A 70,357-nucleotide genomic window follows, 5' to 3' on the forward strand; every position below is an offset into this window, starting at 1 on the left:
GCGGAGGACAAGGAGATCGAAGTCTATTTCTTCGATTTCCAAGAGATCGGAGCTCCTCCGAGTGTAATGAAAAAACCACTAACCGATCTGCGAGAATCTTTACAAGATGCCCAGTCTGCATCGCAAAATGCTAGCAAAGAAAAAGATGGATTGGAAGACAGCAGTATGCCTTGACCTGGATCGGAGCTCAGGTAGCGTAAAACGTGTAAGGCAGTCGAGAAATGTGACAAACAGGGTCGTTGCATGTGTTGACTCAGAGCAAGTACAGCAAAAGATAGATCTGGGCGAGTGTTGGTCAAATAATTCAATTTGCCTATCAAGTGACGATAAAGGGTGGGATTTTCCAGGCGGGGACTGTCATCAGCTCTAATCTTGAAGGAAGGATCCAGTGGAGAAGTAACTGTAGGCAGATGAGAAACATCGAAGTCATGAAGCAGGTCCATGGTAAATTTGCGTTGATTCACAATAAATCCATGATCTTCTCGCAAAATTTCCATGCCAAGAAAATGGTGAATTTCTCCCAGGTTCTTAACTCTGAACTCTGTATTGAGGAAGTATTTGATATTCTCAATTTCATACAAATCATTTCCTGTGAGGAGAATGTCGTCGACATAGACTGCTAAGATGGAAATAAGTGTGCCATTATGTTTAAAAAAGAGAGAGTAATCGTTTAAAGAGGAGGAATATCCTTTGAAAACTAAGGCTCCTGCAAGTCGAGCATACCATTGCCGGGAAGCTTGCTTTAAACCATATAAGGACTTCTTCAGGAGACAAACATGATTAGGGCTAGGAGGTGTCAGTCCTGCGGGAAACTTCATAAAAACTTCTTCTTGGAGGTCACCATGCAAGAAGGCATTGTTGACATCCAATTGTGAAACAGACGAGTGCTTCTTAGCTGCTATGGTAAGGAGGCAGCGGATGGTGGTCATTTTCACAACAGGTGAAAAAGTTTCTCCATAGTCTATACCTTCTCTTTGTATATCCCCCATCACGACTAGTCTGGCCTTTAATCGTTCAATGCTACCATTGGAGAGATGTTTTATTTTGTATACCCATTTGCAAGGTAAAGCTCTCTTTCCTTTAGGCAATAAGACAACATCCCAGGTTCGATTGGTTTCCAGAGCCTGAATTTCTGAGTTCATGGCCTCTCTCCATGCTGGATGTTGGGAGGCCTGGCTATAGCAACTAGGCTCAGTAAGATTAGAAAGGGAGTGAACTAGTTGTTTATTGTGGGGGGATAGGGAAGAGAAAGCATAGCTTTTAGGCTTAGGAGAGTGATCAAAGCAAGTTTTCCATAGATCAGTGAGTATCACACTATTGCAAATGTAGTCTCTTAGATACCCAGGCTCATGAGATATTCTACTAGACCTTCTTGGTAGAGCTGTTATAGGGGAAGGAGGAGAAGCATCTGATGTAGTAGAGCTTGGATAAGCATGTTCAAGTTGTGGTAATATAGGTTGTGCAGTAGGGGTTTGCTGAGAGGGACTCAGTGACAGATTAGGAAATGTAGATTTAGAATGTGGACTATAGCCAGAGGCATTATGTTGAGATTCTGAGGGTGTGACTGGGTAGGAACAACCATTTACAGGTGGGGCTGAGTGATTGTGGAGTGGCAGATCAGAATGATGATCTGAGGAAGAGGGGAGGTTGAAAAAAATAGGTGTGTGTGAGTTCTCAGATGAGTTGAAAGGAAAATGTAATTCATGGAATCTCACATCCCTAGATACAAATACTTTCTTCTTATCAAGAGACAACAATTTATATCCTTTTTGTTGTAAAGGATATCCTAGTAAAACACAAGCAGTAGCCTTTTCATCAAACTTGTTTATTCCCTGTGCCAAGGTGGAAGCATAACACAGACACCCAAAATTCTTCAAATGATCATAGGTTGGTTTCTGTCTAAGCAATATTTCATAAGGTGTTTGTCCCTTTAGAACACTAGATGGCAGTCTATTAATGATATGAGTAGCAGTCAAGATGGATTCTCCCCAGTAGCACATAGGTAATTTGGATTGAAACATCAGCCCTCTTGCAATCTCTAATAGGTGTCTATGTTTTCTCTCAACAGTTCCATTTTGTTGAGGTGTAGCTACACAAGACAATTGATGCAAAATCCCCTGAGAAGCAAAAAATGCTGATTCTTGTGTGCCTTTCCCTAATTCTAAAGCATTATCAGATCTGATCATCTTAACCTTGACATTGAACTGTCTTTATACCATAGATAGAAAACTTTTCAGTACAGGAAAAGCATTACTCTTAGTACTCAGTAAAAATGTCCATGTCCCTCTACTGAAATCATCTACTATGGTGAGAAAGAACCTGAAACCATTGTAAGTATTACACTTGTATGGTCCCAAGTATCTATATGAATAAGATCAAAAATGTGCTTGGATTTTATGTTGCTGGTAGGAAAAGGTTGTCTAGTTTGCTTAGCTCTAGCACAAATCTCACAAATAAAATTGGAGTTGGATTCATTAGAGAGAAAGCTTAAATGTTTCATTGCTGAAAATAGGAGGTGTCCCAACCTCACATGCCAGAGCTTTACATTAGGTGCAGCATTAACATAAACTGAATCAAATTCTGGAACTGAGGTGGGATTTCTTCCTTTTGGGATTGAAAATACATCATTTGAATTGAAAACATTTCTAGACTTGTCACTATTAGAATCCAATAGATAGAGACCCTCTCTAACTTCACCAAAAACTTGAGGACTCTTCACTAAAAGGTCCTGCAAGAAACATCCATTAGCAGTGAACAGGACATCATATTGAAACTGGACACAAAACTTGTGAATTGACAGTAAATTGTACTTAAAATCTGGCACAAGTAACACATCAGTTATGACATGACCTGGCAGAATGGAGATGCTGCCTACATGGGTCACACTTACCTTGAAAGAATTAGGTAAGTTAATGTTCAAAGGCATAGGGAGAGGTTTTAGAAACAAAAAGGAATTGGGATCAAAACACATGTGTTCTGAAGCTCCTGAATCAATTATCCAGGAATTCTGTTTAAGGTTAGTGAATATAGAATTTGAGTATTTAAGAATGGTACCAGCTACTGCATTTGCATTCATTCCTGTTTTTGTCAATTTGCTTTGCTTGTACATTTGCATCATTTCTGCAATCTGTTGTTTGCTATACTATTCTTCAAGATCTCCATTTTTGACTTCAAAATCTGCCCTGCCAATGTCTTCATCTTTCTGCTGAGTTAGACTTGAAACTGGACAGTGAACAGGACTTGCATTTGCTTTAATCTGAGGCTGATAGTTCCTGGAGTTGGTGAACTCAAAATCTGCAGGGAACCCATGCAGTCTGTAGCAATCATCATGCACATGTCCTATTTTCCCACAGTAAGTGCATGACAGATTTGGATCATATTTTTTCTTACCCTTAAACTTGTTTTGTGGCTTGTCAGATCTTGGGTTCTGGTTTGGGTTAGCATACTTCTGATATGTGTTTGTTCCTCTCATTGGTTGATATTTGATCCTCTGTACATACCTTCCCTGTCCATTAGCCATGAATGCTGCAAACTCAGCAATTAACTTGTTGTTTGGCTGGTTTGCTTGGCCTACTGCCATAAATGATCCAGAATCAGAAGTGACATTTATGTTTGCATATACTTCCCTTTGGTTCTCATCCTGTAAAAGTAAGGAATATGCAACATCTATTCCAGGTAATGGATTCATCATAAGTATATTTCCCCTTGCCTGAGTATATATATCATTCAGTCCCATTAGAAATTGAATCAATCTTTGATCTTCCAGTGACTTGGTTAACTTTGCTTTCCCATCACAGGTACATTCACATGAGCAGCAGACAATCGCATTCATCCCATCTAATTCATCCCATAATTTCTTAACTTTGGTGAAGTATCCTGCAATGTCGTTATTGCCTTGCACTAAACCTGTTAATTCTTTTTGCAGATGGTAGAGTTTGGCACCATTTGATTTGCCAAATCTCTGCTCTAGGCTGTCCCAAAGTTCTTTTGCAGTTTTGGAACTCATTACACTGTCTGCAATATTCTTAGATAATGCATTTGATATCCAACATATGATCATGTCATTGACACAATTCCATTGCTCAAAATCTACAGATCTCAGACCTAGAACGTTGCAAGTTCCATTGATAAAACCAAGTTTTCTCTTGGCTGATAGAGATAGGAGGATAGATCTTCTCCAACCTGGGTATCCTCTTCCATCAAAAACACTGTTGACTAGAGTCATTCCAGGTGAATCTGAATTGCTTAAGTAATAGGGATGGTTGTTTTCATACATGATTCCTCTTTCACCACTGTCTGATTTAATTTCAGTTGTTTCAGGCATTCTGGGATTTTGAGGATGACTTTGATGTTTTGACACAGATTTGGATGGAGGTTAGAGATGCTCTGATACCATGTAAGAATTTAAAGGATAAAAAGCTGAAGAAAAGGGAATTTTTGTGTATTTATTCATGGTATGTACATTTGCTTATATAGAGATACATAATGGTTGTAATAGAGACAAGAAGGCATGGATCTCATTTGTCTTATTAGTACAAAATTTTATTATACTTGCCCATAATTATATGGGCATAACTATATTTAATTATATGAGTTAAAATTCCAACTGTGGGAATTTTATATGGATGGGAGGCTGCCACGTGTGTGTGTCAAAATGAAAGGCTGAAGAGTTAAAACTCTTCAGCTTCCTTCTTCTTCTTTATTCTTTTTGTGCTGCTTCATCCTTCTTCATTTTCTTCTTCTTTCTTCATGTTCTTCTTCTCTGCTTCTTCTCTATTGCAGGGTTGTTTTCCAACACAACTAAATAATTCATTGTAAAATATTTAATGTTCTAGTAATATTGATATTGATTGTAATATAACTTTATTTTTTAATAAATAAAATATTATATAAATAATTTTAGCTTGAAGAGTAAAATGGTAATCCAACTTTTCACTTTGAATCTTTCCACTTTTAATAATATACGATGATGACCACTTCCTTCCGTGAGGCCTGATGTTCTCCATTGAATCTCCTCAACCATTTCATAAATAGAGAGTTGTTTTGATTCCTTAAATCCCTTATACTCAGCCCTCCAGAGCTCTCATTTCTATTGGAAAATATACTCAACCCCAAAATCCAACTCATGAGGGGAGGATTGCCCAAGTCCATATAAGGAGATCACCGGTCCATTCCCCAATCAATGTAGGACCTTTTACCCACTCTAACACCACCTTCACGCTCAGGCCCAACTAGAGCGTGGATTGAAAACCCAAACGGAGATGGACCTGGCTCTGATATCATGTAAAAATATGACATTTGGGTCTAACTCAACTCCAAAAGCTAGTTCATGGGGGGAGAATTGTTCAAGTCCATATAAGGAGACCAACAGTCCGTTCCCCAACCAATGCGGGACCTTTTACCCACTTTAACAGAAAAATAAACACACAGGTAGAACTACCAGATTTCAAAAGTTGAACAACTTTGAAGGATGATTTTGATGGCAAGGAGCCAAACAAGGGTACTAATTTGCTATGAGAAATATTGACAAGAAAATTCACACTCTCATCTATCAAAAGATTTATGATAAGATTTTTGAGAAGGTTTTCTTTATATGAAGCCTGGGGAAAATAGAGGAGGAAATATAGTGAAAACTTAAAAAGAATGAAGGTGACAACAAAACTTCTATGATCCGTAGAGTCAATATTTTGCTATGTTATCATCTCGATTGAAGAGTCCAAGTATTTGGACACCATGACCGTAGAAGAACTTGTGTGTTCTATGCATGCACATGAAGAAAAACTAAGGAAATCAAAACAAGCATTGATTAAAAAGTTTGTAAGCATCTGCATTTTTTCCTCATACTGAACACACCCTTCCAATTACTTTTGATTCTTTTTCATTAACAAGCGCCTAATTTTAATTTATTTTTAAGAATGTGAATGATTCATATTAATTATATGATCACTTTATGTAAAAAGTTTTAAACTGCTAGAGAGCAAATACAGTTATTTATTTATTTTAGGTTGCAAATTTGCAATGTTGGGATCAAAATAACATGACCCCATGCGAAAGCTAACAACTGCAAACCTTGAATGACAATAAATCAAATAAACTATTGAGAGACCAAAACTCTTGAATTACTACATTGTGGATGTTATTGTATAAGAAGAAATGAATTTCTATTTGTAGAAGTCCAAAACTTTTCCTCCACGAAAAGACTCTCACCTGCATGTTTGTTCTGATAACATTTTGAATTGTGTACATTTAGAAGTTCAGTATTATCACTTCATGCAACAACATAAGTAGATAAAGAGTATATTTCTATTTATTAAATGAATTATGTCTTCCATCAATGTTGAGATAAAATCAAAAGCATATAGTCAAGTAGGATTCCCTGGAAACAATCAAAAGTATGATTTTCCAATGAAGAATGTTCAACGTGATCATTCTTCACTTTATGTGGCTACGCATCGTGAATTACAGTACGTAAAGGGAAGAGCTTATTCAACATACTATGCATAGAAGTAGCATACATGGAATTCAATAGCTTGCTTTTGGGGACATGCTAAAAAGCTTAAACGCTTACGGAGAACACACAGTTATTTACCTAACTATGTCTTGATCAGCACGAGAATCCGAGTTTCTTACTTGACAATGAGCTTGGCTCTAGCATGACCTCTGTTTATCTGGAATTGCTCTGTGATGCCAAGATGTGCCATGAGAAGCCAAACATGAGTAAGAAGCTCTCCCCCTTTACGTAGCTGTTGGGCGTGATGGTTTCCTCTGCAATTTGTAGCAGCATATGCAAGCATTTCCACCCATACTTCACTGATGATTTTCCATTTTTTCTGATTTCCCTTTTCGTGCAATGATTTGGCAAGTATGCATGCGTCAAACAACACGCTCTTGCTCCTATCCCCTTTCACTTTGGCTGGTCCAACTTCAGTATTCACTTTGAGCAACTTGTCACAAGCTATAGCTAAGTTTTTCCCCAGATTCCTCTCTGTAAAAAACTCTTTGGCTTCAGCACATGTGTCTCTAAATCTGATCATCCCAAGTCCTATTGGCAGCATAAAGGGGCACACTACTAAAAGATACAACATATAATCTGATAAATGCTTGCTTTGCTTGGATTCGATGGAACGAGTAGTACTTCCATCGTCAATGCAATTTTCCAAGTAATAGCATAGATCAGTAGCAATGTGCCAAACAAGGATGCTTTGATCATATTCTAACTCTGTAGACCAAACTAGGGAAGAACAGTCATTTTTGTTAAGCGCTTTACTGCCTCTACTGGTGCATAAGACTGTAGGATCAGGCTCGTTATTACTTTCTCCTACAAACTTTCGGAAATGGTTAAAGATCAGCTCCTTTAACTCGGGGGAGACTTGTTCATACTTCTTGTACCAGTGTTTCTCCAAGAGCTCATCGATCATAAGGAGTTTTTGGAACCTGTAGCCCGGGGGAGGCTTGAACTCAACACAATATCTCAACAAATTGTATTGGGGTGTGCAATTGGACCACCTCATTTTATTTGATCTTCGCAGACACAGCTTGTTGAGGAGGAACGACTGGTGAAACTTTCCGTCCTGTTTGCCTTTGCTCAGCCAATTCTTTGTCCAGTCTGAGTTCAGCAATATGATCAATGCATATATTTCCAGGAGAAGGGCCATAACCAGCAGCAGGTAAGTGAGAATCAAGTCGAGTATGTGGTATTTCGATCTTTCCTTACATAAAGAAAACAAAATCAAGCTAAAAACAGTGCAAGAAAAAGTAACCACACGAAGAATGCAGCCTAGAGGAGTATGAATAACAGGTGCTTTGGTGTAGAAGGTATCATATGCAAATCCTAACTCTGCCTCAATCACATCAAAAGCATCTATTGGAGTAAGATTCTTGAAGTAAGATTGGCTGTTGTCTCGGTCCTCGAAGCTGAGGATGAGATCCACAAATAGGCGTTTAAAAGTCTGGAACTGATCGAAAGCTTCAGATATCAGCAGCAATTTATTGTTATCAGTATCGTAAGAATGATCAATTGGAACTGTGATTTCTTTAACTTCATCCGCCATCACATAAAAGCCCTCAGCTTTCTTCAAAGTAAATTCCTCCATGAATTTAGCATAATTTGGTCCAGGATCAGGGGATGTCAGCATCGAGTCCCTGAGATTCTCAAGTTTTGCTGACTGGAGAGCATATGTCCGCTCACAAAACTTGATAAGACCAGATATAAAGATGAATAAGCTTAAAAATGGAAGCCAAGAAAAGCCTGGCAACGACACAAGTAAGACATAGAGTGTTAGTCCACTCTGGATTATCAGACCTACTAAATGCCTTAACCACAGCTCATTATCTTCCAATGAATAAGCCGTGATAGTATCAGGACCGCCAAGATGCAGCAGCATAAATGGCGCCCAGAAAGCCATCAACTCATCCTTTAAGTTGTCATCAGCACTTCCTCGTGTGCATTTATCCAACGTATTCTGAGAGATGACACCTAATGTAACAGTAGCAATCCAATCTGCCAGTAAGTAAGATGCCCATAGAGTCATTCTGATCCATAATTTCGCCACACACTGTCTACGCTTGCCAAAAATAACAAGCACAATCTGCAAGGTGAGGCTTCCTAGAATCAGCACTTGTACTTCCCGTTCTTTCCATGCTTTCTTCAAAGAGTCCGGAACCACTTCAAATAATCTTCTCTTCTCAGCATTAATATATATTACACTTGCAGCTGCCATAACAAAGATAAATGTCTAATTACATGAACCAAAATTACTGAATATTGTCGAAAGACACACCTAGATGGAGTAGTAGACACTTAAAAAGTTAAAACTATACATAGATTCCCTCATAACTTATACATGTATTAGTTATGCAGGTTTCTAAATTGCAAATCAAACACCGTATTATTTTTATATGTAGTTCTAACCAACAACCAAACATGGTATTACTTATACAAAATCTAATACACGTATAATATTTCTCCTAACCAGCTACCAAACGACCCTTAGATTTTAAGCTTACTGTTTCCAACACTGACTTTGAAACACAATTATATGAAGCAAGAACAAAAAGGAGAAATAAACAGTACCTAGTAAAATCATGGCTTATCGATAAATTGCTTTCGGGCAGCTTCTTACAGCAATGGCTGAAAATGTTACTACTACTTATAATCACAGGTATTATGAAAAAAGGAAGTAACTTGGAATTACCATTTGAAGACTTGAGGAAAAGGAAGCAACTTGGAAGTACTATTTGAAGACTTGTTGAGTCAACTTAGTGAAGGGGTCTGCACGGGGGAAAAAAGAAAAGTAATCTTAGATGCAAAATTTCCAGCAAGACAGGGCCTACCTATTACTATTATTCAATTATGAGGGGGACTTGACTTGAGACATTTACTGTTGCATTTCCTTTAAAATGTAATTATTCCCTTCGTTTCAATTTGTTTGTCTGATTTTAACTTGAAACGGAGTTTAAGAAAGTAAAGAACATTTTTGAATCTTGTGGTCAAAAACAAAAGATATGTCAAATGTACCAAATGTCCTTTAATCTTGTGGTATTAAACATGCCATGTGGAAAGTTGGAACTAAAGAGTTGCCAAAAAAGAAAAAAAAAGGCATTCTTTTTTAAACGGACTAAAAAAGAAAGTACGACAAACAAATTGAAATGGAAGGAGTATTATATAAAGTTGAAGAGGATAACTCAGGAATGAAGGTAGTCTTCAGGATTTGGATTCGGTAGAACCCATTAGATTGGCCGAAATCATGTATATGCGCAAAGAAATTTATTAAAAATGTACAAAAGTTGCATTTAGAGACCAGTTGCTAGCAGTTGAGTTCGTTTTCCTAGAATCCATAACCTATAAATTTTAAATCCTGGATTTGCCTCCGGACTTACTGCATCAGTAAAGCAATTGGCTTCTTACTCTCAATTCTTTATCTGAAAACAGAATCCATACAGATTCTGATGGATGAAATGAAAGTAGGGGAGGAGAATATGAATTGGCAAATGGTGCATACAACCAAATTTATTTAATTTATCTCAAGAAATCGTATCAAAACAGATAAGACATGTATTTTTACAGGTAATATTAAACAACTTTAATTATTTATGGTTTGACATTCCATTTTTTGGGATATTGATTAGTAGTTCATTGCAATTTCTTTTTTTTTTTAATTTTCTTGGCCATGAATCTTTATCTTGCATTTTGAAGTATTTTCTTGCAATATTTAAGATACAATCTTAAATATTTAAGATACAATCTACGGACCCCGCGCATAGCGGGATCTTTAGTGCACCGGGCTGCCCCTTTATTTAAGATACAATCTAATACATTTATTTTACTAACCTAAGTGAAACAATAAAAGGATATGTTTCAGGTATTAACTGGTGCAATTTTTTTTTCCATGTATAATAGGTGAAAATTCTTTGAGCCGAGGGTCTACCTGAAACAGTCTCTCTACCTCTGAGGTAGGGGTAAGGCTGCACTCTGTGGTTGTTGTATAATAGGTGAAAAATATTGGTTCAGTTAACAGAGAAATTCTCTTTCCTGGATGCATCGCACAACGAGTGAACTATTAATCAATATGAGTAGGAGAAGCAAATTACTGCTTTTTCTAATGACAGACATTAAAGCAAATGAACACAAGGTTTCATGGATATCAAGCAAGAGCAAGTTCTGTAGATATTACAAATTAGAGGCGAATCACACGTAATCATTTTAAAATTTAAAATTGTTACAGAGGATAATAAGGGCTTCACTGAGTAGACTTAAAATACATAACTAATGCATCAGGTGAAACTGAAGTGCAAATTATTCTAACATTCAAGTGGTTGAGTTTTGTTGTCATGGTTACGAACAGAGAGTTCAATAAACACCTTGCCATCAGTATAAAAAACAGAAAGAAGCAAACATTGCTTACCCAGTAGCTAACTACTGGATAGCATCAAAAGTTTGAAACCAATAACCGATGATGAATGGTAACGCAGCTCTGATTGAAGTAGCCTTGGAGATTTACTGTTCAGAATCTTTGCAAGCTCCTTGTTGGTGTGACTTGCCATAGATCACACTCTATCAGAAGTAAGATCAGCATGCTCCCACTGCCCCCAAGAAAAGATGTTTTTTGTTAGTCCATTGATCAACAAAATCTTGAGCAAGAAGCATAAATGTTCAACCCTCACATATTGTGGAAGGAATAGTGCCCTTAAAATAGTTTTATTTGTCTCCGCAATAACATAGAGATTTGATGCAGATCATAAGGGAAAATGCCAAAAAAGGGGGGGGTGGGGAATTTTAAGGGAGAAACTAACCGGCAAGGGGGTAAAATCATAATCTTTGCAAGTGAGAATCACATCACGGCGCCTCATGAACGTATTAACATTCTCTATGAATTCTTTCTCCATGTTGGTTATGATCAATTCCTTGAGACTTGTTCTTTTGGTCAGTCCTCTGGGAATGCTCATCAGTTTATTACAGCATCGGATATTTATCTCTTTGATCTTCTCCATTGCCCTTTCCTCCACATTCCACTCTTCCAAGTTTTTTAGTTTCCAAAGCTTTAGAACTCGAAGCTCTTCAAATCCACCTTGAGGGCACACCATTTTCTTCCCCATATAGGAATCAGATAAAAGCCTGAGGACATTTAGTTGTTGAAGCTTCCCAAAAATCGGCATAGGATCCTCTGTCAGCTTTGAAAGAGACAATGTGACTACTTTAAGACTTTGAGGTAAGTTTTCAGGCAGTTTTGGTAATTCACCTAGCAAGTTTAGGTGGGAAAGATTGCTCAACCTTGACAGAGCCAACGGCTTGTCACCAAAATGTGAAGGATGGCCTACATCATTTTTGGATCGTAACCTCAAAGATTGAAGAGAAGTTAAATCTGAAATCCAATTGAGAAGGTCTTCACAATTGCTCAAACAGAAAGTAATGCCTGCCTCTCTAAGATTAGGCAAACGATTCAGTCCATTCTTCACTGGGCTCTCATCATCTACAGACAATCCCCACAGTGTCAGGAGTTTAGGCAAAGAATCGCGATCTGAATTCTTTGGCATGTCAAGACGGATGTGACTGAGATTGAGATGCCGCAAATGCTTCAATTTCCACATAGAGGTGGGTAAGTTATTTATGTTAGTGTGCTTCACATCTAGTGTCTCAAGATAGGGCAAGTCACTTACGGACGAGGGAAGAGCATCCAAGAAAGTCCATCTTAATCCTAAGTATCTCAAGTGAAATAAATCACCAAGATTCTCAGGCAAACTTGGCTTGTACACTCCTTCCAGGTCAAGCACCCTCAGCAATCTAAAGCCCTTAGTAATTACGCGGCTTAGAAGGCTGCCTACTTCCTTGGCTGGGATGTCTTTCCTCTGGAAATTGAATGACAAGTAAGAGCGAAGATGTTCAAACCGGGAAGCATCACTATAAATATTCTTACTGCTCGCATGCTCAACAAGCCTTCTAACATTCAAGGGAACTGAATCTTCTGTGCTACATGTACTACAGTGAACATGGAAAAGCCTGATGTTCTGGGCCTTGGGCAACAGATAGTCATGGAGAACGCCTAGTAACCGACATCTTCTGGGACTGCCATCAGACCTAAATTTGGATATCTGAATCAAGCTCCGCTTGACTAGATCATCAAAGTTTTCTTGTACCACATCCTCCGGGAATATATCTTGTTTGCGATTTACAAAACCCTCTGAAAGCCACAATCGAAGCAGCCTCCTTACCGGAATGTCGTACTCTTTAGGGAATAGCACCAGGTAGAGTGTACACAGTTTCAAATGGTCAGGCAGATTCGTATAGCTAAGGGATACAATGTCCTCCGTTTTCCAATTTATTCGACTTTTCAGTATCTTTTGAAGATAATCAAAGCGATTTGTAACTCCCTTGGTCGACAACATGCTGCCAAGAAGGACAGTATTCAGGGGGAGACCACAGCAGACTTTAAGAACTTGCTTCTTCGAATCTTGATGTTCATTTCCTTCCTCACATGTATCCCAACCAGCTTTCTTCAAGAACAAATTCCAGATATATTTTTGACTTAGCCTTTTCACCTTATGGATGCAATTTGGAGGAGATACATACAACATCGGACTAACAGTGGTGGTGATGAGAAGTAGTGTACTTCCATTTCGACTGTCTAAAAAAACAGATTTCATCCCTTCCCATATCTGATCACTCTGTACATCATCCAACACAATCAAGTAGTTTTTTCTATTTAAGCACTCCAAAAGTCTAGTTTCCAGCTCATTGGCAGTTAGATCCACAGAGTCCTTGGAATCCCCCACCTGTTTTAGCAAGTTGTGAAATACATCTGATTTATTAGACTCTTTTGAAATGGTGACCCATGCGCATCCAGACTTAAAATGGTTTTTGATTTTCCTACTTCCGTATACTGCACGACCTAAAGTAGTCTTGCCTGAACCCATCTCACCAGCAATTTGAACGATCCGGGCCCTGCCATCATCATCTGTCTTGGTTAGTCTTTCCACTACGTCATGCACTTCTTGTCTAATGTTGAACATCTCCAGTTCTTCGTCATCATAAGAATTTGTATACATGAGTCTGGCTTGTGTTTCACGGTCTAACATCAAAGACTTGTTGCTGATGCACCTCCGAGGTATATTTGTATGCATGAGCTTTGCTTGTTTTTCATGGTCTAAACTCAAGAACTTGTCGCTGATGGACCTCGGAGGTTTTCTATCTACCTCCAGTTCCTCTTCACCATAACTCCGTTGTTCCACTGCACTAAGAAGTCTGATTTTTGAGTCTGCAGAATCCTCATTGTTGCAATCTTTAATATCTCCATATTCAGCTGCACCACCATTCTGATCACCCATATAGGTAGTTATTCCATTGCTACATGCGTGCTGCTCGCCAGTAGCTTCGTGATTTCTATCGATCACTCGTTTAATGTCTGAAGGGATTCTCTTCATCTTCCTTCTCAGCTTTTGGCAAGCCGTGAAGTTCTTGAGAACCAGAAAGTGATTCATAACGAAGCCCCATTTCTTGTTCTGACGGGCGATACCAAGGGCAAAAGACTCAACAGTGTCCTCAACATAGTACAGACTACACAGACACTCTTCAGCCCACTTCTTGAATTCTTCACTATTTCTTTGCTTCTCGTCTGTGCCAGCAATGACGCCTTGCATTTCTCTTAACGCTTCCTCTATCAAACTTTTGTCCTTTATCTCGTCAGACAGCATATCCTTGAGTTTCTCTATCACCACAGAAGCTACTGCCTCCAGCTCCATTTGTCCACAAGGATGCAAGGGACAAGAGCAACAACGAATATTAGGAAGATCCAAACCTACAAGTTGATCCGATGAAAATTGTTATAAAACCACAACGATAACAACATACCCAGTGTAATCCTACAAAGTGGGATCTGGCGAAGGTAGAGTGTACACAGATCTTACCCCTACCTTAGAGGTAAAGAGATCGTTTCTAATAGACCCTCGGCTCAAGAAAAATAGTCAAAACTGTTATAAGACCATGGACCTGATATTCACTTAAGACTAGTTTAATTAAAGCAGTGAGCTAAAAAGGAGACTTTTTCCGTTGTTCTTCTTCTCGTGTTATTGTAACCAGGATTGTCGTGTCGAACTTACACTCAGATATAAACAAATTAAGGATGAAACGTTAAAAAAATAGTAGCTACAAACATCAAACAATTCATCAATATATTGTATTAATTGAAGGTTAAATGTGTTTAATCGGATAAAGAGGATGGAATTCACCAAAAATAAGTGTAAAGATTCGACAACATGAGCAAATTTGGACCTTCTTCGTTTTAGCTATTCCCTTTACCAAGGCTGGGAGATATAGATGGGCTAACAATAATCTGGTTCGAATCACTTTTGGCTAATACTAGTTCATTTCCAGTTGCATATTTGAACTCATAGCAGAAACTAAATCCATAAGTACTTTAAATCCCAACAACTTACTCAAGAGCCCTATTTGATTGTTAATCTTCAATAGAGGTAGATTAAGATATCTTTAAATGCCAATTATCCAATGGAGCATGAGCCTTAGAGAAATAATAAAGTTGTTCCCGTGTGGCCTATAAGTCACAGGTTCGAACCGTGGAAGCAACCACTAATGCTTGCATTAGGGTAGGCTATATACATCTATGTTGCTTGAACTCTCCAAAAATATTGCCTCACCCGTGTCAGATTCTTCAAAAATTCACTACTTTTGGAGGATCCAACACAAACCCGTCGATATTTTTGAAATGTCCAAGCAACATAGGTCTACATCACACCCCTTGGGATGCAGCCTTTCCCGGGACCCTTTGTAAACATGGGATGTTTTATGTATCAGGCTGCCCTAAATGCCAATTTATTATTCAATGACAAAATATCAGGACATAGATTTGAGAAACTATAGAACATTAACCAAACCCATCTACAGATTAAGTCTATGAAAGAAAGTCACATTAACATCATTCATCAAATTAATTTGATCATGAAACTCAGAATTCAAAACTAAGCCCTTCACCAAACAACAACAACAACAACAACATACCCAGTATAGTCCCACAAAGTACGGTATGGAGAGGAAAGATTGTACGCAGATCTGACCTATAGGTAGAGCGGCAATTTCCGCTAGACCCTTGGCTCAAGATTAAAACAATCTAGAAAAAATAATTTATGGAAATAAAGGAAATAGCAAACAGTAATAAAACAACAAATAGTAGCAAAACAACACTATAATCAAACTACGCGAAACAACATATAATAACAGAAATCAAAGAACAAGAAACAAGAGTAAGACTACAACAACTAGAATGCATAGCAAGTCAATACTCTAATCCCTTCACCATATTAGCAGAAAATTGGCTATAATTAGGGAATTAGTACCCAATAAAAAAATTATTAGTTGACTATAATTAAGAAATACACAGATAAAAAACAATAAACATGACAATGAACAATCCCCCAATACTGCAATCCAGTGGCCACAAATCATGAAAAAGAAAAGTGTACACACCCACAGTAGTGTATAAAATGTGTAATTTTCAGCTGAAGAGTACACACAAATACACTGAGACGGATGCCAAGTTTTATACGAGCACAATACTTTGACACGGAACATAAATTTATGTGTAAAATTAATTCATAAAAATTGCAACAAACAATAGATACGAACCCATAACTTATAAAAATACAATGAGTTAAATACTAAATTAAACCTATAAAACTTAAATTATTTATTTCCCTCTAACAATTAAGTAACAAAATAAGAAACATTTTTAACGAACAAAGCAGAAACATTAGATTTCTTTGAGAAGAAAAAAAAAATACCTGAAAAAGATCTCTGGGAAAAACACACTCTTTGAGAATGTCTAATGAAAAGTGGACCACAAAGACTACAAGTCTTTTTTTTTTTATAATCTTGGAATTTTGGAGGGCCAGTGACACACAATTCAAAAAATAGTAGCAATAGTTTTATAACGGAAAATTTTCCAAAGAATAGTAATATATTTTTCAAAACTCGATGTATAATGACTATTAATATATTTTTCGAAACTCGATGAATAATGAGCTCGTAAGGAAGATTATGGGAAATTGTAATAGTAATGTCCTTCACCTTTCGTTGAATGCTGACATGAAAATGCAGTCAAAGTCAAGCAGATTAGGTGTATGTGTTCCGTACAAGTTTTATTGGAAAATATTTTTCATACAAATAATTGAGTCTCTTATTTTATTATATTTTATTTTTTATGTTAACTAATCAAAAAGTCTTTTTTTAATATTTGTATATAATGTAAATAAATATTACGAGAGGTATGGGTGGGGATGGAGGTTGTGGGGTAAGGGTGAAAAAATATTTTTTAAAAATTTTAATTAGTTGTACATGAAAAAATTGAAAAATATTTGAAAATATTGTCCTCCATCTCCATATCGAACACACCCTAGATGATTATTAATTATGTGGATGTACGATGAAGCAGAGGGGAGGAGTGAAGATTTTTAGTTTATCACTTATAGATTACAATTTTCTTTTTGTTTACTAAATTTTGAATATATTATTTATACATATTAAATAATTTTTTAAATACAAATATAAGGTTAGAACTTAAGTTCTGTCGAATTCGTAATTTTATGACTTGATTACGCCTCTACAATGAAGCAGTTATGTAAATTCATAAGCTTTATGAGTTTGAATTTAAAATTTTACTATGAAACATTTTGTTTATCATGTGCACAATTTACCTTTTTATACTTATCTTGTAGTCTTTTTGACATTTATATAAAATTTAACCTAAAATCATTAGGCTATGATATATTAGTAATGTTCGGTTAAATTTTTAAAATAGGCTTATTTAATATTTGGATAAATTTTGAAAAGGTATTTTTTGAAAAAAAAAGTATTTTTTTGGTCTTTTACTATCACTCTAAAGCATTTATATATTTTTTTTCAAAAAATTGATTAAACGCCATAATTCTTTAAAAATAAATACTTTACATTTGATCCCTAGTTCACATGAGGACAAATTTGAATATTAAACACACTCCTAGTTAATTACTAGGAAACAATGAATTGACTTGATCAAAGATGACTTTGATGAAAAGTATAACAGAGGATAATATTAAATCTTAAAAAATTAGAGGTATAAATTAAATCTTTTTAATTTCCTCTAATATTTTTTATTAATCAAATACGGACACCAATTTCATCCTGAAATTATAAATTAAAGCCTTTTAATTTCCTTTAATATTATCTTAAAAAGAAAAAAAAAGTCTTTAAATTAGTATAATTCATATATTGCTAATACACGTATTTTATTTTATATTTGATCCCACATAAACTAATTATACATAAATTTCGGCATCGATCAAATATTGTATTATTTTATGTAAAATTTTATATTGAGATTAATTCTTCATGATATACCTCAAAAAAATGTATTTATCTTATACGAAAATTTATATTGGGTTTAATTCTTTTTCCATGAGCCACATAACATTTAGCATAAGTTATACAATATTTGATTTTAGTTTCCTTCTCCACGTAAAATATAACATTGTTAATATAATATTTGATTAGTGCACACTTAAGAATGTGATCGAGGTGAGCACAGATTGCCAGAAACATTAAAATTTGTGAATGATAAAATATAAAAATATGATAGATTAAAATTATTAAGATAAATTCATATCTAAATTTTCTAAAATAACCAATTTCAAAACCACAAATTATGAAGTTGATAGGAGATAAAATGACTTTTGAATCCTATTTAATTTCCACCTACCAGCTTCCTAGAAAATTTAAGAGACGTAGAAAAGTTTGTGTTCTAAGAGGGAAAATGGCTTTTAGAAAAATGTTTTTATTCCATGATTTTTTGGCATTTGATATATATATATATATATATATATATATATATATATATATATATATATATATATATATATAACGAAAGTTATTTTTCACAAAAATGAATAAATAAATAAATTATCTAACCAAAAAAATGATTTCCTTCGCTTGTAGGCGGAAGTCTATTTTAATTTAACTTTTATCTTTAATTTTTTGTTTCATAACTATTAAAATTATACTAATTTTTAAATTCTCAAAAGTTTCATCAAGATACTCACTTTTTTTAAAATTAATTTCACTCTAGATTACTCACAAAAAGAAACTCAATTATATTTATGTTTAAATACAATTTTAATTTTTAAATATCATTTTATAATAATTTTCCAAATTTTCCAATTTTTTATGTCCAACGCCGCCATAAAATCCGTCTCAGACAGCATACTTGACCAAAATCCTTCGTAAAAGGACTAGGATTGTTATTTCTGTTATTACTTTTTATACTTTGAATACTCTATTCTATCTGTGACGTTTTTGTTATTTTTTTTTGTTTTTCCCATAATGCTTTTCATTTCTTTACTTTATTTGACATCTTTTTATGCTTTTATTAAGCTGAGAGTCTCCAGAAAACAGCCGTCCTACCTTGATAGGAGTAAGGTCTGCGTACACTCTATCCTCTCCATACCCCACGTTGTGGGATTTCACTGAGTTGTTGTTGTTGTTTGTTATTGTATTTAATTAAATATTTTCACGTCAAGCACATTTTTCTTCTGACCCTCCAAATAGAGACAAAACTAGAATTTCAACTTTATGCGTTTTAAATTTTAAAATAGTGATTTCAAGTGGTACTAAATGAGTTCTAAAATTATATATTTATTCGTATCTAATGAATTTCTTTACACAAATACACGGGTTGGACAAAAGCTATAGAATTCAAACTTAATATTTGGTTATAAATTTTCAAATTCAACTTGAAGGTGAATTTAAAATTTGAAAAAGTACTCCAAACTTCTTTTTCAATACCATCTACGTAAATTGGAAATAAAATGTTATCTTCTGTTCTTTGAAAAAAAAGGTAATTAAACTTAACTTCATCTTCATAAATTTCAAATAAAATAAAATATATTTAAAATATATGGGCAAAAGCCTATAACTATAACAATATATCCAGTGAAATTTTATAAGAAGGGTATGAGAGGATAGACTGTACGCAGATCTTATCACTACTTCATGAAGATAGAGAAACTGTTTCTAAAAGACCCTATATAAAGCCTACCTAGAATAATTCTTAAAAAAAAAAGAAATACTAAAACAAAATATATCGACACAAAACAAAACTAACCTAACTATTCTATGAAATTTAAATATGAAATTTAAAAGATTTTTTTACATATAAAACCTATATCTGCAAAATACTAAATTGTCTCTTTTATTTCTACTATTATAGAAGCATGAGTCAAGCAACTTGGCATCAACATGTTAATTTATTGACATTAAATTCATACTTAGGAATAGTTTGGACTTTTCAACATAGTTGCAACACATTTTCCGATCCAATTACATAAATGTTATCATACCTGGGAGTTAGGGGCAGTTTGTTTGCGTTATCCATGTATGTTATCATTGATATTTTTTTTCATTTCAAATTATTTGTTTAATTTAAACTTGAAATATAGTTTAAGAAAGTAAATAATATTTTTAAATTTTATGGTATTAAATTAAAAATATGTAGAATGTATCAAAATTTTCATTAATCTTATGATGTTTAACATATGATATCAGTGGCAGATCCAGCGGCGAAAAATTATACTATTTATACATGATTAAAATATTTTTTTATGTATAAATAGTAGATATCGAACCCCCTTCGGCTAGTTCATGTGTCTACTTTTTTTTGATTTTGAACCCCCTTATTAAAAATTCTAGTTCCGCCACTGTATGATATGGAAAGTTAATGTACCAAAATGTCCTTTAATGATCTTATGATCTTAAACATGTAACATAAAAAGATGACATTAATTACTAGTTATCGAAAAGGAAAAATGCATTTTTGTAAACAAACTAAAATGGAAAAACAAGACAAACAAATTAAAACAGAAAGGGTATATCTACATGATAATTCTTGTGATTTGTCATTTAAATAATTTAAAGTATATGATGGATACGGGATCAATTCACCAAACACAATTGATTGATATATATATATATATTCAAATTACTTACATATTTCAAAATAAGTAGAATTTTATGTGTTTGCTTATACTAATATTTTCCAATTTGAATTTATTAAATGACATTTGCTCTAGGTTCACAATAATGAATTGTACTATTAGGGGTCGATTTATACGAAAATGAGATAGATAAAGTTTTTTCATGGATTGAGATATCTGATGAGATTAATTATCCTGTCATTATATTTGAGACAACTTATTCTATCATTATAGTACAAATAAGATAAATAATCTCGAGACTAATTAATATGACTAATCAAACTCATAATAAAATAATCCTACATATTCTCATGCCAAACAACTCATTAATAATAATGGATAGAGCTCAATGTTTTTGATGAAATGCTAAGAATTAATAAAAACTTACTCATTTAACTAATCATGCACAACAAATTGGCAACTACTCTAATATAATATTTCTTTTATTACTTTCTTATCCTAACTTTTTTTATTTAATTTTTTTCATTTTCATAAATTAAAATAAATTTATAGTTTGTCTTTCCATAATATTTTATTATTAAGTAATTACATAAAGTTTTTTTTTAGTAAATAAATAGTTTTATTTATTACCAATAGGAATTACAATCCGAAAAAGGAACTAAAGCTATAAAAACTTTAGTCCATCAACAACAATATCTTACTTCAGCCTAACTAAAGAAATCTATTCTATGTGACTACACAGGGTAAAACTCAAGAAGCTGGTTTTTCATATAGTAAAATTTATGCTAAGGATTCATGTTCTTGGATGATGTACATTGATGTGGATGAATTTGTGTACTCACCCTTATGGTTAAATTACCACGTCCATAGAAATCTCCATTACCTTCTCTGTTACCAAATGCCAAGAATGTACTGTTGGGTTTAATTGATAGGTTGAATGGAAAATGGAGGAAAAAGAAGTGGAGGGAAAAAATGAGTTGTTCTCTCTTACTTTATGAAATAAGCATTTGTCTCACATAGGTGGTGGAAAGAAAAAATCTCCTACTTAAAAGTAGAAACACTCATTCATGTTGCTAAAGGGTCAAGAAGAGGGTCTCCCCTCGCGTCGTCGTTGTCGCTCGCTCAGCTTCGACTTCGGCCAAATGATTTGATTGATTGATAATCTTTTTGAAAAAAAAAAAAATCTGACCCGTGACCCAACCCGTTTCTTTCTTTCCCGGATTAATTTAAAACATTTCTTTGGTTCTTACATAATTTTTTTTTGTGACACTGTTTTTATTTTCAATTTCTGTATTTTATTTTCAGAAACTATTATTACTGTTTTAATATTTTACAATACAGTTCACTAACATGTACATCACGATTGGTCACTTGACAAGGGACAGGTCGCGCAAATTAGCATCTCCTGTTATGAATTTGGACAATCGAACAAGAAGTCTCATCCTATAACATGAGTGACACAAGGATACAACTGTAGAAGAAATTAAGGTCGAGAATAGACACAAGTTTATCGTATTATTGGATGCTATTAATCACTCTTTGCTCAATGTGATTCATCATTTCATATTGAAACAAGGGTACAGGGTAAAGAAAGTGAATGTTCGTGATATGGTATTGAATCACTACAAGTTTCAAGCTTGGCCTGAATTTAAGGCTAAATTTAGGAGAAGGGTATTGGCTTATGTTGTCCATTGGACGAAAGAATTGAATCCATGTTCGAACACTCAAACCGAACGAGAACCAATTCGAATAATCAATCGTTTTTTTTTTAATACGATCGAACCTGGGACTAGGATTTAGTCCGGTTGAGCCTAAAGATTGGCCATCGAAGTTTTGTGAGGTATATGATAATGGTTTAAAAGATTTGATACGAAGATGGTTCGCACTAAAGTCTCCAACTCGATTACATTATCATATGGCATGGCAAAATTGACCAGTTAGAATTGATTGATTATCTTTTGTTTATTTTTCTCTTTAGTTTCTTTTATAATTGTACCATAATTAAGGATGATTTTGATTTTTTATGTAAAGACAATTGATTATTGTTTTATTAATTAGTTTGTATGCAGCCTGGGGGACAGACAGGGTAGTTAGATTTCCTCATCGAATTTAATCTATTTCAAAAAGAATTATTCTGTTTTTTTGTACAGTTATTTAATTTCAACTTTTAACAACATATTTAAGATTAGAAAATTACAAGACATATTAATACATTCAATAGATATTTAGTTTAAGAACACAAAATTTAAAAGTATTTTTACTTTCTTAAATTCTGTGTTACATCAAATTTAAGCAAACAAATTAAAACAGAAGGTTCCTTATTAGTTCTTGTTTTGTGCTAATTAATCCTCCCCAAATGCAAGTAGCTAACCTTATTTCTTTTGGAATTAACTTTGAGCTGTTACTGGGGTGCTTGGTGACATTTATTATACTGGTTTCGTTTGCATGGTTTTTAAAAAGACATAGTTTGCACAATGAAATTTTTGGGATTATAAAAGCATACTATGCTAATAAGATTAAAAAAAAGTTTAAAAAACAAAATTATATATATAGAGAGAGAGATATTAAGGCTCAAACCATTCCCCAAAAGAATTATTGTTTACTGGAACTTACCAAATTTGGGTCTATTGAAGCTTAACACAAAGGGGAGTTTGACCTCTTCCTAGTGTTAAAGATGCATATTTTTGAACTATAGAGACTTTACCATTGAAGTGGATTCATTATCTCTTGTCCAAATGATCAGTAAAAACAAATGATTAATGAAAACAAATGATATATTATAAGCTAAACAAGATTATTGAAGAGGTTCAATATCTGAAGACATTTGCTAATGTCAAGATCAAACAATGTTTTAGAGAGGTCAATAAGGTTGCAGATCATCTTGCTAAATTAGTTGCGAGTAGTCCGCATGAGGCCTATTATGACACTTAATCAACAACTTCTAATGAGGGCTCCATTCCAATCGAACAAGAGCCAAATGCATTCTATAAGGCTCAAATACGACAAGAAAGACTTTTTTGTTAGTTAGCTAAATAGGTTGTTTTTTTTAGCGAGAATTGAAATATCTAAGTTAGTTTTTCTCTCTCTTTTTGTGGAAGATAATTTTTTATCATTATGTTATATTCGAATGTATAAGGCCAAGCCCTAATAAGGAATGTTAGTAGCACATCAAATGAAATAGAGGACATCTGAACATGTGCTTTCTCTGAACACGGATGACTCAAGGGTGTGGCTAGTAAAACGTTTGCTTTAGGCCACCAAAATTTTGAGCTACCAAATTTTTTTAATAATGAAGTAAAAGAAGGTACAAATTTTAAATAAAAATGAAAGAAAACAAAACTATCTACTTTTTATCATAAATATTTTGTAACTTTGAATTAAACAACTCAAATCATTATATTAATAAATGAAGTTCATACAACAACATCCAAGCTAATATATTATAAACCAATGACTAACATCTTATTAACTGCAATTCATTCTTACTTTTATAAATATTAATATTAATTAATACATAAAATTTAACGCTTAATATCAAGTAGTATGTAAGAATAAAAAAGATAACTCTAAATTATTATTATTATTATGTACTTGTGTATATATTTAAGACCTCTTATTATTATGACGCTATTTTATGCTGATCTAACATTTCTATCAACAAAATTCTCTTTTATTCACCTAACTTACCTACTTTTTGCTCCTACCGGATCCAGTATTATCACCTTCCAATTCTCATTCCTTTGAGTTATTATGGCTGGAAAAGTTCCTATATTCCTTTTCTTTATCACTTCAATTTTCTTCTTTGCTACCCTTTATCACCTTTACCTTCGTGATTCTATCTCCGACGTCTCCTCCGTCGTTGAAGAAAATTATCTCCGACTTACTGATCCCCCACCTCCACCGAAAATCACCACCATTACTATCTCCTCCCCACCCCCGAAAATCACCATCACTACTATCTCCTCAAAAAAAACTGATAACCTCGCAATCCATGAAAATATCTCTTCACCTATAACTCCTTTTCAAATTCCACCGTTACCAGGTCCGATTTCATCTGTATCCATTCTAATGCCTGATTGGGAAGTATTCGTTATTGTCTCTCCCGATTATACCCCTCTAATTTCTCATCACGATTCTTATATTTGTGTACACGAAACAGGAGAAATTTCGCCGGCGATCCCTGCCGGCGAGCTCCTGTATCCGGTTCGGTCTTTGTTCAAATGCGAGTTTCCGAGGAGAACTCGCCGGAGATTGCCGTTTAAACAACCCATATTGATGAAATCGTCTGAAAATAAGAATGTTACGCCGCCGTCAACGATGACAGAGTTGTTGCGGTGGACGTTTCTCGTTTACGATTCGCTAACGACAGATGACGACATTGTTTTGTTTGTTAAAGGGTTGAATAATCGCCAAGGAATTAACAGAGAACCCAATGAATTTAGCTGTATTTTCGGTTACGGGGGAAATAAGGTAATTAGAACCAATGTGACAAGTTCAATACAAGAAGTTTTTCGATGTAACCGGCCTGATCCAACTGTTTTTGAAGGAGAGGGAATATCAATCTCTCTTGAAATTGTACTTCCTGTTCCGGTGGTTGTACCTTCTGTGGCATATTACAACCCGCCACGAAAATTGGAAAGTAACGAGAAGTTAGAGAGAGCTCGTCTTTGTGCATGTACCATGGTGTATAATGTTGGTAAATTCTTAAAAGAATGGATATTGTATCATTCAAAAATTGGTGTCGAAAAATTCCTATTATACGACAATGCTAGTGATGATGATTTATACAGAATTGTCGATGAGCTTGTTCAGGATGGTTATGATGTGAAAACTTATTTTTGGGTATGGCCTAAAACTCAAGAAGCTGGTTTTTCGCATAGTACAATTTATGCTAAGGATTCATGTTCATGGATAATGTACATTGATGTGGATGAATTTGTGTACTCACCCTTATGGTCTAACTTATCGCTTCCATCGGAATCTCTATTGCATTCTCTGTTACCAAATCCTAAGAATATACAAGATCCATTACTTGACAAGAGACAAGTTGCAGAAATTAGTATCCCCTGTTATGAATTTGGACCATCGAATATGACAGTTCATCCTATAACAGGAGTGACACAAGGATATAACTGCAGAAGAAAATTCGAGAACAGACATAAGTCTATTGTATTATTGGATGCTGTTGATCACTCTTTGCTCAATATGATTCATCATTTCATATTGAAACAAGGGTATAAGGGAAAGAAAGTGAGTGTTCATGATATGACAGTGAATCATTATAAGTTCCAAGCTTGGCCTGAATTTAAGGCTAAATTTAGGAGAAGGGTATCGGCTTATGTTGTCGATTGGACGAAAGAATTGAATCCACGTTCAAAGGATCGAACCCCGGGGCTAGGATTTAGTCCTGTTGAGCCTAAAGGTTGGCCATTGAAGTTTTGCGAGGTTTATGATAATGGTTTGAAAGATTTGACACGGAGATGGTTTGAACTAAAGTCGTCTCCAACTCCGTTACATTACCGTATGGCATGGCAAAGATGACCACTTAGCGTGTAGTTTGGTCGGACCCTCGAAAAATGGTATCACATCCGTGTCAGATCTTCCAACAACGTATAACTTTGAAGGTTATTTTGAAAGATCCGAGCAACATATAGATTGGGATTGTGCTTTCAAAAAATTATATATTACTAATATATATTATGACACATTGAATTTTTGCTAACATTGATGAGCACAAGCTGCATATTTAATTTACAGCCTGAAGGTGATCACTAAGAACCTTAAGAGGATTTTTTTTTTTTTGTTATAGACATTTGATTGTTGTTTTATTAATTAGTATGCATAGTTAGATTTCCTCATTGAATTCTTTGTTTTGATTTATTTAATGTTTATTACTTTATTTTTAATTTGTTTGTCCTACTTTTCTTTTTATTTCGTTTAAAAGGGAATGACTGTATTCTTTTTTTTTGACAACTTTTTAATTTTAACTTTTCACACGTCATGTTTGAAACCACAAGATTAAAAAATTATTTTGGTACATTCATCATATTTTTAATTTAAGACCACAAGATTCAAAATTTTCTTTTACTTTATTAAATTTCGTATCAAATTAAAATCAAACAAATAAATTAAAACAAAGATTTCATTATTAGTTCTTGTTTTGAGCTAATTTAATCCTCCCCAAACTCAAGTAGCTAATCTTATTTCTTTTGGAATTATTTTGGTGTAGTTTGCGTGGTGGTTTTCAAAAAAGACTTATAGTTTGTAATTTAAAAATGCACAATGAAATTTCTGTGGATAAAAAAGCATACATAATTAAAAGGTAAAAATAAGAAGTTTAAAGCGAAATTAATATTCAACTATAAAATAATGACATTAGTTTTTTAGGTAATATTGACTAATATTAAGGAAGGAATTAGTATCACATTAATAGAATAAACGATAAAATAAGATATTTGATCAGGTGCTTTCTTCAGATCTAACGTCTCTATCATCTAACTTACTAACTCTATAGAAATTACACTCTCAAGTGTACTATTAAATTCTTCAAAAATTATTGGACGAAGTTCCAACATGCCACCTCCTGATGATCAATAAACAAAGAATTGAATGCAAACTAATTAATGAGAATAAATAATGAAGAGGAATTTATTTTAGGTAAAAGATCCAAAATACTTGTCATATAATCATGTTTCAGTTTTCGAAAATCAAGTTGTATGAAATTTTACCAGCATTTCCAGATTTTTTAGTCATATATATTGATATGAGAATAATTGTAATTTTTAAAAGTTGAAAATTTTTACCAGCATTTCCAGATTTTTTAGACATAAATATTTGAATAAAAGTTGAAAAATGATATTTAAAAGTTAAAAATGCCTGAACATCCATTTAACTTTAAAAAAAAATACAAGTTTTATTTCAGTTGGAAAATAATAATTTTAAAAATTGATTGAAATTACTTTTTTCAAATTTGAATGTTATCTTCAAACTTTTGAAAGAAGTAATTCAATATATAACCAATTTCTTTTCTTGAAATAAGAGCTGCCGCTATATGAGGAGCTGGAACAATTTTGCTAAACTTAGGAATTTTGGAACATTCAATGTATTATTTTCTTGTTTTGTTCATATGGTCACATCAGACCAAAAAATATTTAGGATCCATTTTTGGTTTAATATTCCCCTCACTTTGTGTAATTTTTCAATTTTTTTGTTGTTGTTGACAAGGGAACTCACAATTGCTATCTTTGCGGAATGATAAATTTCGCTTCAGTGTAATAATCCGCAAACTATTTAAGAGAAGTCAATCGCACTAGACAAACCTAGTGAAGAAGTCAGAAATTTCGTTAAAGGTGTTCAAGATTAACTATATACGTGTGAAAAGTAATTTTTGACCTACTTCTTATAATTTTCTATATACATAGTATGTCTTTTCGACGGAGGGTGTTCAACTGACCACCCTTCACTGCATATGGCTACGCTACTGGACAAACCTCATGCGACAAGCTTGATTGACAAAGTATGCAAGGGATGTCGAACCTGAGACCCTCTCATTCGGGTGATCATCTACTCAACTAACTCGACCACTCTTCCGGCTATTTTATTTTAATTTTTGGGTCAATTTTTGTCACATTTTACTAATAATAACTATCATACCCAAAATATTAGGACTCATTTTTGGTTCAATATTCCCCTCCCCCTAACTTTGTGTAATTTTGGAAATTTTTTGTCACATTACTAATAATAATTACCTGTCCCTTTTTTTACATTTGTCCTTAATTTATATATTATTATTATTTTTTGTATTTGCAGATCTATGAATGTGAAAGTTTCAATCTTTTTCTACACATTTCAAAAGGGAGAGGGAATAATAAACCATCTCTCTCTCCTTAGCTCCATTTATATTTTGCATTTGTATTTTTTTTTTTGATTCCTCCTATTCATTATTGTGCTATTTTATTTTTATTTTTTGTAATTATGTAATCAACAAATGATTTCAAGCTGAAATTTGAGGTGGGATAATTCTAGTTTCTTGACATTTTGCAATTGTTTGGGAAATAATTGGCCAAAGATTTCAATGTTGAAAAAAAATAATAAAATGAGTTGTTTTTCTTGCATGAGCCTTCGTCCTAATAATGTTCAAGATTATGATGAAGACATGGTCCCAAGATCCAACAATTCTGCAGGTTTTATGTTTATTTTATTTAAATTTACATATTTTGTCCTTTTTAATGCTAAATTTTCTAACCTTGGAGCAACAGTATACTTGTCTCTATGATATAACGGGTTCGAGTCGTGGAATCAAGCACTACTGAATAGATTGTCTACGTTGCACCCCTTGGAGTGTGATCCTTCCCTCGAACCTGTATGAATGCGGAATGCTTTATGCATAGGACTGCTCTCATAACTATGTTGCTCGTATCCTCCAAAAAATGTTGTTGCACCTATGTCAGATTCTTCAAAGTGGAATAACTTTTGAAGAAATTTGGCATACATCCACCCGATGACATTTTTGAAGGAATCGAGCAGTGTCATAATCTAATATGTGATACAATGTGGTTATTACTATCAATTCTTGAATTATGATGTGTTATGTATTTGTTAAAATCTGCAAATGTTTCGAGTTTTTGCAGTGCACGCGAGGGGGGAATCTAATGATTCTGGAAGTGGTAAGGATTTCATTTAAAATGTATTGTTAAGAATTAGTATGCTGCTTGGACCCTCCATAAATGTTGTTGAACCTGTGTCGGATCCTCCAAAATTGCATAGCTTTTGAAGAATCCGACATACACCTGACAATTTTTTTTAAGAGTCGGAGCAACATAGGTTAAGAATGTCTCAAATGCATTTGGGAGAGGCAGATTTTTTTTATTTTTATTTTTTCATTTTTGTGGAATTTTCGATGTTATTCACGTATAGGAAATGGAAGAAAGGAAAGTTCTTCGAAAGGCAAAAGAAGTGGGGAAAGTAACAATCAGAACAACAATGTTGCTCGCAGTTTCGCGTTCAAGGAACTAGCCATGGCAACTCAGAATTTTAGGGAAACTAATCTTATTGGCGAAGGCGGCTTTGGAAGCGTCTATAAAGGCTGTATAGATTCAGGCCAGGCAAGTCTTTTGCTTTCGAAACTTTGATGGTTTAATTCTCATTTATGTTTTTATATTCGCGTGTATCTTTTGTCAAGAGCGTACGAGAGTTAATATATATGCATAAAAATAAATTTGATATATATATATGCATTATAATTGTCCAACAAAGGGTGTTTAACTGACTACCCTTCAGTCTATGTGGCTCTGCCATTAACCTAAATGATTGAAGACAGGGGAATAAAATCGTTTTTACATGTTGGAACAGAAATTGTCTTTGGACTATCTTCACCAAAAATAGAGAGAACTTGTAGTGTGTGTGGTAGTTGATGATTTGTTGTGTTTCCTTGTATTTTGGTCTTACGAGCAGATAGTCGCAATCAAACAACTTAATCTCGAAGGCCTTCAAGGGAACCAAGAATTTGTTGTGGAGGTCCTGATGTTGAGTTTAATGCATCATAACAATCTTGTCAACCTGATTGGATACTGCACTCATGGAGAACAGAGGCTGTTGGTTTACGAGTTCATGCCACTGGGCAGCCTGGAAAACCATCTTTTCGGTAATTTGGATTCTGCTAACTACAACTTGTACATCTCCTCGAACTCTTCTTGCTTGTATATTGATGGCTAAATATTTAGATAGCCCCTTAAACTTGACACGATTTGTAAATTAGACATACGAGCTTACCTAGTGACCATATAGACACTTCTACTTTGCAAAGTGAGTCGTTTAAACTTAGGTATATTGAATATTGACAGTTGTTGCCTAAGCTTTGTGAGTCAAGTTGTTGTTCTTCCAACAGTATTTGCTGTGAGATTTTGGTATTAATTATACCGAATTTGTCCGGTCCTCTAATAAGTTCCTGATGCATTCTAGTACTGTTGTAGCTAGTAGCTACATTGAGAGATTATAGTTTTTGTTTTCACAACATACGAAGTGTGAAAACCTAAATTGCTCAGGCTCTTCAAAAATATCATTGGATGCGTGTCAGATCCTCCAAAATAGTGCATTTTTGGATGATCTTGTCGCTGGTGCAACAACATTTTTGTAGAGTCGGAGAAGTGATCAAAACACGAGATTGTTCTTTAACTTCTTAGTTACCTTTAATGGCTTTTAGTAATTGTTTAGACAAGTTAAGCTCATGTCGCATTAGTGTTTCTCTGCTATTACGCGCTGTTAAGGATAACACATACTTCATCTGTTTTAATTTACTTCGTCTGTTTTAATTTACGTGTCTTTACGTAGTTACTGATTGAAGAAAAAAGATGCTTTCTTTGGCAAAGATTTTTTCAAACACTTTTTAAAATATTTTGAATTGTTACCTATTGTGACTTAATAGTACCTTTTATGTAGTTTCTAAATGTGGAAGTTTTGGTTTTTAAAAAAAGATTTTAAAGATTTTATGTCCAAATTCACACTGAAAATTAGTTAGTTTGATCCTTGTCAAGACACATAAATTGAAACAAAGAGAGTAATTGTTTGTTGTCCTCCTAACTGCCCTTTAGCTTTTGTAGGGTTGATTTCTCGGACGGTCTAATTATTATTTCACAAAAGTTACTTTTTTGTTGAAAGAAATTAGAATCAAGAAGAATTGTGACTTTCTGAGACAATAATTATTAGTTCAGTGATCATTTGAGAAATCAACTATCTTTTGTACAATCACTATAGTTTTATTTTTTTCGATTTGTTGGGCTGTATTGTAACTGTCTGTTATCGTTGATGTTCAAAGATTTAGAACCAGGAACGATGCCACTGAGTTGGAAGACAAGGCTAAAGATAGCCACAGGCGCAGCTCATGGACTCGAGTATCTACACAACGCAAATCCACCCGTCATTTACCGTGATTTGAAATCTTCAAATATATTATTGGATAATGATTTCAATCCAAAGCTGTCGGATTTTGGACTCGCAAAACTGGGACCTGTAGGTGACAATACTCATGTTTCGACAAGAGTGATGGGCACCTACGGATATTGTGCCCCCGAGTATGCCATGACTGGGAAGTTGACTCTGAAATCTGATATCTATAGCTTTGGTGTTGTTCTATTGGAGCTAATAACGGGACGAAAGGCTTATGACACCTCTAAGAAACAAGGAGAACAGAACCTTGTTGTTTGGGTGAGTTATACTATCTTAAATCTGAATACTAACTACTCGTCTAGTTTTCAAACCAGCTCAGTTCTCCATTTCTGATTGATTCTGATATTATACAACCGATAACTTTTAATGCAGCCTCGTTGTTTGTTAAATGCATTTGGATTTAGAGGGTTATTCAATTCACACGATGCGTGTGCTGTTACTTTTCACACATTGAGCTTCTTTCAGCTATGTTGCTCAAACTCTCCTAAATGTTTTCGCACCCATGTTAGATCCTCCAAAAATGCACTGCTTTTCGAGGATTCGACACACACTCGTAGACATTTTTGAAGAGTCGGGGCAACATAGTAATTCAGTCAATTGGATCATTACCTGGTTCCAATATGAAACTGAAGTCTACTAGGTGTTTTGAACTAACTCTATGAGAACACATACGGACAAGAAACTATTACTGGTCATATTATTGCAACAATTTGCCCATTATTTGATGCTGGTAAAGAACGTATACTAAAGAAGACTTGGAAAACCTCTGCCTTCTTTAAAATATCCTGAACATTTTCTGTAGGTTGAGCCCCTTTTTCAAGGAAATATAAAATAGCAGGAACATTTAAATAAGTTTGATTCTTTATCGGATCATAAAAACCCACTTTCTGAAGATCGCGTAATTGGTAAAGTTGTTGTCATGTGACTAGAAGGTCATGGGTTCGAGCTGTAGAAACAACCTCTTGCAGAAATGCAGGGTAAAGTTCCGTACAATCGACCATTGTGGTCCGGTCCAAGCCTTCTCTTGATCCCGCACAAAGGGAAGCTTAGTGCACCGGGCTGCCCCTGTTTTGCCCATTATTTCAAATGAAACAAACACTAGTATGTTGATGAAACTCTGCATCTTACCAGATTCACACTTTAAGTTGATAATTTTCAAGATTAATTGCAGCAAATCCTTCTTGAAAAATTATATTTTGTTAATACTTTTTTTTTATCCAAGACCAATATGGAATAGTGCAACATTTATCCTGAACTTGACTTCCCATCCGAATACGAGACATGGTTTCTGTTTATGTACTATGTCTAGAATGTTTTTTATCTGAGAAACTCTTCGACTTGGTTGCAGTCTAATCCTTTCCTCAAGGACCGGAGGAAATACATTCATTTGGTAGACCCGGTGTTGGATGGTCAATTCTCTTCTCGCTGTTTGCATCATGCGGTTGCTGTTACTGCAATGTGTCTTCAAGAACAAGCCAATTTTCGCCCCAGCATTACTGATATTGCTACTGCGCTTGACTATCTTCTCCTTCAAGCACAACACTCAGGTACACATAGAGGTGGTTCACAATCTAGCAAGCACAGTATGCCTCCATCATCAGATGAGTTTAATGTCAGTTCAAGAAATCGAAGCTACGAGAACATGGCTGTTACATTTTAAATTTTTCTTCTGAACAAATGGCTAGATATATAGAGATGGGATTGCTGAACATCATAACGAGAATGGAGGCGTATTTTATGTTTGGATGTTATAGCAAAGGATATCGGTCACTTCAGCTTTTGATTATGAGGTAAAAAAATCATCTTGAACACATTATGATTCCTGTGATTATGATGAATTCTAGAAAAAAGTGTTGCACATAAATATATTGTTAAAACATGTTATCATCGCAAAAACTTCTTCCAACTTGAGTTACCAATACTTGTGCTGGTGGGAGGTAGCAAGTACCTTGTGGAATAACTTATATACACTGACAATGTAAAAAACTAAAGTTAATAGTCAAAGACACATCTGAAGTATCACATTTTGGAGAGTTTCCTACTTGAACAATCAGGTGTTCACTTTTCCTATTTGATCTATTTGTCCAAACACACTTCAACTATCAATTGATCCCTTCCTACCTGAAGTATCACCATCATTTAGGTAGGAAAAGTGAACAACTGATAGTTAAGGTGTGTTTCAACAAACATTTGGTGATAGTTCACATAGAAAATTCGCATACCTGATAATTCAGGTATGAAACTCAATAAACCAATATACTTTAGATTTGTTTTTGACCCTTCATTCTTTAAACAATCACTGTAACTTAAATGTATTCTAGCAGGTTGCATACTTTATTCTCCAGGTAGTTCCACTTATTATGGACAATAACATGTAGTTATGTTTTAGCTGACCTGATAGTGTAAAAACGCCAAGCGATTTCTTTTCTCACTTAACCTACATATGTCCCAAGTCCCTTCAGAATTCCTTTTTCTTTTCTTACCACAGTAAGAACAGGACATAATCATTCAAATGTTTTTGGTGTTTTAGATGACGTTTCCTTGAATCAAGAAGAACTTCAATGGATTTGTAGGAATGCTGTAGATGGCTCTTTCCCCTGTACTTTGGTTACTCATAACCTCAGTCGAGGAACCATTGATTGCTTCAAGTATCTGTATTTTGTCTATATGAAAAAACAAAAACAAAAAAAGATTTATATCAACGTCGAGATTGTATATACCCATACTTCTTGTAATTTCATGCATATATATTGTCGACGTGATCATATAAGATAATATGAACAATAGCAAAGACTTGTCAGAATAGAAAAGTTCTTTTGTAAAAAGACTAAAAAGGGAAGTAAGACAAACAAATTGAAAATAACTGTTTTGTTTCTCTTATATTTAATGAATTTTCAACTTACATGTTGCAACTTGCAGCCTGGAGCTACATTCTAACTAAATATTGAAATTTTGGAAGTAAAGCCACTAGAAGGGAAGCAGTAGGCGCTTGAAATCAGTGTTCTTCCGATTCCCCTAAAATGTTGCCCACCTGTATCGTATCTTTCAAAACGCACTATTTTTGGATGATTAAACATGCACCTTGTCAATATTTTTTAAGAGTTTGAGAAACATAATTTGGAGTATATGATATATAAGATGTTTTATGCAGAAGGATTTAATTGGTTTGTAGATGATGCACCTTATAGCCAGTGGCGGAATCAGGATTTTCATCGAGGGGGTTCAAAAAAATAAGTAAACACGCTAATAGTATCCACAAATAAGCAGATCGGATCGGGTCATATATGAACGGGTCGGATCAAATATAAGCAACTAGATAAAATTCAACTTTAGCTCAACACTAACAATAAAATAGAGAAAGTACGCGTTTGACATAATATTAAAATCAATATGAGAAAATGTATTTTTAAAATTTTAATTATGGGTTCTGTCGCCGTCATTGTTGTATAAATACATTATTCAATTTTTGAAACTAAATAAGGAACACAAAAGATTATACTATCCAAAAAAATATATTAAAATAAGAGAAATAATTAAATGAAAGTTTAATAATGAGGATTTTCTTAATTCTTGATTTGTACGTTAAAGGCATATTTTTTCTTAAGTTGTGGTCACTAATCTGTAGTAGAAGGATAAGAGAATATTTCCAAAATCCAATCCTATTTATTTAATCTTACTTATAATCATATTATTCCTTAATCAAATAAAAATTAAATGTTTGACTTAAAATGAGTATGAGAGAATTTTTTTTAAAATTTTAAATATGAAAACTCAAAAAAAGTTATAACTTTTACTTAATTTTATAAAAATAGAAAAAAATTTATTGTAAAGTGTAATTCATTTTATGTTGTGCTCTAAAATATTAATGTAAAATAATTAAACACATATAATATAGTTTAATATTACAATATTGGGGTTGGACGTTTCATTTATTAAGCAAATAAAAATTAAAATTGGCTGAAACTAAAATATGAAAAAAGAAATGTTGCTACCCGGGCTCGAACCCACAGACTTAGCTCCAGAATTTGCAATTTCGTGAACCCCTTTACCGCTGGACCAAGTCTTTGACTTGTGTTCAGGGGGTTCATTATTAAATATATACTCATAAATCAACAAATTGATTCTATACATACGGTGTAATTTTTCGACGAAGGGGGTTCGGATGAACCCCCTAGGCTGCATGTAGGTCCGCCCCTGCTTATAGCAACCATCTTCATTGAATATGTTCTGCACATGGCAATAGTATAATGTGTGTCTTGGACATGAGAAAATTGTAATGTGCAAAGAATGATAAATCAATACAGAAAAAGTAGAGTTTATGAGGACTTCTAGAAAAACAATGCTTCTATTGTGGAATGTATGTGATTAACTAGCACACAGTCACACATACAAAATAAATGGAGAAGAAGAAGTAAAATAAAGATTTAACGAGATTCGAAGCAAAAAAGAGACAATACAACATGTGAGATCCCTAGTTATAATCCCTTTACTCCAAGTCATGTTTTTTCAAACTTACATGATCAATAATAAACCTTAATTAAAAGATAGATGAGAATATAATATGATTTAAATTTAGGTCACTCTTATCACATTATGACCACGCTAACTCTGAGCGCGATCACTCTCAGGTCATGCAACCCTTAGGATCTCTTCTATGATCGCGCTCAAATCATGCTATCTTTTTTTTTTCATTGGTCCACCGCGATCTTTTAGAGGTCTTTTCGCAATTCAAATCCACTAGAATTCAAGACACAAAGTCAACAACTTCAATGTTGACAGCATGCATGGTTGGGGTTGGTGGTTTTCTCTAGTGGGCTAGTCTTCCCACCATAGTCATATCTTCAAATTATAGTGGAAAATGGCAATCACTAGAAAAGTAGGCAAATAGTGCAGCCCAAAAGTTTGAAAATTGAAATACTCACCATATGGTATAATGACTTTCAACTGTTTGGCATTTAGAAGTGACTAGCTAATGAGTATCTTGTCCATTGTCAGTTGCCTTTGGTGCAAAGATAATGTCTGATTTACGCAAATGTCCCTTTTTAGGTCATATTTTAAATTTTGTTCATATTTTTAAAAGTTATATAAACAAATGGAGTCAATTGTCAAGATGAGTGAAGTAAACGTTCGTAACTAACCTACTCATACAATATGACATTAAAAAGGATTAATGCATAGGTGTTTAAACTTTCACAAGTGAAGCTCCATAACAAAGAGAGTTTTACTTGTAAATAGTTGAAATTCTAATACAATAACTATCTTTCAATTATATGAACGAACTCAATAATGGTTATTGGTGAATTTTATCCCATTTTCCTACTATACACAAGCATACAAGTACTTTTTTTTCTCAAAAATACTACTCCTCTGTTTCAATATATGTAATATTGGTTCCTTTTTTATCCGTTAAAAAAGAATGACATCGTTTCATATTTAGTAACAATTTGACTTCAAACTTTTCGTTTTACCATGAATTGATATATTGACTCATAAAATTTTATGAATTAGTTTAGATCATAAATTTAAGATTATTTCCTTTTCTCTTAAACTTCGTACCTGATCAAATACTTTCACATAAATTAAAATAAATGAGTAAAAAACTATTTAAATCTAACCATGTATATGTATTAACTAAAATTTATTACCTTTTGATCATTACCCTATATAAATATTTAAAAATCTATTAAATATTCGACTCTGAACTCAATCCATCGTTATAATAGTGAGAATTTTTGGGAATTAACAAATCTTCAAATTTTGAATCTGTCTTTACGCGTGATATATTATTTATATGTGTGGGGTTTAATTTAATACACATAAAATCAAATGGAGGGAGCAAAATGAAAGTGAAGTGAGAGAATCTCTTCTTTTTTTTTATTTATAAAGCTGACAGAATTACTAGCCAAAAACTCCAACAAACTTTCCGCATCGAAAAAACGCCGCCTCCATGAGTACTACTGATCTTTCACGTACTTCCGGCGGCATAAACTCGACGGCTTCACCATCACCGCCGGAGAATCTGCCGTTAGAAATCGACATCGTCGACTCCGACTTCGTCGTGATCTTAGCTGCTCTTCTCTGCGGGCTAATTTGCGTGCTCGGCCTTGTCACCGTCGCTCGTTGTGCCTGGATCCGACGGATCGCCGTCGGAAATTCAGCTGATCCTCCTTCTCCTCCGGCGAATAAAGGTTTGAAGAAGAAGGTTTTGAAAGCACTACCGAAGTTCAGTTACACACCGGAACGATCTACGAAATTCTCTGAATGTGCGATTTGTTTAATGGAATTCGTTGTAGGAGATGAAATCCGAGTGCTGCCGCAGTGCGGCCATGGATTTCACGTTGGATGTATTGATACGTGGTTGGGATCGCATTCGTCGTGTCCGTCTTGCCGTCAGATCCCGGTGGTTTCGAGGTGTCATATGTGCGGTGAGCTGCCGGTGATGAGCTCGTCGTCCGACGTCAGAGGTGAGACCGAAAGCCGATCGGCTCCGAATAATTATCATGTTAATGCATTTTTACCTTAGAAAGTAATTAAGTATCATTAGGCTAATTGTATAGATTATTCATGTACGTGTATTGGAGAATTACTAGTATTTGAATTTATAGTGAATTAAATGGTGTTATTTTCATCACCAAAGTTTAATTAATAAAAGATTTTCCAATTTTCATGTACTATTAGAAATTGTTTTGTTTTGATTTCTATAGGTATTTTTATTTTCGAATTGCTTTGTAATGCTTTTAAACATTCTACCTTATTATAGGGCTCCAGGTTGCCGTGTAAGGTCAATTAGTATTTTTTATTAGTACATTCATTTAAGTTTATTACATCGCCATCACCGGCGAAGTCATATATGAACACTCATTGTCGGAAAATTATATTACTATTTTGAAAAAAACTAAAATGCTACATATATGTTAATGTTACTTCATAAAAAATTACTCTAATTTCGCCGCGGATCATCTACCATAACATCGATAACATAAATGTTGTGTCATGCATAAATAAGATCCGAAAAGAGTAAAAAATATATGAAATTTTTACTTGAATATTTATAAAATATAAAGACTGTTTTTGATAGATCACGATCAAGTCATTTCAAATTCGTTTTCTCTGTTGTGCACATTTCAAAGCTGAAATGATGAGGGCGGTTGGTTATAGTGGGTAAACCACTAAAAACACCCAAATTAGGTACGGAATACTATAAATTGTGGCAAAAAATGTGAGGAATGTGCATTATAAAATCTTACTACTAGATTTGCGAGGATTTCTGACTCCACAGCTAGTTCGAAATATGAGATGGTTAACAGAAAAATGAAAACCTAATGCCTTATTACATAGAGCAACTTATAATTATTAAGTTATTACGTACCTATAGTGCTATTATTCTTTCTTCCATTTTTTGTCCAAATGTAGTAATGTGCATCTCTGATTAGTAAATACTTAACACACTAATGGGATTAATATTCCTCCATATTAGTGGCAATAATTAATAAAATATTGGTCATGTTATTTCATGTCAAATTAATTTAATTCCCTTTTAATGGTAGCCATCCAACAACATAAATATGGAGGACCCATGAAATCCCACTGACAATTATAAGTAGAGCCCCATTTCTTGGTGACCATTATTTTCTCAAGTACTCACTTCTCCCTCCTTTAAATAAAGATGCTGGGGTTTGTTGCAACATCTTGTCTCACATCCACTACCTCAGCTGATGTTAGTTTTATATTATATAACTTTTACTTTTTTTATCTTTATATACGGAATCAAAATTTTCATTAAAGTAAACACACAACGAAATTAAGGAAGTTCAATATATATTATAATAATAGCATATTCAGTGAAACTTTATAAGTGGAGTATGAAAAGGTGGTGTGTAAGCAGCCCGCACCTATATCTTTATCTTGTATAGTACAAGATAGTAAGTGATACTTTATGAATTCACATTATTCCTTAAAAATTCTAAAATAATTGGATTGGGAAGTGGGGAGGACCAAGGGAATTGATGCACGTACTACTACCGTTTATGTCTTGGACCCTTGATTTGAATATATATATATATATATAATTTTTACATTTCAACTCTTTTACATTGCATTCTCGAAACTTCTGCTCTAATCAAAAGACTAAAGACTCTTATTGAAAATAGATCGTCAAATTAACCTAAAATGAAAAGTTTTGCCTTTAGAAATATCAGTGGCATAGGACAAAGACTTTGATGACTAAATTTTATGAGTTATTGCAAATGTCAGACGATCATTACCTATATATGTACCTATATATGCCCAACTCATTTTGGGTGCATTCTGTTAATTCTTATACGTACGTGTACTTATATTTTTAGTGGTACTAGATTTTATTTAAATTTATTAATGCGTCAGAGTTTTCAATATATTATATATACATATATATAATCTAATTACATAGTAGCTTATCATGCTACTCATCCGCCTTAAAGCATGTCTGAATTGTTTTGCAATGTATCGTATTGCATTATATTAATAAATTGTGTCATACGTTATTGCAGTAATATTAGATAGACGCTATTATTTAATGTTGTGTAATAGCATTTTTCTTGTTTAATTTAATTAATTAATTATATTGTAGTGTAAATATACACGCAATTATATTAGACTGAATGACCAATGTGAAAGAGAAAAAAAAAATGTTACAAAATCTGCTACCAATTCTTACAAAATAAGGGGAGATCTGTTGCTTGCGTACTGCTCACATAAACATTTGATCTTTACTATAATCAAGTCGTTCACATATCTTATTGTTACATTCATCATGTAGTATTCAAGAGGAGCATTGTATATAAGTCAGAATAATAGCAATGCAACAATAGATTATATATATATACACGGGTGGTAGCCCATGAAAACATGATGATCCATCTAATCTATTCTGTGTTTTAATGGATCATTAACCCGTCCATTTATAAATACAATGTACCTTGACTTGCCGCCCAAATTAAGTTTATTTAAAAATTGGATTGACTTGGCTAAGTATGTAGGCAAAGCTAACTAATGATAAATCTTGTCAAAATATTTATGTAATGTTTTTTTCATTTCGTGTGTTATATATTGCTACAATAAAGAAGAAAAAATTTGCTTATTGGTTTTGTTTAGTTATTAACCAAATTATTTACCAAAAAAAAACAAATTAATTAAAATTTGGTAAAAGTTACATAGGTTGGAATGGCCTAGTGGTTTGGGCTTGGGATTTCCATGTTGGAGGTCTCAAGTTCGAAACCCCTTGCCAGCGAGCTATGACATAGGAGTGGAAGTTTATAATATAATTCAGCTCAAACCGTCATTTGCCGCCATAAAATTATAGCATAAACTAACATGCTAAATTCGTAGTTGAATCTTTAATCCGAAGTCAAGAAAAGCACCATGCTTCAAGTCTCCTATTACTGCTACTCCATATAGTACTAAGTATATACAATTAATATTAATATATCGCACCAAACTTAGCTTTAAAGAAAATTTATCAAGAATTTAACTCCTATATAAACTCATATATTCCCCCTCCATTTCTTCATTCATCTCATATCTCTCTATTACTTCTAATCAAATACAAAATGGCTAAGTTCTCATTTATTGTCCTGTTTCCCATATTATTATTATCTCTCATGTCGCGTGCAACATTTGCACGCGACTTCTCAATCGTGGGATATTCCACCGATGACTTGACCAACATCGATAACATCATCAATCTCTTCGAGACGTGGATGGAGAAACACAACAAGATTTACAAGAGCATTGAAGAGAAATTGCATAGGTTTGAGATTTTTAGAGATAATTTGAAACACATTGATGAGAGGAACAATATGATTAGTAACTATTGGCTTGGTTTGAATGAATTTGCTGATTTGAGCCATGATGAATTCAAGAAAATGTATTTAGGACTCAAAGTTCATCAAAATGAAATGACATCAAATGATGAATTTATTTATAGAGATTTTGTGGATTTGCCTAAGTCTGTTGATTGGAGAAAAAAAGGTGCTGTGACTGATGTCAAGAACCAGGGTTCATGTGGTAAGTAAGGGGCTCATTTTTAGTGTTAAACAAGTTTAAGGGTATTTCAGTCATTTTAATAAAAAACTTTTATCGACACTATTTTTTTTAACCAAACACTTCAATTAATCCTTATTTTCAAATTCATAGATTTGATGTCATTTCAGTCATTTTAACAGAAAAGGCAATATTGCTTGAATTCTTCAAAAAATATCTTTGTTTGAATATATCAGATCCTCCAAAACCAATATATTTTTTTATAGGTCTAACATGGATGCGTTAATATTTTTGTAAGGTCCAAGCAACATAGGAAAAATGTGTTTATCGACACCTTTTTTTTTGTCAAACAAATAAACAGTTTATTTTCATATTCAATACATCCAAATACTTATTAATCCTAATTTTCATGTTTACTTATCTGAAAAGGGTTATATTTTCCCCTTATATATCCTTACGGTCATACTTTAGAGCTGCAGTTACCCCTTACATGTAAAAACTTTATTTTCAGCTTTAAAAAATTACGTGTGATGCTCTTATTGAAGAAATTATGTTGAGTTTTGCAGGTAGTTGTTGGGCATTTTCGACGGTAGCAGCAGTAGAGGGAATTAACCAAATAAAGACAGGGAATTTGACATCTTTGTCTGAACAAGAGTTGATTGATTGTGACACAAAATACAATAGTGGTTGCAATGGAGGCCTTATGGATTATGCTTTCCAATTTATTGTTTCCCAAGGTGGTCTTCATAAAGAGGATGATTATCCTTACCTCATGGAGGATGGAACTTGTGATGAAAAGAGAGTAAGACAGTAATCTAATCAAATATATAGTCCTAACATAATGGTATTCCTAGCTATGTTGCTCGCAGAGTCGGAGCCAGGATTTTAAGTTTATGAGTTTAATTTCTTATTGAACACATATATAATGAATTTTCTAATATAAATATAAGGTCTAAGGAAAAGTTAATGAGCTTGTCCTTGTATAGCTCTACTCCTGGTTGCTCGAATCCTTCAAAAATAACATCAGTTTAGTATTTCATTTTATAAAGGATATTTTGACACGAGTAGAATGACATCTTTGGGGGATCTAAGCAAACGTACATAGCTTTTATGAGTATTCTCATGAAGTTCAATTCCTGGATCTGCCTCTAGCTATGTTACTTGGATCCTTCAAAATGCTGTCAGATGTGGGTCAAATTCTTCAAAATTTGGTTATTTTTGAAGGATCTGATATCGATACTAGAAGACTTAAATTGAATGTGATGTTTTCAGGATGAAAGTGAAGTGGTGACTATAGATGGTTACCATGATGTGCCTGCCAATGATGAACAAAGTCTCTTGAAAGCTCTTGCTAACCAACCTATTAGTGTTGCCATTGAGGCTTCTGGCAGAGATTTCCAATTCTACAAAGGGGTAAACTCCCTTTTTACTCTCTTTTTTTTCACCCTCCTCTTAGAGTGTGTTTGGCATGACGGAATTTTTATTTTTTTGGAAAATAAGTCATTTTTGGTGTTTGATTATCAGAAAATACTTTTTGATGTAAATATTATCCAACCAAAAGAGGAAAAGTTACTTCCCTCAATATTGGTCGGAAGTCATTGTCCTTTAAAATTATCTCTAATTCTTAGCTTCAAATCACTCTCCAACTAAATACCGGAATATATTTTTGAGTAATAAGTGATTTTCTAGAAAAATGACTTCCGTTGTACCAAAACATATACTCTTTGTTAAAAATTGAACTCTTAAGATTGATTGTAATACTTGGATGAATACTACGAAAACTCTTAAAGGATCTTTACACAAATAGTCAATCAAATTCATTGTTTACTTTTTGTAATCGATATACTGAATGAACACCCCTAATTGGAATTATGGGTGTAGGGTGTGTTTGATGGGCATTGTGGAACTGCATTGGATCATGGAGTGGCAGCAGTTGGATATGGATCCATAAAGGAGTTGGACTACATCATTGTCAAGAACTCTTGGGGGCCAAAATGGGGAGAAAAAGGTTTCATTAGGATGAAGAGGAACACTGGCAAGGCCCAAGGTCTTTGTGGAATCAACAAAATGGCTTCTTTCCCTGTTAAAAAGAAGTGATAAGACATTGTACTTTTTTCCATTTCTTTTCTTCATCTCATACCATTGTTTCTCTTTTTGTTGTTTAAGCATTCTGTTGTCTTTTATTAAGGAAGTATCCAACGTATTCTTCAAAGAAATCATATACTACAATCCCTCTGTTTCATTTTATACACCTTTATTTGACTAGGCACGAAGACTTTTGAATGAATCTTATGATGTTAAATTAAAGATGTATGCAATATATCAAAACGCCCTTTGAATCATGGATCTTAAACATGTCGTGTGAGACGTTGAAATTAAATAATTACTGAATATAGAGTGACGTTCTTTTTAGAACTGACTAAAAATGAAAGTAAAACACGTAAAATCAAGCAGAGGGAGTCATCCCTAGATAGCAGTACATGATAAGAGCTAAAATAGAAACAAGAAAGCCATATCATGTCATATGATTGATGAAAACACAAAAAGCTAAAGTAACAAGGCTGAAAATGCAGAATACCTAAGCATCAGCAAATTGGCACTTCTCACCAATTTTTGAACAAAGGTAAAAATTAGCACTTCTCAATACACAGGGCATGCTTGAGATTCTATCGTTTGAGGTTACCAGACCGCTTTGATTTAGGGTAACTGCCTACCAAACTGGACAATCCACTAGAAGTGCTGCGTGATGATGGGCTATTGGCTCCCATCTTACCAACAAATTTGGGATTCATCAGAGCAGCAGGTGCAGCGAAACTACATACACTAACCTGGAACATAAGCCATTTAATTAGTCGTCAGCTGACCTTCTATTTCGGAGATTAGAGCAGAAGAACTCCGTAACGGAGCCATATATCACACGTGCAACCTAGATAAACAAATGGATGCGTGAGCATATGACCCCAGCCTTCCACCTCTGTTATTGAGGGTCGGGGAATTGAGGATTTTCCGGATACAAGATACTAAACAAGCCACTATTAATCTACTTGTTGCGTGCATTTGTAAAGCCAGAATAGTTTAGGTGGAAAGAGGCGTGCATAAGTAACGAGAGTGCTATATACACCTCATAATCAACAGATTGTTCGTCTCAAATAGATACTAGAGCAGCTTAACTAATTGCCAATTAACACTAAATCCAGGAAAGACGGATTATACTGATTCTGATCGTCCTGTTTAGGTTTATTTGACAAACAAAATATCCAAACCTATTCAAGAATCAAATGTAATACTCAACTTGAAGAAAAACTCCAAGCATTGAGTAGAGAAGAGAGAATACAGGAACCATGCTACACAAATTTAAAATTTCTACTCCCAACTAATAGTGAATTGTGAGAAATGACTAAGAGATAGAACACATGCTACATATTTGAAACTTATCAGAAGGCATACCTCGACTGGTGATGATTTTTGATCAGGGTACGTCTCAAGTGCTAGAGAATTTTCGGTGTAAATTATAGAGATTCTTAGAATTTTCGAATGTCAAGTGTTGCGAAACTTCAAAATGTAAAGTTGGATAACCATTTTAACCCTACATTAAATCAAAATGTTATAAAACATCTAATTAATTAACTAGTAAATAGTAATCACATCCGGGGGCAGATCTAAGGGAGCCAAAGGGGGTTCATCCGAATTAGGTGTGCCAGATTGATGGAGTCATAGACGTTTATAGAGGTGATCTCGGAACTCTTAGGTAAAAACTTTAACCTTAGGGAGTTCTTCCTAATAAAACGTTTCAAGGGAACTTTCGGATATTGCATGACATGAATCAAGGAGCAAAACAGGTTGAACGTTTCCCCTAAGCAAATGATAGTTCACTTTATAAGTAATTTTTTCAATTTCTTTTCCCATATATTTGTTATACATGCTTATAATGATTAGTCTTCTACTACACATATATATTTGGAGTGTTCTTTCATTTGTGTCTTTCTTCATTAAAGCCTACACTTTATTTAAACTTTGCACTTAATGCGCAGAGTTTTTTTCCCTTTGATAACACGGTGGAAGGCAAGGTAAATAATTTATTTCCCCACCCCACCCTCAACCCTCAACCCTAAAAGATAGAGTGCATGTTACATAAATTGATCTTTGAAACTTAAGAGAAGGCAAAGAGAATTTTAAAGTAAAATTGTTTATAGTTATCGTAAAGTAATATTTTTTTTTGGGACAGACTAAAAAGGAAAGGATGCCACATGAAATGGGACAAAGAGAGTGTAAATTTCGGAAATGAAAGAATCAATTGCACAACTCTTAAGGCAAAAAAGTAACAACAACCTCCAGTGTAATCCGACAAGTGGGGACTAGGGAGGGTAGAGTGTACGCAAACCTTACCCCTACTTCATAAAGATAGAGAAGTTATTTCCAATATACCTTCAGTTTAAAATAAAGAAATGTAACTCTTAAGGCAATAAATTATAAAAAATTGTTGACAATCGTGTACATACACAGAGCCATTGCAGCAGAGTATTAAGTAGGAACATACCTTCCGCCTTAGTTTTTTTAATTTTGATTGCTAACATTTTATATATATGCATATAATCAACACTAACCTAGTGCAGCACCATAATTACAAATAAGTCAAGATCCCTACTATGCAAAAAGTATTTACACGGATCTATCAAGTCTATCATTGAATTTGTCTCATCTAATTTACTTTCTTTACACCAAAAATAGAATTCAATACAACTCATCTTGAGCTTTCGTGATGAATTCTAATTACCTTCAAAAGTTCTAGCATTTCTTTCTTTCCAAATTGACCACAATATACGAGTTGCCACCATAATTGTTTCAAGTGTCGAAGAGAGCCCTTCACTTTGGACGCACCAAAGCCTATTAAACCAAGCGTGCCATACTGATGGAGTCACAGACATTTATATAGGTAGGCTAGAAACTCTTAGGAAGAAACTTTAACCCTAGGGACTTCTTCGTAAAATATGGCTGCCCTAGGTACTCCTAAGAAAATGTTTTTTTCCATCAAGGAAACTTCCGTATATATTTGCATGACATGAATCAAGGCGCAAAACAGGTTAAGCGTTTTCCCTTGCTTAACAGGCGCTTCAGTATCATTATCAAGGCTCTAAAGCGTAATCCTAAAGAGGCAACACTAAGCAAATGCTAGTTCACTTTATAAGTAAGTTTTTCAATATCTTTGTCCACATATTTATAGGTTTCCTCCATTTATGTCTTTCTTTGATAAAGTCAACGCTTTATTAAGGAATAATAGTACAAAATGTATCTCTCAAGTAAAATGATGAAAAATGGTAATTTCCCCTTCCTATCTAAGTGAGATGCCATTGTAATTAAATGAACTAAACAAGAGCCAAGTTAAATCTTACAATACAAGCAGAGGTGTCAAAGCTGAAAAGCATAGAAAGCATCACAATCTATTGAGGTTTTAAGCACAATTAAAGTGTAAGTTCTAGTGAAGAAAAAGGTGCTAATAAATATATATATATAAAAAGATATAATTAATGCATGAATAAATAAAGAAACGGACATTAATTAATTGGACAAAAGAGTTGAAAAATTATAATTAGCTGAAATATGTGAGATGGAACATGAAATGCTAAAACAAGTAAAATACATTCAGAAGTAAACCTCATAATTCGCAGCTCCTCCAGACGTGTCAGCTTGTACTACAGACACATTTGATAATTTACCAATTGCTAACAAGATACAAAGAACCCTTGGACAATTGTGAGTAACTGACAATATTTTTGATGACACATCCTGAAAATCAAATTGTAAGGATTAGTAAGATATTGTTCGCGACTGCCAACCAAGTCAACTTCTACCAAATTTTATGAATTATTGACAGCAAAACTAATGGAATAGTTGCAATACGAGACATAACAATGCTTGTTGGCTATTCCCAAGTTTCATATGAAATTAAATGTTCTTCAAGTCAGCAATGTGAAACTAATATTGAAGAACATTTAATTTCTTATGAAACTTAGAAACAGTCAGCAAACATTCTTATGCCTCGATTTACAACTATTCCATATTAGTTTTGGTGTCAATAATTCAGAAAATTTTGTAGAAGTTGACTTGGTTGGCAGTCACGGACAATATCTTCTTAATCCTTATTATTTGATTTTCTGGATGTGTCATCAAAAATACTGTCATTTACTCAGAATTGTCCAAGGGTTGTTTGTATCTTGTCAGCGACTGGTGAATTATCAAATGTGTCTCTATTACAAGCTGACACGTCCCTAGGAGCTATGACCTTTGAGGTTTATGTCTAAATATGTTTTACTTGTTTTAGCATTTCATGTTCCATCTCACATATTTCAGCTAATTATAATTTTTCAATTCTTTTGTCAAATTATTGATGTCCGTTTCTTTGTTTATTCATGCATTACTTATATCTTTTTTATACATATATATATTTATTAGCATCTTTTTCTTCTATAAAGTCCACACTTTAATTATGCTTTGTGCTTAAAGCCTCAATAAATTGTGGTGTGTTTTATGTTTTTTCACCTTTGACACCTCTACTTGTATTGTAAGATTTAACTCGACTCTTGTTTCGTTCATATTAGTTACAAGGGAATCTCACTTAGATATGAGGGAATATGACCATTTTTCATCATTTTACTTGAGAGATAAGTTTTGTACTATTATTTCTAAAATCCACAGTGGCGATTTTAGTTTTATTGTTTGATTTCAATTTCATTCTGTGCCTGGAATTACTAGTTCTTCTAGAATTCACAGATTTGCTGATGAAAATCTACTCTTCTGCATCATTCTTTTTGGATTGTCTGTCCTTGCATTATTGTAGTGTTTCAGTGCTTCTCTGACCTTTTCCTCCTATAGGGACTGTTTAACATAAGGACTCTATCTGGTTCATTTTTGCCGTCTGAAATTGGCAATCAACGGAGCAGAACAAGTGTATTTTTTATTCATGCTTATATTTATTAGTCTTAGACTACACATACATATTTGTAGTTTTCCTCCACGCTAAAAGCCTCAACTGACCTTAAAGCCTTTTTTGCGCTTTTCTCCTTGAATAACATTGTAAGAGAAGAGGTAAATAATTTATTACCTAATATGTGAGACACATTAAATATCGATCCAAAAGGAGACGTTTATTCTAACAAAGGTAACTCATATGAAACTTCTTAAACTCTATCCAAAAGAAATCTCACATCTTCAGGAAAAAACATTAAACAGTTTGCCTAAAGAATCTCAGAAAATCACAAACATTCAAGTCTATCATGGAATTTGTCTCCTCTAATTTACTTTCTTTACACCAAAAATAGAACTGAATACAACTCATCTTGAGCTTCTATGATGAATTCTACTTACCTTCAAAAGTTCTAGCATTTCTTTCTTTCCAAATTGACCATAATATACCAGTTGCCACCATAATTATTTCAAGTGTTGAAGAGAGTCTTTCACATTGGACACACCGAAGCCTATTAAACCAGGCGTGCCATACTGATGGAGTCACAAACGTTTATATAGGTAGGCTAGAAACTCTTAGGCAAAAACTCTAACTCTAGGGACTTCTTCCTAAAATATGACTGCCCTAGGCACTCCTAATAGAATGTTTTGTTCCATCAGGGAAACTTCTGGATATATTTGCATGACATGAATCAAGGCGCAAAATAGGCCGAGCGTTTTCCTTTGCTTAACAGGCACTTATAACATTATCAAGGCTCTAAAGCTACTTTTTACTTGCTAGTTAGCATAATCCTAAAGAGGAAACAGTAAGCAAATGATAGTTCACTTAATAAGTAATTTTTTCAATATCTTTATTATACATGCTTATAATTATTAATCTTGGACTACACATACATATTTGTAGTTTTCCTCCATTTGTTTCTTTATTTATTAAAGTCAACACTTTATTTAGGAATAATAGTACGAAATGTATCGCTCGAGTAAATGATGAAAAATGGTAATTTCCCCTCCTATCGAGATGCCATTGTAATTAATATGAACTAAACAAGAGTTGAGTTAAATCTTACAATACAAGCAAATGCGTTAAAGCTGAAAAGCATAGATACATCACAATCAATTGAGGCTTTAAGCACAAAGCACAATTAAAGTATGAGCTTTAGTGAAGAAAAAAGTGCTAATAAATATATATGTATAAAAAGATATAATTAATGCATGAATAAATTAAGAAATGGACATTAATTATTTGGACAAAAGAGTTGATAAATTATAATTAGCTGAAATATGTGAGATGGAACATAAAATGCTAAAACAAGTAAAATACATTCAGACGTAAACCTCAAAGGTCACAGCTCCTAGGGACGTGTCAACTTGTACTACAGACACATTTGATCATTTACCAGCCGCTAACAAGATACAAACAGCCCTTGGACAATTCTGAGTCAATGACAATATTTTAAGGATGTGTCATCAAAACTATTGTCATTTACTCAGAATTATCCAAGGGATGTTTGTATCTTGTCAGCGACTGGTGAATTATCAAATGTGTCTCTATTACAAGATGACTCATCCGGAGGAGCTGTGACCTATGAGGTTTACGTTTGAATATATTTTACTTGTTTTAGCATTTCATGTTTCCATCTCACATATTTCACCTAATTATAATTTTTCAGTTCTTTTGTCAAATAATTAATGTCCATTTCTTTGTTTATTCATGCATTAATATATATATAATTATTAGCACATTTTTCTTCACTAAAGTCCACACTTTAATCATGATTTGCACTTAAACCCTTAATAGATTGTGGTGTTTTCTATGTTTTTCACCTTTGACACCTCTACTTGTATTGTAAGATTTAACTCGGCTCTAGTTTATATATTAATTACAAAGGCATCTCACTTAGATGTGAGGGAAAATTACCATTTTTTTCATTTTACTTGAGAGATACATTTTGTCCTATTATTTCTAAAATCCACAGTTCATATGGATTTTAATCTCATTCTTTGATTACAACTTCATTCTCTGGAATTACTAGTTCTTCTAGAATTCGCAGATCTGCTGATAAAAATCTGCTCTTCTGCAACACTCTTTTTGGATTGTCTAGATTTGATACATATTTGTAGTTTTCCTCTAATGTATTTATTCATACTTATATCATTCTCTGGAATTACTAGTTCTTCTAGAATTCGCAGATCTGCTGATAAAAATCTGCTCTTCTGCAACACTCTTTTTGGATTGTCTAGATTTGATACATATTTGTAGTTTTCCTCTAATGTATTTATTCATACTTATATTTATTAGTTTTAGACTACACACACATTTATATATATATATATATATATATATATATATATATATATATATATATATATATATATTTGTAGTTTTCCTTCATTTGTGTCTTTCTTCGTTAAAGTCTATACTTTATTTACATTCTGCGCTTAAAGCCCCAACAGACCTTAAAACTTTTTTGCGCTTTTCACCTTATTGTGGGAGACAAGGTAAATAATTTTATTACCTAATATGTAGGCCACATTAAAAATCTCCAAAAGGAGACCTAATTTCTAACAAAGGGAACTCATATGAAACTTCTTGATCTCCATCCAAAAGGAATCACACATCTTGAGGAAAAAACATTAAATAGTTTGCCTAAAGATTATATTCTATAATCTATAACACATGAAAAATGTTGATCATAAATAAACCATTAAAAAGTTACCTGATATATGTTGCTTGTTGCTGGTGGGAGATGTTATTTCTAACAAAGGTAACTCATTTGAATCTTCTTAAACTCCATCCAAAAGAAATCTCACATCTTGAGGAAAAAAACATTAAACAATTTGCCTAAAGAATCTCAGAAAATCACAAACATTCTATAATCTATAACACATGAAAAATGTTGATCATAAATAAATCATTAAAAAGTTACCTGATGTCTGTTGCTTGTTGCTGATCGGAGGTGTGTCAAAGCTGGCTCCGACACCACTGTTATCAAAGGAAAAAAAACATAAAGAAGTTGGTCAGGTTTACCAAGATTGTCAATATGTTGCTTTTTGCTGGAATTTACTCAAGTTTGAGCAGCTGCTGAATTAGGTTAACTTAAAAGTATAAATGATATAAATACATTGTCAAAATGGGCTTTTTAAACATTACATTGCATGCCAAAATAGGCCAAGGTTTTTAAACTTTATAAAATTTAACTTGGCTTCACTTGCTAACTATGACCTCTAACTTTATTAGTGCACAAGTAGACATTTTAACTATTCAAAACTTGAACAAATAGACACATTCATCCTACATGACAATTTTATATCCTACATGGCATCCTACGTGTATTGTACCACGTAGGACATGTGTGTCTAATTATTTAATTTTATACAAGTTAAAAGGATATATTTATGTATTATGCCTAAAATTTAGTTACTGATCTATGAATATGGCCAAAATGGGTAACAAAGAAACAAGGCTACTGTACAGTAAATTTTTTTAAGTAAATCTTGAAATTTAGGGAGGTTTTAAATTTTATGTTACAGTCTAAAGATTCTTTTCAGTAAATTGAAAATCTTATGATAAAATATTAGAGGATGGTTTAAAATTTTATAAGTTGTTGCAAAAGTTTGACGGCCATAACCTAGCTATATCCCCAACTCATTTTGGGTGTATTTTGTTGATTCGTATACATACGTATAGTTACATTTTTAGTGGTGCTAGATTTTATTTTAATTCATTAGTGCGTCAGAGTTTTCAATATATTATATATCGTACATATATAATTTAATTGCATAATAGCTTATCATGCTCCCCACCCCACCCCTTAAAAGTTTGTCTGAATTATTTCGTAATGAAGTGTATTGCATTATATTACTATTAAATTGTGTTGTCTATGTTATTGCAATAATATTTGGATAGTTTGTATTATTTATTGTTGTTTAATATTATTTTTCTTGTTTAATATAGTTAATTACACGAAACCCGTTGACCTAAATATACACGTAACTATATTAGACTGAATGATTAATGTAAAAAAAATGTGTTACAAAATGCAGCCACTAGCTTTTCCAAAATAAGTGGAGAGTTATTACGCTTACATACAGCCCTCATAATGATATGTACTATAGTCAAGTCGTTCACCCATCTTACTGTTACGCTCCTCATATAATTGTGTGAAGAGGACCATGATTCACCTAATCCATTCAAGTTTTGAAGAGTCATTCCGTCAATTTATTAACTTAGGGCAGTTTGACTTGTCGCCCAAATTCATTTTATTTAAAAGTTGGATTGATTTGGGCCAAGTATGTAGTCTGAACTGACAAATAAGACCAGTAAAGGCTTTTGAAGAAAAAAGTGTCCAAAATTATATCACCAAAAAAATAATTGACGAAGACACACAAAAAACTGATAAAATTACTTAATTCCTGTTCAATGGCCCCTAAATGCAAAAAAAATGGTGTGGATCATGATGAGTCTATACATACTATTCTCCCAGGTCATTACGGAGGATCCTAAAAAAGTCTAGGAAAAAAAGCGCCCAAAAACTATATCACCTAAAAATTCATTGACTAACACACGAAAAATTGAAAAATCATCTAATTCCTATTAAGTGGTCCCTAAATGCTAAAAAAATAGTGTAGATGATGGTGAGGCTATACGTACTATTTACTCAGGTCATTATGAAGGATCCTGTAAAGGTTTTGAAAAAAAGTACCCAAAAATCATATCACCAAAATGTCATTGAGTAACACATACGAAAAACTGAGAAGATCGTTTAATTCCTATTGAGTGACCCCCAAATAAAAATAAAATGTGAATCATGGTGAGATTATATGTACTCTTTTCCTAGGTCATTACAGAGAGTCCTACAAAAGTTTTGGATAGAAAGTGTCTGAAAACATTATTATCAAAAAATTCATTGACTAACATGCACAAAAAATTGAGACTATCGCCTAATTTCTATTGAGTGGACCCTAAATGCAAAAAACAATATGGTGTGATCATGGTGAGGATGAATGTACTATTATCCCAGGTCATTATAGAGGGTCCAAAAAATTTATTGACTAACGTACACAAAAGATTGAGAAAATCGTTTAATTCCTGTTAATTGACCCAAAATGCAAAAACAAAATGACGTGAATTATGATGAGGCATAATTACTGTTCCCTCGGGTCATACAGAGGGTCTTGTAAAGATTTTGAAAAATAAAATGTTTGAAAATCATATCACAAAAAAATTGTTGACTAACAAACACAAAAATTGAAAAAATCGCTTAATTTCTATTGAGTGACCCCTAAATAATAAAAAAATGGTGTGGATCATGGTGTGACTATACATAATATTTTCCTAGGTCATTACAGTGGGCCCTGTAAATGTTTTGTAAAAAAAGTGCTCGAATCACCAAAAATTCATTGACTGACACATACAAAAAATTGAGAATATCATCTAATTCCACTTGAGTGAACCCTAAATGCAAAAAAAAGTGTGGATCAAGGTGAGGCTATACATACTATTTTTTTAAGGTCCTTACCTAAGGTCCTGTAAATGTTTTGAAAATAAATACTCGAAAATCATATCACCAAAAAGTTCATTGACTAACACGCACAAAAAACTCAGAGAATCACCTAATTTCTGTTGAGTGGTCCCTAATTTCTAAAATATTGGTGTGGATCATGGTGAGAATATACATATTGTTCCCCCAAGTTAGTATGGAGAGTCTTGTAAAAGTTTTGAAAAAAATTTCCCAAAAATTATATCACAAAAATATTCATTAATTAACACATATGAAAAATAGAGAAAATCGCTTAATTCTTGTTGATTGGCCCTTATCTGCCAAAAAAATAGGGTGGATCAAGGTGAGGCTCAACATACTGTTCCTCTACGTTATTACAAATGGTCCTGTAAAGGTTTTGGAAAAAATTGCACAAAACCATATCACCAAAAAAATCATTGATTAACACATACAAAAACCTGAAAAAATAAACTAATCTTGTTGAGTGACCCCTATATGCAAAAAACAAATGTGTGGATAGTGGTGAAGCTATATGTAATGTTCCCTAGGTCATTACTGAGGGTCTTGTTGAGGTTTTTGAAGAAAAGAAAGTACCCAAAAATCATATATCCAAGAAAATTCATAGACCAACAAGCATGAAAATTAAGAAAATCACCTAATTTCTATTTAGTGACTCCTAAATGCAAACAAAATAGTGTGGATCATGGTGAAGCTATAAATAATGTTCTCCTAGGTCATTACGTAGGGTCCTGTAAGGGTTTTTGGAAAAAAGTGCCCAAAAATCACATCATCAAAAAATTTATTTAACTAACACACAAAAAAAAACTATAAAAATTATCCTAATTACTATTGAGTGACCCCCAAATCCAAGATCAATGGCGTGGATCATGGTGAGTATTTATGTACTATACCCCCATGTAATTACAAAGGGTCTCATAAAGGTTTTGAAAAAAGAAGTACCTAAGAACCATATCATTAAAAAGTTCATTAGCCAACACATATGAAAAAATTAAAAAATCGCCTAATTTATGTTGAATAACCCCTAAATGCTATTAAATTGACTTAGATCATGCCAAGACTACACGTATTGTTCCTTATGTCCTTAAGGAGTGTCCCATAAAGGTTTTAGCAAAAAATTGACTGAAAGTCATATCACCAAAAAATTTATGGGTTAATATTAACACACGAAAATCTGAGAAAATCACCTAGTTCTTGTTGAGTGACCCCTAAATACTAAGAAGTATCATGGATCATGTCGAGGCAACACGCACTATTACCCAGATACTTACGGAATGTAACACCCCCTAAATATTATTGATTCATGGATCCTTTCTTTCATGAAGTCCAAATAAATTATCAAAGTTTTCTATTTAATTCAAGCATGAAACTTTATGGATTTTTTATATCATGATTCCAAATGCATAGATTATTAAATATATGAAATTTAATTACCTATCTTATATTAACTTATATTGGCTTTTAAATACATTAAATTGTTGATTTATCAAAAGTCCTTATATGAAGGCATGAAAAGATTTTGATCATGTTCTAAAGTATTTTGATCATGTTCTAAAAGTATTTTGATCATGTTCTCTCATGCCTAAAGATTTTGATCATGTTCTAAAGAATTTTGGTCATGTTCTAAAGAATTTTGATCATGTTCTAAAGTATTTTGATCATGTTCTAAAAGTATTTTGATTATGTTCTCTCATGCCTAAAGTAATTTGGGCATAACTTTTCATAGGATGGTCCAAATTAGGTGATTCAAATTTCTGAATAACCACAACATCATTACCTACAACTTTCATGAATAACATATCTTAAGATTCAGATTTTAAGTAGATCAAATAAATTGATCTTTGCAAGACATAATGTTGTGACGGAATGGAGTGTTTGTAGAATAAAATTCATATCTCGATGTAGAATGCTCCAAATTGGATGATTCTTGAACCAACTGAAACTAGACTTCTATATCTACAATTCTTATGAAGACACCAAATCCTAATAAGGAATTTATCTTATTCAAACGCAGCTTTGAAAACAGATATTCCGTTAAAAGAGATTTCATCTCACCTACCATAGAAAGATCTAGAACAATTTGACATCATCCATGACATCAAAATTCTCCATTGAATTTTCAAGATCATCCTTTATGATTATGTTTATTTATTGTTAGGTCCCTCCTCCACACCTATAAATACCCACCTTATTTCTTCATTTTATTCACCAAGCTTTCTTAAGCAACTCTTCTCTCTATATACTTCTTTACTCCTTCTCAAATATAGTTTTAGTTTTAGTAGTATAAAAATACTACTCTAGTGATTCTTATACTCCGGGTAGTACACAAAATAAACCGGCGAGAAGAAAAGGCTAGGGGTCCAAGAGTGTTCCAATTCGAAGTAAAGCTTCCGATTTAAGGTATGTAAGGCTTTCATATCATTGGATTGAGTTCGTCCATGCGCCCAATATTTAAATTCATTATAATTGAGTTATAGTTGAGTTTTATCCAAATCTTGAATTCTAAATGAAATAATTCTTCTTCTATTGAGTTTGATATATTTATGCATTAATATTATTCTTATTATTATTCTTATCTCTCATATTATTAGAATTATTGTTCATGGCTCATTTCCCATGAATCCAAATTGATTTGATGTTCATGAATATTTTTACACATGTTTTGAGTAAAGATGTTGGCTTTTTATTATTTTCATTGATAAAAAGAAAGTTATATGAATTAATACTATATGTGTATTTTATTGAGTTTTGAAAGAGCAAAAGAGTTGAATTTGAATGAATTTGAGAAAAATGATATTTTGAGCAAGATGTTTTGATGAGATGTAAATGATATTTTTAGAAGTATAATGATTGATGAACATGAAATGAGATGAGTTCGATGATTTAAATTAAAGTCCAATGAGACTAGATGATGAGTTTAATATGAGCACATATTTTGAGAGTAGTATTGAGCACCGAGTTGGGTAAGAGTTTAATTGACTCAAACCCCAGAACAACGTAGCCAGCGTAGGATGGAGGTTATGCCTCTTAAGTCCCAAAAAAAGGACTTTGATGAGTGGATCCAAGATGGTGATGTCCTTTACCCTGGCAAGGTATTGGATGGATGTGGCAACGACATCGCTTCGTTGTATCATCGCTAGCTCATAAGTGATGGTTGTCGGTTAGAGAAACTCCCAATTGAGTAAGCATTGTTGTTACTATTATTTTATTATCATATTTTAAACTTGCATTACATATTGATGTTGAGATGATGTTGAGTTCTGAGTTGAGTTTTCTTGAGAGAAGTTTCTTGATATTTGTCCTTACCTTCCTGCCATTTTACATACTCGTACATTCCACGTACTGACGTCATTCGACCTGCATCATTTTATGAAGCAGATACAGGTGTTAGATATTCTCAACAGGCGCTTCGTTGAAGATCATTAGTTTTCAGCTATTTGGTGAGTCCTTATATTCGGAGGAATTCTTTATCCTTTAATTATTGTTGAGTATTATGTTTCTTTTAAGGTAGCAATGGATATGTCATTGGCACCATCTAAGAGTATTAGAGGCTTCATAGACAGAGTTTAATGATGTAATTGGAGTAGTTCTCCTTTGAAACTACTTCTTCTAAAAAAAATTTCTTCTTTCATTAGATGTTGTTAATGGAGAGCCCATATAAGTATTCTTATTAAGTCTTCCGCTGATGAATAAATAAGTGATGAGACCAACTGGTTGTCTCAGAGGACAGAGATGGTTTCTGAGTGCCGGCCACGCCTAGGGTACCCTCTCTGGGCGTGACACGGAAGGCCCTATAAAGATTTTTTTTTTAAAATGACCGAAAGTCATATTACCAAAAAGTTAATGGGCTAACACATACAAAAACTGAGAAAATCGCCTAATTTCTATTGAATGGAAATTAAATGCTAAAACATATACCGTGGATCATGTCAAGGCTATACATACTATTCTCCAGGTCCTTACAGAGGGTCCTATAAAGGTTTTCCAAAAACAATTGATTGAAATCCATATCACTAAAAAAATCATGGCTAACACACATGAAAAATTGAAAAAAAATGTCTAATTCCTATTTATTGGCCCCTATCTGCTAAGAAAATGGTGTGGATCATGCTGAGGCTACACTTACTATTCCCCTAGGTCCTTAAAGAGGGTCTTGCAATAGTTTTGCAAAAAAAATATTGAAAGTCATTTTACCAAAAAAAAAATCACGGGCTAACACACATGAAACTCTGAGAAAATCGTATAATTCCTATTGAATGACCCTAAAAATGCTAAAAAGTGTCATGGATCATGTCAAGGCTACATGTACTATTTCTCAGGTCCTTATGGAGGGTCCTGTAAAGATTTTGAAAAACATCTACTGAAAACCATATCACCAAAAATATTATGGTTAACACAAGAAAAACTGAAAAAATCAATTAATTCCTATTGAGTGGCCCATAAATGCTAAGAAAGTGGCGTGGATCATTTCGAGTCTACACGTATTGTTCCTCCAAGTTCTTATGGAGAATCATGTAAGAAAATGCACAAAATAGATCGAAAGTCTTATCACCAAAAAAATAATGGGCTAATACACACGACAAACTTAGAAAATCTCTTAATTCCTGTTATATGACTCTAAATGCTAAGCAAGATGTGTGGATCATGTTGAGGCTACGTATTATTCCCCTAGGTTATTACGGAGAGTCCTATAAAGGATTTACAAAAAATTGACCGAAAGTGATATCATCAAAAAATCATGGGCTAACAAATACGGAGAATTGAGAAAATCGTCTAATTTATGTTGAGTGGTTGTTGAGTGCTAAGAAAATGTCGTGGATAATGTCGAAACCATATGTATTGTTCCTCCATGGTTTTAAGTTGGGTCCCATAAAGGTTAAGCTAAAATATTGACCGAAAGTCATATCACCAAAATATTTCATTAGCTAACTCAGACAAAAATTGTGAAAATCGCCCAATTCCTATTGACTGACCCCTAAATGCTAAGGAGAATTTGTAGATCATGTCAAGGTTACACATACTGTTCCCCTGGATCCTTACAGAAGATCCTATAAAGGTTAAGGAAAAACGACCAAAAGACATATCACCAAAAATTAATGGGCTAATATACACAAAAAACTATGAAAATCGTATAATTCTGATTGAGTGGACCCTAAATGCGAGGAGAATGTCGTGGATTATGCTAATTTGACGTCGGGACTACTGGAGTCATTTCCTATGTCGTTACAGACGCTACAAAAAGAAAATCCAAGAAAATTAGACCTGAACCCCCAGTCGGCACCCAAAAAATCTGTGAGCTAACACACATAAAAAACTGACCAAATCGCCTAATTCTTATTGCGTCACCTCTAAAATACTCCTAAATGCAATAGAAGCCACACCGTGACTGCTAAATTCGTTCCCTAGGTTGTTACGAATACCACGAAAAGACAATCCAAGAAAATTTGACTTGAACCTCCGGTACCTAGTAAATTTGTGGGCTAACACACACGAAAAATTAAAAAAATCATCTAATTCCTATTGTGTCACTCCTAAAATACTCCTTAACACCGTTAAAGTCGCTCTAGGGCTACTGGAGTCATTCCACAGGTCTTTTAGGACACTACAAAATGAAAATCAAAGAAAAATCAACCCAGACCCTCTATACCTAAAAATTTTATGGGCTAACACGTGAAAAACTAACAAAATTGCCTAATTCCTGTTATATCGCCCCAAAAATGCTCTTTAATGCCATAGAAGTCGGATCGAGGCTACTAGAGTCATTTTCAAGGTCATGAAGAATGCTATGAAGAAAAAATCCAAGAAATCGACCCGGAGCTCCGACACCTAAAACATATTTGGGCTAACACACGAAAAACTGACAAAATCGCCTAATTCCTGTTTCGTTACCCCTAAAATGCTCCTAAATATCGTAGAAGCCACCCTGGGGCCACTAGAGTCGCTCTCTAGGTTGTTACGTATGCTACAAAAAAAGAATCCAAAAAAATTCGATTTGGACCCCCGACAACTAAAAAATATGTGGTCTAACACACGAAAAACTGACAAAAATCACCTATTTTTTGTTGCGTCGCCCCTAAAATGCTCTTAAATATCGTATAATCCATCTCCGGGCCACTAGAGTTATTCCCCAAGTAGTTACGGATGTTACAAAGAGAAAAATCTAAGAAATTCCGTATGCTATTAAACACGAAAAATTGACAAAATCATCAAATTCATGTTGCATCGCCCTTAAAATGCTCCTAAATATTGTAGAAGTCACGCCAAGGCTACTAAAGTCGTTCCTCAGGTCATTACGGATTCTTCAAAAAGAAAATACAAGAAAATTCAATCTGAACCCCTTCACCTAAAAAATTCGTGGGCTAACATACAGGAAAATCTTACAAAATTATCTAATTCCTGTTGCGTCACTCCTAAAATGCTTCCAAATGTCGTATAAGCCCCGTCGGGGCTACTGATGTCGTTTCCCCAGTTGCTACGGACATTAAGAAAAGAAAATCCAAGAAGATTCGACCTCGTACCCCCTACACCTAAAAAATATATGGGCGAACAGAAAAAAAATTGACAAAATCACTTAATTCATGTTGTGTCACCCCTAATATGCTCCTAAACTTCGAGGTTACTAGAGTCTTCCCTAATTCATTACGAACACCACAAAAATAAACTGAAAGAATACTCCACCCGAACCCCCAACACTTGAAAAATGCGTTAGTTAACATATACGAAAAATTGACAAAATCGCCTAATTTCTATTTCATTGCTCCTAAAATGCTCTTTAACGCCGTAGAAGTTGCGTCGGGGCTACCAAAGTCATTTCCCAAATCTTTATGAATGCTACGAAAATAAAATCCAAGAAAAATAAACTTGGACCCCCGGCACCAAAAAAATATGTAGGCTAACGCACACGAAAAATTGACAAAATCACCTAATTTCTGTTGCATCGCCCCTAAAATGCTCCTAAACACTGTAGGAGCCACCTTAGAGCTGCTGCAGTCATTCCCAGGTATTCGAATATTACAAAAGGAAAATCTAAGAAAATTTGACCCGAACCTACGGCACTTAGTAAATTTGTGGGCTAACATACATGAAAAATTGACAAAATCACCTAATTTCTATTGTGTTGCTCCTAAAATGCTCTTTAACATTGTTAAAGTTGCGTTGGGGATACTGGAGTCGTTCCTCAGGTATTTACGGATACTACAAAATGAAAATCAAAGCCAGACCCTCGACACCTAAAAAGTCTATGGGCTAATGTGAAACACCCCTCAAAATTTTCCCAAAGATTCGGACCCTTCTTGTGTTTGGGAGGGGGTCGAACCCGAGTATCTTGAAGTATATTCGTGAGTTAAGATGAGTCTCTGAGGGACTGAGCAGTGTTAGAGGTGATGCGGGGTCACCAAGGACCCCTAGGGCCGAGCTAAGTCCAAAAGATCCGTCGTGGCTAAGTTTAGGATGAGTTCATAAAAGGGTCGACTTTCAATGACCCTATCTTTTGAAGGACGTCAATCTGGGTGGCCCATTACCTATCAAATTAAAGGTCGTCTAGTCTTCTTTCCAACGGCACCAAGAACGTAAATTTTAGAGTTCGGAGTCAAAAGATATGACGATCCTAAGATGAACTAGCACGACAGGAATTTCATTTTTGGCCTGGGTTGCAACTGCTAGGGAAATAGCCTTGGCGCTATAAGGGTGCGACGCTCCACTATAGCGCCAGAAATATGCCAAATGTAGAGGGGATTGAACCGTTAAAGTCGGATGCTTCCCCGAGAGATTTGTCCTGATATTATAGGACTTGGTTGGATTGGATCCATGAGTGTTTGATTCGTTCATACCCTGGCAAAGTATAAACGGGCGTGGCAACAACGTCATTTTATTGTACCTTCACTGGCTCATAAGTGATGGTTGTCGGATAAGAGAAACTCCTGAATAGGTCTTGATAGTACTCTGAGTCAGATTGAGTTGAATGGTATGTGATTGGTCCCGTCTAAACCATATTCTTGTTTAGACTTAGGACATTTGATTGAGTTGTTATCCCTCTTGAGTTGAGCTCCGGAGTTGATAAATTCTTTCTTGATGTTCGTTGTATTCGACCATTTTACATACTCATACATTCCATGTACTGATGCCATTTAGCCTGCATCATTTTATGATGCAGAGACAGATACTAGAGATCATCAACCGACGCTCCGTTGAAGATCCACATACATTTCTAGCCAGTTGGTGAGTCCTCCTAGTTCCCGGAGGATATTGAGCCTTCTTGTACAGTTTTGTTGTCCTTTCTTCTATTTTGATTATTGGTAGTCATGGACTTGTCATTGGCACCTTTTAGACTTGAATAGAGGCTTCATAGACTGGAGTGTGGGGAGGTCGAACTGTTATTTTGAGAAGTTTTATTTTATTGTCTTATTGGATTGTAAATGTTTGGCCTTCGGCCTTATATATCTGAATAGTATTTCTTTAATTGAGTTATCCGCTAAGAGAATGTGATTGATTGAATGTGTGACTGGACTAGGTGGTTCGCTCGGATGTAACACCTCTCAAAATTTTCCCAAAGATTCAGACCCTTCTTGTGTTCGGGAGGGGGTCGAACCCGAGTATCTTGAAGTATATTCGTGAGTTAAGATGAGTCTTTGAGGGACTGAGTAGTGTTAGAGGTGATGCGGGGTCACCAAGGACCCCTAGGGCCGAGCTAAGTCCAAAAGATCCGTCGTGGCTAAGTTTAGGATGAGTTCGTAAAAGGGTCGACTTTTAATGACCCTATATTTTGAAGGACATCAATCTGGGTGGACCACGACCGATCAAATTAAAGGTTGTCGATTCTTCTTTCCAACGCCACCAAGAACGTAAATTTTGGAGTTCGGACTCAAGATATGATGATCCTAAGATGAACTAGCACGGCAGGAATTTCATTTTTGGCCTGGGTTGCAACTGCTGGGGAAATGGTCTTGGCGCTGTAAGGGTGCGACGCGCCACTATAGCGCCAAAAATATGCCTCAGTAGTTTGGTCCTTGGCGCGACGCGCCACTAAAAGTTGTGCAGGGTTTTCAGGCCAAATTTCCAGAACCCAGAAAATTGGCCTTGGTGCTGTAAGGGCGCGACGCGCCACTATCGCTCCAGAAATGTACCTCAGTAGTTTGGTCTATGGCGCGTGCGCCACTACGAGGTGTGCACGTTTTAGGCGTGTTTCAGCCTGGCGCTTTAATGGCGCGATGCGCCACTATCGCGTTAGGTGCATTTTTGCCTATTTTTCAGAACTTTTGAGAAGGGGCAATTTGGGAATTGCCCCAAATTATATATGTATCACCCTAGACTATTTTGGGATCATTTCTTCAGCCCCCACTCTCTCTCTAAAAGCCCTAGAAACTTCTTCTCTCTCTCTCTCTTCTTCTTCTTCCTCTCCAAATCCTTCTAAAAAAAGAGTCCAAGAGCTTCAAGATTTGAATCCTCCATTGAAGACCCAACCACAAGTTTTCTTTAAGTCTTCACTAAGGTATGTAAGGCTATCCAAACATGGGTTAAGTCCACCCATGTGCCCTATTCTTGCTTGAGGTTAGATATTCAAAATAAAAAAAAATAGAGTTCCTTGGTATGGTTTATGGTTGAATGAGTTTTGTTCCCTATTTATTTGATTCTATATGTGTCAATGTTGTTGAGCTAAGAGGTTCCAAAAATGAGCCCTTATGTGAGTATGAGTTGATGAAGAAATGAGTTGTGAAATATGTTTTATTTATCTTCTTAACTATGTAGATTACGATAAAGGATGTTATTTTCTTGAGAATTTTACTCAATATGAAATGTCAATTTAAAGTCTTGAAATTATGATAAGCCTCAAAAGATTTCTCAAATGGATGAAAGAAATGCTTGATTATATCTAGATGATGATGCATATGTGCATTTAAATTTCTTTGAATGATATGCTTGAGATTGATCGGATAGTACAATTGAGAAACATATGATTGTGATAGAGTTGATGAGATGATAAAGTTGTAACGAGACTTGTCGATATGAGTTGATTGAGTTGATTGGATGGAGTTTTATGATCATTGAGTCTTGGAAGGAGTATCGAGCACCGAATTGTGCAAGAGTATAGTCCATACTCAAACCCAATACCTATGTTGCCAAACGTAGGGGGGATTGAACCGTTAAAGTCGGATGCTTCCCCGAGAGATTTGTCCTGACATTATAGGACTTGGTTTGATTGGATCCATGAGTGTTTGATTCTTTCATACTGTGACAAAGTATAAACGGGCGTGGCAACAACGTCATTTTGTTGTACCTTCACTGGCTCATAAGTGATGGTTGTCGGATAAGAGAAACTCCTGAATAGGTCTTGATAGTACTCTGAGTCAGATTGAGTTGAATGGTATGTGATTGGTCCCGTCTAAACCATATTCTTGTTTAGACTTAGGACATTTGATTGAGTTGTTATCCCTCTTGAGTTGAGCTCCCGAGTTGATAAATTCTTTCTTGATGTTCGTTGTATTCGGCCATTTTACATACTCATACATTCCATGTACTGATGTCATTTGGCCTGCATCGTTTTATGATGCAGAGACATGTACTAGAGATCATCAACCGATGCTTCATTGAAGATCCACATACATTTCCAGCCAGTTGGTGAGTCCTCCTAGTTCCCGGAGGATATTATGCCTTCTTGTACAATTTTGTTGTCCTTTCTTCTATTTTGATTATTGGTAGTTATGGACTTGTCATTGACACCTTTTAGACTTGAATAGAGGCTTCATAGACTGGAGTGTGGGGAGGTCGAACTGTTATTTTGAGGAGTTTTATTTTATTGTCTTGTTGGATTGTAAATGTTTGGCCTTCGGCCCTATAGATATGAATAGTATTTCTTTAATTGAGTTATCCACTAAGAGAATATGATTGATTGAATGTGTGACTGGACCAGGTGGTTCGCTCGGAGGTCAGAAATGGCTTTCGAGTGACGGCCACACCTAGGGTACCCTCCCTGGGCGTGACAAACATGGTATCAGAGCACAAAGTTCAAGTGTCCTAGGGAGTCTATGAAGCCGTGTCTAGTAGAGTCTTGCTTATGGGTGTGTTGTGCACCACACTTATAAGCAAGAGGCTATAGGACATTAGGAATTGTCTCACTTCTTTCATACTCTGACTTCGTGCGATAGAGTTAAAACTCTATAAGACTCTTTTCTAATTCGTGCGTTTGTACGTTACAGATAATGCCTCCAAAACGTACTGCTAGACAGAGGAATATTGATAAAGCCGGGATTCACCAGTCCGAGGCACGCCCGGCAAGGGCTAGAGGCCGACCTGCGAGATACTCAGAGGCACCCCAAGTGCCAGCTACCCTACCTGCACCCACATTAGAGGCGGAATTTCGAGGGGCAATTGCAATGCTCACGCAACTAATGGCTGCCCGAAGTGGTAATCAGAGTTCGCTGACTCTTAGCTCTAGCTCCCAAGAGTCATCTGCTGCCACTAGAATTAGAGACTTTTTGAGGATGAATCCGCCGGCATTCACGGGTTCTAAGGTGGATGAAGATCCCCAAAACTTTATTGATGAGATGTGGAAAATTCTAAAAGTTGTGCATGCTATGGAAATTGAGGGGGTTGAGTTGGTGTCTTATCAACTCAAAGAGGTGGCAAACATTTGGTATAACCAATAAGAACAAGGTAGGGGCGAGTACGCCAAACCTGTTAGGTAGGATAAATTTGAGGGAGCCTTTCTTGACCACTTCTTTCCCCGAGAATTGAGGGAAGCAAAAGTGGAGGAATTTGTGAATCTGAAGCAAGGGGTATGACTGTTAAGGAGTATGGCCTGAATTTCATCCAGCTGTCCAGGTATGCTCCCGAAATGACCCCAGATATTAGGTCAAAGATGAGGAAGTTTGTCTCCGGTTTGGGGAGACTTGTGAAGAAGGAATGCAAAGCGGCATTGTTAATCTCCGATATGGATATTTCAATATTAATAGTGTACGTCCAACAGGTGGAAGAGGAGAAGATAAAGGACAGAGAAGAGCACCTGAGCAAGAAGGCAAAATCAGCGGAACATGAGAATGAACAGAGGCGAAACAAGAGCAACAGGTCCTTCTTCCAAAAGAGGCCTCCCAATTTTGCCTCATCTACTGCAAGTGCACCTATGCCGCGGAACAGGTATGATCGGCAGGGACAAGGTTGCCAGAATCTCAGACCCTAGGGTTCTCAATTCCAGGCCAGTGTAACTCAAGGTACGAGGGGAAAGCCACCATGCAGCAAGTGTGGTAGGCTCCACTTGGAAGAATGCAGAGCGGGAAGGGTTGGTTGTTATAAATGCGGCAAAATGGACCATTTTCTGAAGGAGTGTCCAATATGGGGGAACAGGACCCAGTCCTCTACCACCGCACCACCAGCTAGGGGTAATTAGAGGGGCACTACTTCAGGTACGAGTGGAGGTACAAACCGCCTATATGCCATGGGTAGTTGCCAAGATCAGGAGAACTCTCCAAACGCCGTGACGGGTATGATTCGAGTCTCTTCTCCAAATCACCTAGTTTTTATTGCGTCGCTCCTAAAATGCCCCTAAATGCCTAAAAGCCAGGTCGGGGCTACTGGAGTCATTTCCCAGGTCGTTACAAATTCTATGAAAATAAAATCCAAAAAAATTGACCCGAACCCTCGGTACCTAAAATATCCGTGGGCTAACACACACGAAAAATTGATAAAATCTCCTAATTCGTATTGCGTTGCCACAAAAATTCTCCTAAATTCCATAGAATTTGCACTGGTCTATCGGAGTCATTCCCTAGGTCGTTTAACACACATAAAAAACTAAAAAAATCACATAGTTCCTATTAATGGTCTCTAAAAGCAAAGAAAATATCGTGGTTCATGCCGAAGCTACGCGTATTATTCCCCCATGTCCTTACTGAGGGTACTCTAAATGTTTTGACAAAAAATTCACCGAGGCCGTATCACCAAACAATTCATGGGCTAAATAAACGAAAAAGTGAGAAGTGTCTAATTCCTAATGAGTGGCCTTTAAATGCTAATAAAATATTGTAGATCATGTTGAAGCTACACGTACTGTTCCTCCAAGTTCTTATAGAGGGTCTTGTAAGTCTTTTGCAAAATAATTGACCAAATTTCATATCACCCAAAAAATTCATGGGCTAACACACACAAAAAATAAAAAAAATTGCCTAAGTTCTATTGAGTGACTCCTAAATGCTAAAAAAAATAGTGTGGATCATTCCGAGACTACATTTATTATTTCTTAGTTCCTTTACAGAGGGTCCTGTAAATGTTTTGCAAAGAAATTGACAAAAAGTGATATAACAAAAAAATCATATGCCGACACAAATGAAAAATTGAAAAAATATCGTCTAATTCCTGTTGAGCGACCGCTAAATTCTAAGAAATTGGCGTGGATCATGTTGAGTATACATGTACTTTTTCCCTACGGAAGGTCCTGTTAAGGATTTTCACAAAAAAAAGACCTAAAGCAATATCTCCAAAAAAATCAAAGGCTAAGACACACGAAAAATTAAAAAAAAAAACTAATTCATGTTGAGTGACCCCTAAATACTATGAAAGTGGTGTGGATTATACCAAAACTACACATATAGTTCATCCAGGTCCTTACGTAGGGTCATGTAAAGATTTTACAAAAAAAATAATCGTAAAGCCAAATCACAAAAAAACTACTGGGCTACACACATGAAAAACTTAGATAATCGCTTAATTCTTATTGAATGGCCTCTAAATGCTAAGAAATTGTCATGGATCATGTTGTGGATACGTACTATTCCCCCAGATGCTTGCATAGGGTCATATAAAGGTTTTGCAAAAAACATAACTGAAGGCAATATCACCAAAAGAATCATGGCTAACACACACGAAAATTGAGAAAATCGTATAATTTCTGTTTAGTGGCCCCTAAATGCTATGAAAGTGGCATTGATCATGCCGAGGCTACACATATTATTTTCCCAGGTCCTTATAGAAGGTACTGTAAATTTTTTGAAAAGAAATTGATTGAAAGTCATATCACCAAAATATGGAATAAAACACACGAAAATATTGATAAAATCACTTAATTTCTGTCGAGTGGCCCCTAAATGCTAATAAAATATCGTGAATCTTGCAGAGGCTACACGTGTTTTTCCTCCAGGCCTTTATAGAGTTTGGTGTAAAGGTTTTGCAAAATAATTGACCGAGAGACATACCACCAAATGTATTCATGGGCTAACACACATAAAAAATTGAAAATAGAGTGGATCATACCGAGGATACATGTACTATTTCTTAGGTCCTTACAGAGTGTCCTTGTCACTCCTCGGGAGGGTACCCTAGGCGTGGCCGGCACTCAAAGGCAATTTCTGACCTCCGAGCGAACCACCTGGTCCATTCACTCATTCACTCAATCACATTCTCTTAGAGGAAACTCAATTAAGGAAATACTATTCATATATGGGGCCGAAGGCCAAACATTTATAATCCAACAAGACAATAAAAAAAGACTCCTCAAGATAACAACTCGACCTCCCCACACTCCAGTCTATGAAGCCTCTATTCAAGTCTAAAAGGTGACAATGACAAGTCCATGGCTACCAACAATCAAAATAGAAGAAAGGACAACAAAATTGTACAAGAAGGCTCAATATCCTCTGGGAACTAGGAGGACTCACCAACTAGCTGAGAGTGTAAGTGGATCTTCAACGGAGCGCCGGTTGATGATCTCTGGTACCTGTTGCTGCATCATAAAACGATGCAGGCCAAATGGCGTCAGTACATGGAATGTACGAGTATGTACAATGGCCGAATACAACGAACATCAAAGAAGAAATCAATCAACTCAGAATCTCAACTCAATTCAATGTCCTAAGTCTAAACAAGAATATGATTTAGACGGGACCAATCATATACAATTCAACTCAATCTGACTCAGAGTACTATAAAGACATATTTGGGAGTTTCTCTTAACCGATAACCAACACTTATGAGCCAGTGAAGGTACAACAAAACGACGTTGTTGCCGCGCCCGTTCATACTTTGCCAGGGTATGAACGAATCAAACACTCATGGATCCAATCCAATCAAGTCCTATAATGTCAAGAAAAATCTCTCGGGGAAGCATTCGACTTTAACGGTTCAATCCCCCCTACGTTTGGCAACATAGGTATTGGGTTTAAGTATGGACTATATTCTTGCCCAATTCGGTGCTCGATACTCCTTCCAAGACTCAATGATCATAAAACTCCATCCAATCAACTCAATCAACTCATATTGACAAGTCTCGTTACAACTTTGTCATCTCATCAACTCTATCACAATCACATGTTTCTCTTAACCGACAACCAATACTTATGAGCTAGTGAAGGTACAACAAAATGACGTTGTTGCCGCGCCCGTTCATACCTTACCAGAGTACGAACGAATCAAACACTCATGGATCCAATCCAACCAAGTCCTATAATGTCAGGACAAACTCTCGGGGAAACATCCAACTTAACGGTTCAATCCCCCCTATGTTTGGCAACACAGGTATTGGGTTCGAGTATGGACTATACTCTTGCCCAATTCGGTGCTCGATACTCCTCCCAAGACTCAATGCTCATAAAAATCCATCCAATCAACTCATATCGACAAGTCTCATTACAACCTTGTCATCTCATCAACTCTATCACAATCACACCTTTCTCAATCGTACTATCCGATCAATCTCAAGCATATCATTCAAAGAAATTTAAATGCACATATGTAGCATCATCTAGATATAATCATTCATTTCTTTCATCCATTTGAGAAATCTTTTGAGGTTTATCACAATTTCAAGACTTTAAATTGACATTTCATATTGAGCAACATTCTCAAGAAAATAACATCCTTTATCATAATCTACATAGTAAGAAGATAATTAGAACATATTTCACAACTCATTTCTTCATCACTCATACTCAACTAAGGGCTCATTTTGGAACCTCTTAGCTCAATAATATTGACACATATAGAATCAATTAAATAGGGGACAAAACTCATTTAAACTTAGACCATACCAAGAACTCCATTTTTCATGAACATCTAACCTCAAAGCAAGAATAGGGCACATGGGTGGACTCAAAGTTCTGAAAATAGGCTAAAAATGCACCTGGCGCGATAGTGGCGCGTCGCGCCATTGCAACGCCAGGCTGAATACGCCTAAAACCTGCACACCTCGTAGTGGCGCGCCATGCCAGAGACCAAACTACTGAGGCATGTTTCTGGCGCGATAGTGGCGTGTCGCGCCCTTACAGCGCCAAGGCCAAATTTTTTGGGTTCTGGGAATTTGACCTGAAAAACCCAGCACAACTTTTAGTGGTGCGTCGCGCTAAGGACCAAACTACTGAGGCATGTTTCTAGCGCGATAGTGGCGCGTCGCACCCTTACAGCGCCAAGGCCATTTCCCCAGCAGTTGCAACCCAGGCCAAGAATGAAATTCCTGTCGTGCTAGT

At 34.7% G+C, this 70,357-nt stretch overlaps 6 protein-coding genes and 1 long non-coding RNA gene across 9 annotated transcripts; 4 read left to right on the forward strand and 3 right to left on the reverse strand.

Annotated features, from left to right (window-relative positions):
• Positions 1-6,268: 6,268 nt before the first annotated feature.
• On the reverse strand, positions 6,269-9,263 carry LOC129881664 (uncharacterized). 2 transcript variants are annotated; one of them, XM_055955792.1, is made up of 2 exons: positions 9,074-9,187; positions 6,269-8,713 (listed from the first exon to the last, which is right to left on the reverse strand). In XM_055955792.1, the coding sequence occupies exons 1-2, from the start codon at positions 9,084-9,086 to the stop codon at positions 6,627-6,629; spliced, it is 2,100 nt and encodes a 699-aa protein (XP_055811767.1). In that variant the 5' UTR covers positions 9,087-9,187; the 3' UTR covers positions 6,269-6,626. The 2 variants fall into 2 exon arrangements, with proteins under 2 accessions (XP_055811767.1, XP_055811772.1); XM_055955797.1 differs by lacking the exon at positions 9,074-9,187 and adding an exon at positions 9,195-9,263 and having other exon boundaries at positions 6,272-8,713.
• A 1,380-nt stretch (positions 9,264-10,643) lies between these two features.
• On the reverse strand, positions 10,644-16,415 carry LOC129881681 (putative disease resistance RPP13-like protein 2). The gene is made up of 3 exons (XM_055955805.1): positions 16,288-16,415; positions 11,293-14,291; positions 10,644-11,082 (listed from the first exon to the last, which is right to left on the reverse strand). Exons 2-3 carry the CDS (start codon positions 14,233-14,235, stop codon positions 11,047-11,049), a joined length of 2,979 nt encoding a protein of 992 aa, XP_055811780.1. The 5' UTR covers positions 14,236-14,291; positions 16,288-16,415; the 3' UTR covers positions 10,644-11,046.
• A 7,804-nt stretch (positions 16,416-24,219) lies between these two features.
• LOC129895191 (glycosyltransferase family 92 protein RCOM_0530710-like) lies at positions 24,220-26,010 on the forward strand. Its single transcript, XM_055970875.1, has one exon. The coding sequence runs from the start codon at positions 24,220-24,222 to the stop codon at positions 26,008-26,010; it is 1,791 nt and encodes a 596-aa protein (XP_055826850.1).
• Positions 26,011-28,543: 2,533 nt separating this feature from the next.
• Positions 28,544-33,073, forward strand: LOC129890278 (probable serine/threonine-protein kinase PBL21). Its single transcript, XM_055965852.1, has 6 exons — positions 28,544-28,652; positions 29,100-29,135; positions 29,386-29,573; positions 29,923-30,112; positions 31,283-31,671; positions 32,762-33,073. The coding sequence occupies exons 1-6, from the start codon at positions 28,544-28,546 to the stop codon at positions 33,071-33,073; spliced, it is 1,224 nt and encodes a 407-aa protein (XP_055821827.1).
• Positions 33,074-37,228: 4,155 nt separating this feature from the next.
• Positions 37,229-38,074, forward strand: LOC129890285 (RING-H2 finger protein ATL80-like). Its single transcript, XM_055965856.1, has one exon. The coding sequence runs from the start codon at positions 37,361-37,363 to the stop codon at positions 37,934-37,936; it is 576 nt and encodes a 191-aa protein (XP_055821831.1). The 5' UTR covers positions 37,229-37,360; the 3' UTR covers positions 37,937-38,074.
• A 2,901-nt stretch (positions 38,075-40,975) lies between these two features.
• On the forward strand, positions 40,976-43,682 carry LOC129881692 (cysteine protease XCP1-like). The gene is made up of 4 exons (XM_055955812.1): positions 40,976-41,457; positions 42,000-42,235; positions 42,706-42,846; positions 43,315-43,682. Exons 1-4 carry the CDS (start codon positions 41,001-41,003, stop codon positions 43,528-43,530), a joined length of 1,050 nt encoding a protein of 349 aa, XP_055811787.1. The 5' UTR covers positions 40,976-41,000; the 3' UTR covers positions 43,531-43,682.
• A 160-nt stretch (positions 43,683-43,842) lies between these two features.
• Positions 43,843-51,477, reverse strand: LOC129881701 (uncharacterized). Of its 2 annotated transcripts, XR_008765677.1 has the most exons (4): positions 51,321-51,477; positions 51,111-51,206; positions 44,881-45,019; positions 43,843-44,261 (listed from the first exon to the last, which is right to left on the reverse strand). It is a non-coding gene; the product is annotated as an uncharacterized LOC129881701 (long non-coding RNA). The 2 variants fall into 2 exon arrangements; XR_008765675.1 differs by lacking the exon at positions 44,881-45,019.
• Between the last annotated feature and the right edge of the window lie 18,880 nt (positions 51,478-70,357).

This window comes from Solanum dulcamara, chromosome 1, assembly GCF_947179165.1.
Source record: "Solanum dulcamara chromosome 1, daSolDulc1.2, whole genome shotgun sequence".
NCBI lineage: Eukaryota > Viridiplantae > Streptophyta > Magnoliopsida > Solanales > Solanaceae > Solanum > Solanum dulcamara.

Coding starts and splice junctions, on each gene's coding strand:
- LOC129881681 (XM_055955805.1), bottom strand. CDS start 14,235: ATGGAGCTGGAGGCAGTAGCTTCTGTGGTGATAGAGAAACTCAAGGAT. Junction 11,083..11,292: donor ATGATTTTACCCCCTTGCCG/GTTAGTTTCTCC, acceptor TCTTGGGGGCAG/TGGGAGCATGCTGATCTTAC.
- LOC129895191 (XM_055970875.1), top strand. CDS start 24,220: ATGGCTGGAAAAGTTCCTATATTCCTTTTCTTTATCACTTCAATTTTC.
- LOC129890278 (XM_055965852.1), top strand. CDS start 28,544: ATGTTGAAAAAAAATAATAAAATGAGTTGTTTTTCTTGCATGAGCCTT. Junction 29,136..29,385: donor ATCTAATGATTCTGGAAGTG/GTAAGGATTTCA, acceptor ATTCACGTATAG/GAAATGGAAGAAAGGAAAGT. Junction 29,574..29,922: donor GCTGTATAGATTCAGGCCAG/GCAAGTCTTTTG, acceptor TCTTACGAGCAG/ATAGTCGCAATCAAACAACT.
- LOC129890285 (XM_055965856.1), top strand. CDS start 37,361: ATGAGTACTACTGATCTTTCACGTACTTCCGGCGGCATAAACTCGACG.
- LOC129881692 (XM_055955812.1), top strand. CDS start 41,001: ATGGCTAAGTTCTCATTTATTGTCCTGTTTCCCATATTATTATTATCT. Junction 42,236..42,705: donor GAACTTGTGATGAAAAGAGA/GTAAGACAGTAA, acceptor TGATGTTTTCAG/GATGAAAGTGAAGTGGTGAC. Junction 42,847..43,314: donor ATTTCCAATTCTACAAAGGG/GTAAACTCCCTT, acceptor TTATGGGTGTAG/GGTGTGTTTGATGGGCATTG.